The sequence below is a fragment of the Panthera leo genome, chromosome B2 (genome assembly GCF_018350215.1).
Source record: "Panthera leo isolate Ple1 chromosome B2, P.leo_Ple1_pat1.1, whole genome shotgun sequence".
NCBI lineage: Eukaryota > Metazoa > Chordata > Mammalia > Carnivora > Felidae > Panthera > Panthera leo.
The window spans coordinates 96,834,302-96,906,390 of record NC_056683.1 but is presented as its reverse complement, the minus strand read 5'-3'; the positions used below and the strand labels follow the sequence as shown (position 1 = coordinate 96,906,390).

General features: G+C 41.4%; 1 long non-coding RNA gene across 1 annotated transcript; it reads right to left on the bottom strand.

The window, feature by feature from the left end:
* Positions 1-14,264: 14,264 nt before the first annotated feature.
* Positions 14,265-62,744, bottom strand: LOC122220241. The gene is made up of 4 exons (XR_006202743.1): positions 62,695-62,744; positions 61,455-61,465; positions 18,132-18,255; positions 14,265-14,288 (listed from the first exon to the last, which is right to left on the bottom strand). It is a non-coding gene; the product is annotated as an uncharacterized LOC122220241 (long non-coding RNA).
* Positions 62,745-72,089: the final 9,345 nt, after the last annotated feature.

The following is a 72,089-nucleotide window of genomic DNA, read 5'->3' as shown; positions in this document are numbered from 1 at the left end:
TAAATACTATTGACACTGTGTATGTATTGTCATCTTCTCTAAATTGTAGCTCTTAGCCACTGAAATCTTGTTAAAGACCACCTAGGGTTTCCTCTGTATGATGCTGAATTGTGTATTCACCTGATGGATAAACAAAAACCAGATTTTTTTTTTGTTTCAATTTTTCTCTCATGTGCAACTAGCAGGAAATTTTCTGGACTAAAGAAAGAGATTGCCTGAGTACAGAAGAAATAGCGGCCGTGGGGTCCCAACCTTCGTATTTCTCCTCTAGTGATAGAAAATGAACAAACCCATCAACTGATTAATACAATTCAGTCTGCTTAAAATTCACAGATCTGTTTGCTATGAGGCTGTATTTTAAAAGACTCATACTTGCCATTAAGTGTGAAGAAATCAGTAACTATTCTTTTCATCAACAGCATGTTGGGTTCCCCCCTCCCCCATTTCGATTTTGCTTAATAAGTGAGGTCATTTGGGAGAAGAGCGGCTCTGGTGGGTGGGAAAAAAAAAAAATCTAACAGCCCGACTCCCAAGTTGAGAGCTCCAGATCACGGGCCATTCAGTACAAAGCGTTTTATATCTTGACTTATGAGGGGACAATAGCCGGTTTTACAAAGGCACCACCTGTGATTTAGCACGGATGACATCTTTGTTAAGGAGGAGCCGAGGGCAGAAGAGAAAACAGCACGTGCACCATCCGGAACGTGTTACCCTGACCCACCTTCAAGGCCCTTTCGCAATGTCGCCGAGGCCTCGTCAGGTATTTTGCTTTAGAGTTTTACAAAAGGAAGTGAAGAGAGAGAAAGGAAATGAATGTTGTCCACGCGAATTGACCCAGAGCTCTGGACTTACGGCTTGCCAGCGCCAAGCTGTCCCATTTTACAGATGGGTAAACGGAGGTCGGGTCCGCGGAGTGTCTGGCTCAGCAGGTGCAGGGGGCTGGGGTCCCCCGCGAGGCTTCGGGGCCGCCCGGGCCGGGGGCGCGGAGGGCGGCGAGTCCCCGTCTCCGGCCCAACCTTCAGGCCGGTGGCTTTTTGCTTCCTTCCCGAAGGTCGTTTCTGACAAATCTATCTATTTGGGGCAAATTGTCAGTGAGAAACTTCCGCTCGAACTGCCCTGGACAAAACCGGCTGTTTGAAAAGGGTAAATCCCGCGGCCCGGCGAGGCGAACAATGGGCCGCTGGTGCTGCTGCGGCGGGGGCGGCCGGGCGGGCCGCACAAAGGGCGGATTAATTGGGGCCGCGGCTGAGCGGTTCGCGCTAGCTCCACTCAGCCAGCGCTGCGGGGCGCCCCATTGACTGGGCCCCGAGCCCCACTTTTCACAAACTCCAAACAAAAGTCAATTTCTTTTTTATAAGGCGGGGGAGGGGGCCGCAGCCAAAGATTCTCCACTCGCTCCTGCGCCACATTCTTGCAGCATAGGGGTGAGGGGGGTGCTGGAGGGAGAGGGATATGGGGGAGCGGAGGGGATCCGAAAGGGACCGGGTGCTGCTACCGCGTCCCTGTCCCCGCCTCCGCTGCACCCCCACCCGTCCGGATACCCGTCGCGCCCTCCTGACGCACCTACCTTCCACCAGGTGGGAGCTTAGAGCCCTGCGGGAGGCCTGGAAGCGGCCGAGGAACGCGGTTGGGGTGACGGGGACCCGGACCCAGGTGAGGGTTGGCACCACCCAGTGGGGAAAAGTGTAGGAAAAGAGGAAAGAGAAGCCCGCTAAGGATTCTAGACCTCTGGAGGTGGGCCCATTTCTCAGATATTTATTGAGCAACTACTTTGTTCCTAGCAAGGCGGAGACAAAAGAGAGTTTGCTCTCAATTTGCACACAATTGGGAAGGCTGACTCCTGAATCAATTAGCAGGTCGGGGAGGGGCATGCCAAGATAGGGGCCCCAAAGAAAGGCGTAGCCACCTTCTGTAAGGTTATGCGATGGACTTGCCCGTGTAACATATGGAAAAAGATATCTAATTACTTTGTAGACACACCCTATCAGAAGTTGCGGTAATTAAAAGTTGTAGGATTAATATGGTCACGGTCTGAAGACCAAGTATGGAGAGACCAGCAGTTCATCTCCTCTTGTTTCTCTCCTTTCAAGATGGGAGAATGAGTGCAGAGGACTCTTTAAGTGACACTGAGAGGGGCAGGAAATTCCATTAACAACAAAATGCGATACATTCTCCAGCCCACAAGCCTCTGTTGTGAGCTGGGTAGGCAATGGTTGCATACAAGACACCCCAGTCCTTGTGGTGAGTGCAAAGGCCACATTCTTCTTGGAGGACCGGCTTGCCAAGTGAATCAACGGGGAGGAGGGACCAAGTGCAGGTGGAAGGGGAACCATTTGTTCCATGGAGGGCTTGGAGCATGTGCTCACAGATTATATTACAAGGTTTTTATTTTATGAGAAATACTTCTGCTCGTGGAGCACAGGCACTTGTGTTCTCTAAGGCTGGCAAATTGAAGTCTTCAGCTAGGCTTTACTATAGAGACCCTCCAAAGGCATCAGGCCATGGTATTGGCACTCCTCTAGGTGGGCACAGTAGAAGGGAGCTCTGATGTCAGGTGCTCAGTTTGTGGCAGGCTAATGACAGGGGTGAAGAAAGCCTTCAAGGATGGGCTGACACATGGCTGGAGGCAGAGACCTAGACACTGGCATCAGGAAGCAACAGCAGCAGAGGGACCAGCTAGTAGAATCCAACCTGGGCTCCTTTCTAACCACGGTGTGAAGCTGCAGTGTTAAAATGATCCATTCTGGGCCGGACTGTGAACCCTTCCAGATTTCTGTTGAATCAGAGGCTGTGCAAATATTTATCTAAAGATGTCACAACTTTGAATTTCAATAATAATTTGTCTGCTAATCTCTGGTGGAAATCTAGAACAGCTGTTACTCCATTGTGTATTTTGAATTTCCAAAAGATAAATTGGGGGATCAACATTTTTCTTCCACCAATTCTCAGTATGCTTTCTTTTAGTTTTTTGATGCTTTGGCAAGTTCACATCAAGTAAATGATAGGACCTTTTGCTTATTATGAAAGTTATTAAAGCCTACCCAAATATATATGGTATTTAACTTTTATTGGCAAGTGTGACAATGAGGCATGTGTCCATGCCAGCAAAAGTTGAGCTCGAGGGTGGAAAGATTGAAATGTTGCATTCTTAGGAAGAAAAGAGAAAATATGAGTATGAATCAGAGTGATAAAACTTCCAACATCAATGTGTAGGTTTAGACAGAACTGATGACAGGCTCTACTATCTATTAATGGAAAGCTTACGACCACAGCTTCTAAGAACACCCAGCATGCTTGTTTATAATTTTCTACTTTACAGAAGAAGTTCTTTACAGAGGGAGACACAAGGTGATTTTAATAAGGTCCACCCACGAAAGGGGTGATGTACTGGCATTAGGCCTTTTCCATTACTCACTCTGGTTAGCTTTGAAGGCCTTGAATTACTCTCTGTCTTTCAGAAAGAATTATTTTAGTATCATTTGATGTGAACATCATTAGAGGAAAAGAGCTCCTGGAGATCTGATTATAATTAAACTTCATTTTTTTCTCTTATACTTGCTGGCTGAGGAAACACTGCTGGAAGGGAAGGATGCTGATCTTGGTACCCTCAATCTTAGGATGCCAGAAAAATACAGAAATCTGCCTTCTGATAATGGCAGAGCAGGGACCAGTACAGCACTGGACCTAGAATACGGTAGCCAAAATGAGCCAAAATGAAGGAGCCCTCTATCTAGGAGTAGACTAGCTTTAAATAAACAAAAGAATAGCATTTTCTAATGGCTTTTTTTTGAAGAGGGAAAACCAGGGTCCAACAAGGTTAAGCTTTGCTATGTTAGCCAAGATTCTAGAAATAAAATGGCCGTCATTGATCGTGAAGTGTATCATACATATAAAATAGTATATGAATGTATCTGTACAATTTAAAGAATGGAATGAAATAAATGCTCATATCCTAGCAGCTGTATTTAGAAATAGAATCTCAGTAGTATCTGTAAGTAGACTCCTTTGTGCCCTCTTTGTCATTGCATGTCTTCCCCCACCAACACATACCAGAAGTCATTGCCACCTTGAATTGTGTTTTGCTCAATTGTTTACTTTCTTTATAAGTTTACTACTCATGTATGTATCCCTAAATAATATAGTGTGAAGTTTTGCTTTTGAAAAACTGTATATAAACAGGGGCACCTGAATGGCTCGGTTGGTTAAGCATCTGACTTCAGCTCAGGCCATGATCTCACGGATAGGTTTGTGAGTTTGAGCCCCTCATCGGGGGGGGGGGGGGGGGGGGGGGGGTGGTCTGCTATCAGCACAGAGCCTGCATCAGATCCTCTGTACCGCTCACTCTTTGCCCCTCCCCCACTCTCATGTGCTCTCTCTCAAAAATAACCATTAAAAAAATTAAAACCAACTTTATATAAACAGAAGCATACATTATACAGTCTGCGGTGATGTGTTTTTTTTCTCCCAATGCTGTTTGTTTGTTTAGTTAGTTAATTAATTAATTGTGGTACATTCGTACAATGTGGTTTCTTCACTCTCTTTGTTGTATAGTACTCCACTGTGTCAGCATGCCACAAGCCATTGGTCCTCACTGCTATGAACAGACAACAGACATTCAGGTCCTTCATTTACTTTCCCTCTCTATCTCTCTCTTTATCCTTTCTTTCTTTTTTAATTATAGTAAATGCTGCTATATGTATCTCTTGTGCATGCTTCTTGGTACGCATATGCCAGAGTTTATCTAGTATCTAAAACCAGGTGTAGAATTGCTTTCTTATTCAATTTTACTATATACTATCAAACTGTTTCCCTTAACAGCTGTATTAATTTACATTCCTACCAGGAGGTGATAAGAATTATCACTTGTCAACATTTATTATTGACTTATTTTAAAATTTTTGTTATGCCTATGGAAGAAATATCTGTTTGTAGTTTTAATTTGCATTTCTCTGATTACTAATAGGGTTGAGTATTTTTCAGGTGTCTGTGGGCCATTTATATTTTATCTTTTATGAAATATGTTTGTGACTTTTGCTATTTTCCCATTGGGTTGTTTTTCTCTTCATTCATAGGAGCTTTAAAAAATCTTTTGGATAATAATCCTTTGTCTTGATTAAATGTATGACAAATATTTTCTCACCTTTAGTTTCTGTCTTTTTACTCTCCTAATGTCTTTGATGAACCAAAATTTTAATTTTATGTGGTAGAATTTATCAGTATTTTCCTTTATAAGTACATAATTTTGTGTCTTGTTTTAGAAAGCTTTCCCTGAGGTTATAATGGCATTCTCCTAAGTTGTTTTCTAAAAGTTTTATAATTTTTCCTTCCACATCTATGTCTTTAATCGAACTGGAATTGATTTTTGCATATGGTGTGAGATAGTGTTCCAATTTAGTTTTTTCAAAGTTGTTTAATATGTTTTTCTAGTAGCATTGACTGAATCTTCTCTCTATTTATCTCTAGTGCCCACTATATTATAAAAGCAAATCTCTATATGTGCATTGATTTGTTTCCATGTTCTCTATCATATTCCTTTGGAGCCTTTGTCTGGCACTCTCCCGGTATCCCACTTTCTTGCTATAGCTTACATACTAAGTCTTGATATCTGGGAAGGCAATTCTCCTGACCTTAAACTTTTTTTCTTAGGGAGTCTTGACAATTTTGGATCCTTTCCTCTTTCATTTCAATTTTAGAATTAGCTTGTCAGGTTCCATAAACAATATTGTTGGGGTTTTTCATTGGAATTGGATTTAGTCAACATGGGAGAACTGACATCTTCATGCTACTGAAGCTTCCTACTAACAACTTGGTGTTTCTCCATTTATTTAAGTCTTCTTTAATGTTTTTTCGAAAGGTATAATTTTTCTCTATGAGGTACACAGCTTTAGTTAGATTTGTATCTAGATTTATTATATATTTTTGCTCTTATAATGGCATTCTTTTAAAATCATATTGATTGTTTTTGCTCTACAGAAATGTATAGTGATTGAAAACACTCTCTTATGAATTCTAATAATTTACCTACAGTTTCTTTTTTTTAATTTTTAATTTTTTTTATTTGAGAGAGAGAGTGGCAGGGGAAAGTGGCAGAGGGAGAGAGAGAATCTTAGGCAGGCTCCACACTCAGTCCAAAGCCTGACGTGGGGCTCCTTGCAGGGTTTGACATGGGGCTCCATCCCACGATCCTGGGATCATGACCTGAGCTGAAATCACAGGTCAGAGGGTCAACTGACCAAACAACCCAGATGTCCCTAATTTACCTATAGTTTCTTTTGAGTTTTCTATGTGGCCAATAATATCATGTGCAAATATTATATCTTCCTTTTTTATCTTTCTTTTTAGATCCTTAAATCTAGGATTTATTTTCTGTTTTTGTCATACTTATATGGTTTAGGATTTCAAATACAATATTGAATAGGAGTGGTGGTAGCAATAACTTTGCATTTTTCCTGATATTAAAGAAAAGTATATGATTGTTGGTGCATGTGAGATATGAGTGTAGAATTGGCATATCTTGTGGTGAATTCAGCAGCAGCTAATTTTATTTCTAGTAATGCTTTGGCTGTGGTTTATTTTCTCTGATATTAATTTAGGCATACTAGCTTGCTTCTGTTAATATTTCATTTTCCATCCTTTGACTTTCAAACTTTCTTGTATTTATGTTTTAAAAATCTCTTGTAAACAGTATATAACTGGTTTTTTAGAAAATTCATTCTGACAATCTTTGCCATTTAACTGGAGTCGTTAGTACATTTATATTATTGTACATACTAATATACTTGGATTTATTACTACCATATTTTTGGTACTTTATATTTCTATTTCTGCTCCTTTCATTTTTACTTCTTTTGTATCAATTGAGGATGTTCCTCCTTAGTACAGTTTCCTCCTTGTTCCTGTTTGGAAGTTATAGTTTTTGAATATCTATTTTTTTAGTGGTTTTAATATTTTCACTTAACACAGTTAATCAATACCTTTCCTCCTTGTGAACAATATGAGAACCTTAGAACTTAGAAATCTTTTCATGTTATCCCTTTCTAGTTCTGGAGTCCAGTTCTAGCTTAACCCTCCCCCCCCCCACTAGATATTATTGTTAATACAATCAAATTTATTTAGATTTACCCACAGATTTACCTATATATTTGCCGTCTATTTCCTTCCTTCTGAAGCACACCCTTTATCATTTTCTTTAGTGCAGGTCTGTTGGTGTTAAAATCTCTGGATTTTTGGTTGACTGAAAATATTTACTTCTTACACTCATTCTTAGGTATTTCACTGGGGATAAAATTCTTGATTTGAAGTTATTTTCTCTCAGCACATTGATGATATGATTCCACTATCTTTGGTTTTTGTTTGTTTTTGCTGCTGTTAAAAAACACATTTGCACATAACTTGTGTTTCTTCTCTATTTTTAAAGTTTTCCCTTGCCTTTGGAGCTCTGCATTTTTACAGTCATAGCTCTACATGTTGATTTATTTATCCTGCTTGGGATACATTTGGCTTCTGTATCTGAACTCCGGCATCTTTAACAAAATTCCCAGCTATTATCTCTTTGGAAGTTGTCCTCTCTTTGCCCTATTATTTCCTTCATGAACTCTCATAAGGAATTATAGAACTCTTAACATATCTTTCATAACTTTTGTCTCTTTCTGGTTTGTATTTTGGAAAATGTGTTAAAAATTTTTTTAATGTTTATTTATTTTTGAGAGAGATAGACAGAGTGTGAGTGGGAGAGGGACAGAGAGAGAGAGGGAGGCACAGAATCTAAAGCAGGCTACAGGGTCTGAGCTGTCAGCTTAGAGCCAGATGTGGGGCTTGAACTCCTGAACCAGGGGATAATGACCTTAGCTAAAGTCCAGCACTCAACCAAGTGAGCCAGAAAGCACCCCTGGAATATGTATTTTTTCCAGGGGCACTTGAGTGGCTCAGTCAGTTAAGCATCTGACTGTTGATCTTGGCTCAGGTCATGACCTCACAGTTTGTGAGTTTGAGTCCCAAATCAGGCTCTGCGCTGACAGCCTACTTGGGATTCATTCTCTCTCTCTCCCTGTCTCTCTGCTCCACCCCATCTCGGGGCACACTCATATGCACGTGCTCTCTCTCTCTCAAAATTAAATAAATAAACTTAAAAAAATACATTTTCCAGTCCAGCAATTATCTTTTCTACTGGGGCTAAGCGGCTATTTAAGCCCCTCATTTTAAAAAGTAATCATTTTATTTTTCATTTCTTGAAGTACTGTTTGGTTCCATTTCAGATCTGCTTGGATGTTCCTTACCATCTCTTGTTCCTTGCTAATATTTACAAGCTCCTTTTTTATTTCATTAACTATATACAATTTATATTTGGTCACTAACAATGTCAATATTTGATGTCTGTGAGGGACTGCTTCTGGTGTCCCCTGCTTGCTTCTTCTGGTTTTTCCTTCATGTTTCTTCCTAGGCTTTGGGATGTTTCTGTCCTTTGAGCTTCTCATTGTCGTGGTGCTTTCTCTCTGGGGGCTCTTAGAGGCCAAACTTGAAGGTGAATTTGTGCAGGGAAGATTTGCATTTGCTCTTTCTAGTCAAGTCACCTGGTTGTACGACCAACTTGGGATCCTTTTATTTTGAAATATTCCATTATGAGACTAGCTGTGCTTCCTAATTCTTAGAAAAGTTTTCTTTCTTTTTCTTTCTTTCTTTCTTTCTTTCTTTCTTTCTTTCTTTCTTTCTTTCTTTCTTTCTTTTATCTGTCTTCTCAGCATCAACCATAAGATAGCAAATGTCCTTGCTGTGGCACCCCTCTTTGAGTAAATTTCTAGATTTATCTTTATGCTGAGGATATAGCCCCTTATGTTTTCAGTCTAATGCAAGGATTCTTCTAACAGGTTCCCTAGGCTGGTCATTCCCTGAGCATTATCTCAGAGTTGAGATTCAGGTCTCCAGAATCTGATAGAAACTCTCAGGGTGAAACCGGGCTTTGGAACTTGCTTACCTACCAGGATTCCTGTTTTCATTTACTTTTTGGGATCTGAAAACCCCTCCCATTTGTGCTGGTTTGTTGATGCATTTTAAAAGATGGTGTTTTTTTTTTTTATTGTTGTTTTTGTTATTAAAAAAATTTTTTTTAAGTAATCTTTATGCTCTGCGTGGGGCTTAAACTCACAACTCTGAGATCAAGAGTTGCAGGTTCCACGGACTGAGCAAGCCAGGCACCCCTAAAAGTATGTTTTAAAAATATTTTAGGGGTGTCTTGGTGGATCAGTTGGTTAAGTGTCCTACTCAATCTCAGCTCAGGTCATGATCTCACGGTTCATGGGTTTGAGCTCAGCCTCCGGCTCTGTGCTGACAGTGTGGAACCTGTTTGGGATTCTCTCTCCCTCTCTCTCTGCCCCTTCCCTGTTAGCTCTCTCTCTCAAAAATAAACAGAGAACATTAAAAATAAAAAAAAATATTTTAATCAAGGGGTGTCTGGCTGGCACAGTCTGTAGAGCATGTGACTCTTGATCTCTGAGTCATGGGTTCAAACCCCACAATGGGCATAGAGATTGCCTAAGGAAATAAAAGAAAGGAAGAAACTTCAAAAGAATTTTTGTTGGGATTGTCATTCAGGGTATCTGTATTAGTCAGGGTTCTTCATCTAAAGAGATTGTGTAAAAGAGATACAGTAAGAGAGAAAGATTTTAAGATTTTAAGATTGTGGGGGCTGCAAGTCCAAAATCCACGGGGCAGGCCAGCAGCCTGGAAATTCCAACAAGAGTCGATGTTGCAGTATGGAGTCCAAAGGCAGGTCTGAAGGCAAAATTCCTTCCTCTTCAGGGACTTTTCTCTTTTCTCTTTTTTTTTTTTTTTTTTTTTTTTTAAATTTTTTTTTTTCAACATTTTTTATTTATTTTTGGGACAGAGAGAGACAGAGCATGAACGGGGGAGGGGCAGAGAGAGAGGGAGACACAGAATCGGAAACAGGCTCCAGGCTCCGAGCCATCAGCCCAGAGCCTGACGCGGGGCTCGAACTCACGGACCGCGAGATCGTGACCTGGCTGAAGTCGGACGCTTAACCGACTGCGCCACCCAGGCGCCCCTTCTCTTTTCTCTTAAGGCCTTCAACCAAGTGGATGAGGCCCACCCATATTACGGAGGGTAATCTGCTTTACTCAAAATCTGCTTTAACCACTTATAACAAATTCCTTCATAGCAACATCTAGACTGGTGTTTGACCAAATGCTGGGCACCATAGCCTAGCCAAGCTGCCACATAAAATTAACCATTACAGCATCTAATCCACCAAAATGCTGGAAACAGAAGCCAGAGGGATAATTTCTCATGATGAAATGATAGCACAATCAAGGGACACAATAATGTCATGCTCCAATGCAAATAGGTCTAAGGTGACACTGGGCATTTTCTTAGGAAGCTGACAGACTTCCATTTTCTCAGTCTAGTGCTTACTATAGGCTTATAATGCTTACTATAGGTGCTACAGGTTGTGGCAAAAGTGCTCTTCCATGTAAAATTACAGGAAAAGGAGGTCACACTTAATTGGCTCAAGTTGTAGGCCATAATGATGCAAACTATCTTGGAAAAGTATATTATTTACTCAAATTTGCCAAAATTCAGTAAGTATCTTATAAAAATATAGAGAAACCCAAACTGAGAAGAGAACAACATTGCAGGGGGATCAGAATAATGATCGCCCCTGTTTTAGAATCTAGAGGGTATTTTCAGGTGATTAAAAAGATTCTTTTTCTCCTCCTCCTGGTTCTTCTGGACATTCATGGTTTCTTAGAAGCCTAGAAACAGATGACAATCAAAAATTTTAAATCCACAAATTACCTAGCTATCCACATATAGAATGTTGATACTTTCTTCACAGTGAATAACAGTAAGCTAGTTTATAATGCTTTTCAGGTTTGGAAAAGCTTTTTTTGTCCTATCTGATTTTGGGGAATGCCTCTGGGGAGGAAGGAGTAGGGGAATGGTGTCAGCCATCAGGAGGAAAGGAGGCAAGAGAATCTTGCAGCCTCTCTGTTCTTCTTTCTTGGTTTCTCTCTCTTGTTTTCCCTTTCTATCATGAAAAATTGGACTCTGCCCCAGCATGAAGCATTATTGCAGAAAACGAAACAATGAAAGTTTAAAAAAAGGATTTCAAGAGGGACGCCTAGGTGGCTCAGTCAGTTGAGCATCTGACTTTGGCTCAGGTCCTGATCTCACGGTTCCGTTCATGAGTTTGAGCCCCGCGTCTGGGCTCTGTGCTGACAGCTCAGAGCCTGGAGCCTACTTCAGATTCTGTGTCTCCCTGTCTCTCTGCCCCTCCCCTACTCATGCTCGCTCTCTCTCTCTCTCTCTCTCAAAAAGTAAACATTAAAAAAAAATTTTTTTAAGGAATTTCAAGATAGATGTGCAGTCAAGAGACTGGAAGAAAATATGAATAGTGGTTATCTGGAGGGTGGAATTATCAATTATTGTCTTCTTTATATTCTTCTGTCTTCTTTCAAAGTTTCTACAACAAACACAACTTTATACTAGGAGCAAAATTATCCTTCAAATTATTTTACAGAACAAGAACCTAAAATACCTTGAGGATTTTGTGTGTGTGTGTGTGTGTGTGTGTGTGTGTGTGTGCACGCGCGCGCAAAAAAGGTGATTTTATTAAAGCACAGGGACAGGACCTGTGGGTAGGAAGAGCTGCCGAGGATTTTTTTAAAACACAAATGGGTTTTCCCGACGCACAGGGTTTAAGACTAAGATTTTAAACACTATAACACCATTTCCAAATAAGATATTTCGGTGTCAAAAAACTTATTTTTACGCTAGCAAAACTGAAATTTGCCAACTGGTGACACATTAAGATAATTTGATAAATTTGTGTGGAAATTGTTAATATTTGAGCTCAATCCTCCAGAACTTATGAACTTTTCATTGTATTATCACATTTTAAAACTGTTTTGCTACAACTAACATTTTTTTCCAGCTTTTAATTTAAGCTGGTATTTTGTTTTTGAGATATATAGTGGCCTCTAACATTTGTTACCTCTTTCAAATCCCTACAGTCTACATGTAGGCTACCTGTAGTAAGAACTCTTAGAATCCCAAATCAAGAGGCAAGTTCATTTGTAAAAGCTATGACTCTTTGAACTGCATAAATATGGAAAGCCCAGAAAGATCAGTTTAGAAGTAGAGGGGCTCAAGGTAGTTCCTTCTGGGGAGTAATCACATAAAACAGGAAATCTGTGAACACAGATACATTCTTAAGTTTCTCTGCAGAGGGTAACTACTGGCTGAGCTAGAGAGGAATTAGTATTATTGGTAAGACCTCCTAGGACTTGACTGGCTTTTCTTGAAAGGGGAAAAAGAATACTAAAAGGTTAGGCAATTAAAAAAAAAAAAAGTTCTGCACTGGCATTCCATTGTTCTTCCCTGGAAAGTTATAAGGATGGTGCTCAGTGACCTCTCTGAAATATCACAAAGAGCAGTGGCATCTGGATTAGTAGAGAAATTAACATGCAGAAGAGACTTCAAAGGCCCCTGCACAGATCCAGAAAATTCTTTAATGTATCCGTATACATAAATTGCATGTATACTAAATTAAGCTGTGTAAAATATCTCTAGATAGACCTACAGCCTCCTTGTTTGTCGGGTGGCTATAAGAAGGGATGCTGGACCACCTGTAGTTCTTAACAGTAAACAGATCGACCTTTCACTCGGCAAAGCAAAATTCAGAATGAAGACTTTAGAATTTCAGAATCAAGACTTTGTCACTTTGTCGAAAAACATTAAATATACTACTACAGACTGATGTGCTAAAAGAGAAGGGGAGGAGAGTTGAGAGAAATAAAATGGAGGTGCAAAACAGGAAGACAGAAGGGAAGAGGAGAATAAGACAGGGTGAAGGGGGACAGGAAAAGAAAACGTGGATTGAATGAGGGGATTAAATTGGGGGGAATGGGCAATAATGCATCTCTGCAGGGCCCCTCTTCCCAGGAACTTTTAAAATAGAGAACCCAACCCATAAACAAGATGTAACCTTTCAGCAGAGAAAACATCCAACTTTCTTAGTTGTTAGGAAGTCTCTTCACACTGGGAGGAAATCTTCCCCCTTGTGGGTGGGTCTCACTCATGTTGAGAACAAAGAAAAAGGAATTGATACTAGGGGTGGTGTACAACGGTGAGGTTGCCATCCATTATTTCTGGCCCAGTTTGGTGATATCTAATCCTATTAATGCTTGGTATTAGAAGACTCTTTTATTTCCATCCTTCTCTCTGTTCTTTCTGTTTTTGTGGGGTGAGGTGAGGGATGGTTAGAGAGTTGGTGTGAATACATAGAACTGATCCTAACAAGATTTTCTAATCTCTCTAGCAAATCACAGACTTGCTCATCTCTTCTCGACTTTTCCCTGGCCCTTGTATTTTTCTCAAAAGAGCAAACAGGAAGACTAATGAAGCGTATTGATCTAATGGAAACTTGTGACCAGATAAATGATCGAAACCTGGATTGAAACCTGGAAGAATGCACTTGAAAACTGTGCCCTACTCATTTTCTCCGTGCTTGTCCTTTCTCATAACGTTTGATATCTTGGCCAGTAGGAGATATTTTGCCGTTTGTCCATCGTTTGTCATGTGTTATGTGATGGAGGGGTCTCATAGCAGCAGAAAAAAAGAGCAGCTTGTCCTGGGCTTTCCTTTCAAAGTCCCATTAACAGGTTGTGTGATGCTGTGTAAATCACTTAACTAAGCTTTCCCCAGAAAGATGGGAGATGGGAGGACAAAAGTTTGGCCCTAGCAAACCCCTACCTACCCCCAAACAATCGTTAGCTCAGTTTGTAGCCTATCAGTGTCAATATATGTTAAACTGTAGGCAAAGTGAAAAATACTGCACTCAAATAAGGTGTGTGTTATAAATTGATAAGTGGAAAGAGGAGGTGAAGGAGACAATTAAAACACTTGTAACATAGGCTGAAAGTTGACCAGTTAACTAAAAGGCCTTTGGTTCCATAAACTTAATGGAGCAGCTGAAAAAGTAGATGTTTCAGTCATTTTTAGGACTGCAAATCTATTATATTTTAGATTTTTTTCATGTACTTCTAGACCCGTAAAATCTTATGATTGCTGAATCTGAATTTCTAATTATTTTTTATTTCGGAATCTGAAAGTCACTAATCTCTTATTTAATTTTGTAACAAGAACAAATGCATATTTGAAAAATAATAACGCGGGTCACCTGGTTGGCTCGGTCGGTGGAGTGTGCAACTCTTGATCTTGGGGTTGTGGGTTTAAGCCCCATGTTGGGTGTACAGATTACTTGAAAATAAAATCTTAAAAAAAGAAAAGAAAAGAAAAGAAAAATGATTACTCAAGATTTGCTCATGCCAACTGGTAAGAAATTTCTATCTCTTGTGATGAGTGGATATAGCGTCCCAAAATACAATAATAGTAATAACAAAACAGCAAAAACTACCTCCTATTTTCTTAATCTTTTTTTAAATATTTATTTATATTTGAGAGAGAGAGACAGAGGGCAAGTGGGGGAGGAGCAGAGAGAGAGGGAGACACAGAATCTGAAGCAGGTTCCAGGCTCTGAGCTGTCAGCACAGAGCCCAATGTGGAACTCGAACTCAGGAGCTGTGAGAGCATGACCTGAGCTGAAGTTGGATGCTCAACCAACTGAGCCACCCAGGTACCCCAATAAGTACCTCTTATTGACTCTTATTATGTCCCAGGACTTTGCAAAATTTTAGTTCTCTTATCTCATTTAATCCTCACATACATCCATAAGATAGTTACTGCTTTAGCCTCATTTTGTAGGTAAGTAAACAGAGGCCTATATTAGGGACTGAACCCAGAATTGCTCATGAGAAAATGCATCAAGATCCATTCACTCACTTTTTCTATAACATGTGTAGTCCATCTGGACATGTTGACACTGAGACACAGATGAGGATCCTGCCCTCATGAAGTTCATAGTCTCCTGGAGGATAGAATCTCCACTCATTTTTGCTTAATAACTGCAAAAATGCAGATTTAGATTTAAAATCATCTTTCTTTTCAAGAATTGGCCATATGTACTTTTGAAAGTTGGCTCTCAGTTGTATGGTAATTCTAGAATTTTTTAAAACAATTATAATTATGAGACGCATTTAGTTTTTTAATTTTTCATAATATTGAGATATAATGGACATACCATTAAGTTCACCTTTTAAAGGTGTATAATTGGTATAGTCACAGAGTTGTGCACCAACCTTCTCAAGTTCCAGAACACTTTTATCACCCCCCAAAAGAAAGTGTATTTCCATTAGCAATCATTTCCCATTTTCCCTTCCCACTAGCCCCCAGAAACCACTAGTTTACTTTCTGTCTCTGTTCTGGACATTTCATGTGAGTGAAATCATACACTATGTAGCCTTTTGTGTCTGGCTTCTTTCACTTAGCATAATGTTTTCAAGGTTCATCCTGCTGTAGCATGAATCAGTACTTCATTTACTCTTATTGCCAAATAATATTCCATTGTATGGATATGCCATATTATATTTATCCATTTATCAGTTGATAGACATCTGTGTTGCTTCTCCTTTTTGGCTATTACGAATAATACTGCTATGAACATTCTTGTGTGTTTTGTGTGGATGAACATTTTCAATTTCCTTGTATACATGTCTAGAAGTAGAATTGCCGGGTTATATGGTAACTCTATGATGAACTTTTTGAGGAACTGCCAGTTTTCCAAAGTGGCCACAAAATTTTACATTTTCATCAGCAATGCATGAGGGTTCCAGTTTTTTCACATCATCTCCAACACTTGTCATTGTCCATCTGTTTGACTATAGCCATTCTAGTGTGTGTGAAGTGGTAGGTATCTCATTGTGATTTTCATTTGCATTTCTCTAATGACTAAAGACATTGAGGAGACATTTATTTTTATGATTTAGAATAATCCTGGGGCACCTGAGTGGCTCAGTTGGTTAAGCATCTGACCTCGGCTCAGGTCATGATCTCATGGTTCATGAGTTTGTGCCCCATGCTGAGCTTTCAGCTTAGAGCCTGGAGCCTGCTTCAGATTCTGTGTCTCCCCCACTCTACACCGCCCCCCCCCCCGCCCCACACTTGTGCTCTCTCAAAAATAAATAAGTAAAATTTAAAAATAAATAAATAAAATAAAATAATCTTGACTAGAGGAGCACAACAGAACTACTTGAGGAGCTTTTACAAGACAAGACACTACATGGGCTTCACATCACTTAAAGTGGTAAAAATATTTGCCAGGATGGCCTATTGATGTTTAGAATGTAATAGAAAACCAACTCAAAATGGCTTAAGCAATGAGGAGAATTATCATTTCATGTAACAAGAAGGACAAGGTCAAAGCTGTTTAACACAACCACTCAGTACTATCATGGAGATCCAGCTTCCCTCCGTTTTTCTACTTGGGCCCATCTGCATGCTTGCTGCCTTGGTGGTAGCAAAATGGTTGCTAGAATTCTGGGCAGTCTATCTGGACCTGAAAATGAAAATGTCCAGTGGGAGAGAAATCTAGCTGTCTTTTCTTATATCTTATTGGCCTAGAACTGTATCACAGGCCTAAATCTAAACCAATCACAGGTAAGAGAAATGGGAATTCCATGTGTATGATTTAGTTGAGGTGAGATTTACTACCTTCCTGAATGGGAACTATATAGGAGTTCTGCTAACAGGGAAGAAAGGAGAAATGGATGTCAGATGAGCAACTTACAATGTCTGTTATGTAGCCGTCGGCTGCAACATCATGATGAAAAATATTAGGTTAAATCTTGAAATTGCTGCCATTGGATCATTGACAACACTAATTTCATATGGTTCAACTTAATCATTTCCCATGCCATTTTGACAAATTGGGCTGAGGAGTGGGGAGAGGGTAATATTGGCTCCAGGTTTTAGTTCAATCACTTAGAATAGCTCATAAAGCATGAATCACTTAAATTGATTGATACAAGTAAATCAGACTCTTGTGGGCAAAAGATTTTGGGTAATACAAGATCTTATTTGATTTCTTTATCTCTTTCTTGGCACATCTCAAATGTTAGGAAATATTTCCACAATCCTGAGCCCCAAAGCATTTGTCCTGATGCACGTGCTGATGAAGCTTGTGAATGTTTTATTTATACAGACTTCATAGTTTGTTGAATTTTAATTTTGAACAATTAAATCACAGAATGCAGTATTCTGTTTTCATTAAAAAAGCATTTAAATATTTCAAAGAGAAAGTGACTGTGTACCTTCCATTTTAGGGGTCTTTTAAACTAGGCAGACTTTGAAAGTCTAAAATAAGCTATTTAGTTTGTGGAAGTGAACAGGAAGCTTTTAAGACTGGGCTACCCCTGGGGTGCGTGGTTATCTCAGTTGGTGGAATATGAATGTCTTGATCTCAGGGCTGTGAGTTCAAGCCCCACGTTGTGTGCAGAGATTATTTAAAAATAAAATCTTAAAAAAAAAAAATCCCTGGAAGTATAATGGCAGAGATGAAAGGGAAGGCATTAAAAAAAAAAAAAAAAAAAAAGATGGGCTACCCTTGAATTGCACAAAGATGTGCACAGAGCAGATTGGAAAATGGCAATCTTACCCTTTTTAAATCTTAAAACTTATGTATTTATTTTTTTTGAACAGGCAATATATTCACACAGTATAAATTCAAAAGTTATGGTGATGTCTCTTTCCCACAATTGCTCCTCACCCACTCAGTTCTCTTTTCCCAAGACAACTACTACTAGAAGAAAATCTTTAGGAGTATTTCAACCATGCCTTTCCCTAAAAATAGCAGCATACTGTATACACTATTCTGCTTCTTTTTGTCATTGTTTGTTTTTTACCCATCCGGCTACTTTGGAGACCATTTCAATTTGTGCAATGAGCGTCCTCATCTTTTTTATGGCTGTGTAATATTCCGCTGAATGGATGTACCATATTTCCTTAACCAGTCCCCAAGTGATGGACATTTAGATTGCTTTCAACCTATTATAAGCAGTGTTGCAAAGAATAACTGTATACATATGTCATTTTGCACATGTGCAAGTGTACCTTAGGGAAAAGTCCTACAGAGGAATTGCTGTATACAAGGACATATGTCTTTGTAATTTTGATAATAATGTCAAACTGCCCTCTCTTCCAGAGGGATTGCAGCAACTTACACTTCCACAGCAATGCATCAGAGCACTGGTTGTCCCACGAGTGGCGAGTCTCTTCCAGAAGAGAGGGCATAAAGGTGTTCCCTGCACCTTCAGTCTAGGTGTGTGGGCAGGACTCCAAAAGGATCTTGTTCCCATTTTTAATAACACAGAAAAATGCTCATTATATGGTACTAAAGGAACAAAACAAGATACAAATCTCAACCGTGTAAAAATTTGAGTGTGTGTAGAAAAAGAATGGAAAGATAGGATTAAAATATTGACAGTATTTATGGGTGCCTGGGTGGCTCAGTCAGTTAAGCGTCGGACTTCAGCTCAGGTCATGATCTCACAGTTCATGAGTTCGAGCGCCCCCCCCCCCTCCCCCCCCGCCCCTTGGGCTCTGTGGTGACAGCTCAGAGCCTGGAGCCTGCTGCAGCTTCTTTGTCTCTCTCTATCTCTCTGCATCTCCCTCACTCATGCTCTGTCTCTCAAAAATAAAATAAACATTAAAACATTTAAAATATTGATAGTATTTAAAGTCTTTGTACTTTTCTATAATTAGCTCTGGTTCTGTTTATAATCAGAAACAATGCTAAAGTCACTGCTGCTATTGTCCTTGGGTTAGGAATCTCATTCCCTTGTAAGATATCTCAGCAGAGTCCCCTTTCAGTAAAGCTCTCCTTTCTTTTGTTTCTTTTTCTTTTTTTTTTAAATTAAAAAAAATTTTTAATTTACATACAAATTAGTTAGCATATAGTGCAACAGTGATTTCAGGAGTAGATTCCTTAGTGCCCCTTACCCATTTAGCCCATCCCCCCCACAACCTCTCCAGTAACCCTCTGTTTGTTCTCCATATTTAAAAGTCTCTTCTGTTTTGTCCCCTTCCCTGTTTTTATATTATTTTTGCTTCCTTTCCCTTATGTTCATCTGTTTTGTCTCTTAAAGCCCTCATATGAGTGAAGTCATATGATATTTGTCTTTCTCTGACTGACTAATTTGGCTTAGCATAAAACCCTCCAGTTCCATCCACATAGTTGCAAATGGCAAGATTTCATTCTTTTTGATTGCCAAATAATACTCCATTGTATATGTATACCACATCTTCTTTATTCATTCATCCATTTATGGACATTGGGTTCTTTCCATACTTGGGCTATTGTTGATAGTGCTGCTATAAACATTGGAGTGCATGTGTCCCTTTGAAACAGGACACCTGTATCCCTTGGATAAATGCCTAGTAGTGCAATTGCTGGGTCATTCCTAGGGTAGTTCTATTTTTAGTTTTTTGAGGAACCTCCATCCTGTTTTCCAGAGTGGCTGCACCAACTTGCATTCCCAAATAAAGTTCTCCTTTAAAGGAGCTTCCAACTTAGTTCCATTTTAGGCTGAACACCTACCTCCTCTTCCCTCAGTGTCTCCTCTGCTTGGCCAGAGATGCCAGGGGACCAGAGCAGCAGATACAACTCATCTGCATAGTGTGGCAAATCCACCAATGCTAAAATTCCAACAGGTATATGTCTTACTTAAAAAAAAAAATTGTTCTGATTTGTCAATTTCGCTGATCACAGTGGGGTTTCATCTTGCTTTTCGGCTTTTCCACCACCTTGGTTTCCGTTTTTCACGGAGATCATTAACATATCTCTGAACACCCAAAGACCCTTCCTATCCAGAAAAAGATCTGCCCTTTTGCCCACAGGCTTTGGGTCTCCCTCTCCGGCCCCCCCTCCCCCCAGCCTGGGCAGGAGCATTTCCTGAGGGAGGTGACTCAGAGGTATCAGAGAGCCCCTGGCCCTGTCCTGCACTTGCCCTGCATAAAGGCTGGTAGCTGTTGCAATTTTCTCTCTAAACCCCACTCCTTTTGTTGACTTGCAGAGGCTTGCATTCCAAAAAAGGTAATTTGAAAGTGCTGCTGAATTTAGATGCATTTTGCTAATTTGTTTTTATTATGCATAGAAATATTGGTATAAAAGGTGTTTCAATTATTTTCTGAGGGAGGGACCTATGCATTCTCTGCAGCCACAAAGCTTTTAAATGGAGTTATTTTTCTCGGCTTATAATCGTTCTCCCTTTTAAGTACCCCAGCAGAAAAAGTAAGTTTACTGCTCCTCGCACAATGGGCCTCTTCACTTTTTAGGTTTGGGAGACCTGGGTGACCTACGAAAGTTAATTAGAAGGGTAACAAAGACGAAGACGGAGTCGAATCCATCGCCTCTCCTTCAGCCAAAGATGTCATCCATTAATTAGGGAAATCGTTAAGGTGGCCTTTATAGAATCCATAGAAAATCTGCCGTTGGCGGTCGACAGTTTTGATCAGATTTTCCTCTCCCCAATAATACTATGCTTAATAGTACGAAAAGCAGAGGGCTGGGGTGGGGAGAGGGGAGAGAGGAGGGGGTGGGAAGGATGTGTTTCAGCAACATTACAGTTAACCAGCCTCTGATTGTGACGGCTTTGATTCTCAGGCTGCCCCGCATACTTGCTCCATGATGTAATCCTTATTGAACCTGGAAGCCGGGCGAGCGGGAGGGAGGCGGGCGAAGCAGCCGCAGGAGGCCCTGGGAGTTCGGAGCGCGGCCCCGGGTGGCCCGCGCGGGCCGGACGCTCTCTCTGCAGCGCGGGCTCTGTGGCGACCCCGCAGGCCGAGGGCGAGGGCAGGCAGGGGAGCTGGGTGGCAGCTCCCGGAGGGGGCGGCTGTCCGACCCTGGTGGGCGGCCCGGCCTCTTCTCGTTGGCTGCAGGAGGAAGATTTCTCCCTGTCTTCCTCCCTTCCCGGGCGTTGCTTCTCTGCCACCAGAACCCCAGCTCAACTAAGCAAAACCTTCACTAGGTCTTTGCCATCTTGAGAACCACGGGGCTTTTCGGAAGCGTGGGTACTGGTTGGCGGTTGGCGGTTGCCTAGACCTGATCTCTCTGCCATCCCGTTTCGTGCCTCCTGTAATGTATGTGAACCCGGAACTTCTGATTAAGACAGTAAAACCTTCAGGGGTTTTGTTTTGGTATTACATATTTAAAGATGGTGTGAGTTCTCAATGTGGGATGCCTTTGTTTTTTAATGTGGAACTTTTTTTTTTTTTACACCATTTAAACCATGTTGAAGTGTAGAGTTCCGTGGCATTCAGTACATTCACATTGTTGTACGACTATCACTACGGTCCATCTTCCCAAACTGAGACTCTGTTTGCATCGAGGGGGGCTTGGCAAGGTTGGTTCCACGGTTTTTCAAGTTATCAGTAATTCTCTTGAAGAAATTAGCATCTTTTAAGGAGTGGAGAGTTTCTGCATAGTTCTCCTTCATGACAAAACCCGGAGCAAGATAACATAGCCCTTGTTTCCTGTTCAAAACATTTCTGTGTACTTTTACTCTTTCTGGATTGACATTGAGCAAATACTGTATGAAATCTCACCCAGACAGTGAATTGCCATTTTGGTTTGCCTTATTTACCCCATGGTAGAGTGAGGAAGAATTTCTGTCCCTCAGAGAAGAGCAAAGTGTCACTCCCCGCTCTTAGCATTAGGAGGAAAGGACCAGAACTACTATCTAAATATACAGAATCCTATCTGGTGACTCCACCCGCACCTAGGCCTTAGTCTCTTCTTCAGCTAGGGTGGAGAGGAGTGTTTCTCCCCCGTCATTCTCCCAGCGTCTTCCTCCTCCCCAGGCCACAGGAAGCCAATCTCCAAGACCCAGACCCGGCAGGGCACAGGGACAGCAGTGGTCGACCGAGTCTGGCTGTGGGCACAGCCCTGGGGAAAATGAAGGGTGGCGTGCCCCCCAACCCAGACGAAAAAGCAGTAATTATGAAAAATCAGCTAAATGATAAAAAGTGCACGGAATCAAAAGCACATAAATTACAAACCATAAGCCATATCAGTTTTACCATGTGTGTACTTAGCACCTATATTGTCAGATTGCTTTGCTATTACAGCTAGCAGTGAAAAAAGGGCCCTCAACTAACTGGATGAAGAGACTCTTAGTTGGTAGTTGGTAGTAGCTGTGGGGTGAGTCACAGAAAGCACTCCTCAGTGGCTTCTCTGCCCCACTAAGTTTGCTTGCAGAAGTCCCTCATCTGGCCACCTTGACTGCATGTTAGAGTGCCCCAGGAGCTTTTAAAACTCCCAAGAGCTGCACCTCAGACCAGCTACATAAGAATTTTGGGGGTGGGACCAGAGTATGGGATGTTTTTAAAGTTCCCCAGGGCATTTCAATGTGTACTTACAAATCTAGGGTGATTTATGAGGTTGAGAACTGTGATGCTTTATTATATGTGTCAACTAGACTGGGTCACAGCGTGCCCAGACATTTGGTCAAACATTCTGGATGTGTCTGTGAGGTGAACATTTGAACTGGTAGACTGAGTAAAGCAGATTGTCCTCCCTAATGTGGAGCTCATAATTCAGTTGAAGGCCTGAATAAAATTTAAAAAGCTGAGTAAGAGGGAACTCCTCTCGCCTGATTGCCTCTGAGCTGAGGACATCAGTTTTTTCCTGCCTTTGGACTTAATCTGAAACATTGGGCTTAATCTGAAACATCGATTCTTCTTGGATCTTGAGTGCACCAGTAGTTGGACCAGAACTACAGCACTGACTCTTCTGTATCCAGCTTGCTGACTGAACCTCTTGGGACTTGTCAGCCTCCATGATCGTTTGAACCAATTCCTTATAATAAATCTCTGTATAGGTACACGTCTTATGGGTTCTGATTGCTTGGAGGACCCTGACAGATACAGATTTTGGTACCATGAAGTGGGGTGCTGCTGTAATAAATACTTAAAAATGGGGAAGCAGCTGTGGAACTAGGGAATGAGTGGAGGCTGGAGGAGTTTGAGGTGCATGCTATAAAGACGGATGTTAAAGGCTGTGAAGGCTCAGAAAGAAAGAGAACTGGAGAGAAAACTTCCATCTTCTTAGGGAACACAACAATGATCATGAACAGAATGTTGGTAGAGATATGGATGTCAAAGGCCATTCTGGTGAAGTCTCAAGTAGAAATGAGGAATGGATTGTAGGAAACTGGAGGAAGATGATTCTTTACATCTTTACAAAGTGGCAAAGAACTTGGCTCAACTGTGTTAAATAGTGTTAAATACTGTTCTGTGGAAGGTTGAACTTGTGAGTGATGAAATCAGATATTTAGCAGAGGGGATTTCTGAGCAAAGTACTAAAAGGTAAAAGGAGAGAAATTTGTTGAAGAAGGAATCCTTAAGCAAAAATAAAACCAGAACTTAAAGATTTGGAAAATTCTCAGCCTACCCACACTGCAAAAATGAAGAAGGTGTTCTGAAAAGAACCCAAAGGGAATGGCTAAGCAACCCTTTGATAAGGAGATTAATGTGGTGTGAACCATGGATCTAATCAGCCATCTCAGCAGAAACCAGAAACAGAGATGGGATTATGCCATCAGAAACACTGACAGCTTCTAGAAACTGAGAATGAAGGAAGGCTGCTAATATGGGTTATCCTTCAAGAAAAGGGAAGAATAATCCTGAAGGTGATTTATAGATCACTAGGGCTACTACTCCCACCCCAGACCCAGGAGCAAGGCTATTTCCTCTTTGGTTTCAGAGGGCAGAGTCCTTGAAAAGAGCCATGATGGGGGCCCTCAGCAGAGAGCTGATGGGGTGGGGCTGCCTGCAGAGTCTTGAGGGTGACACTGTCACCCCAGTGACCCTGGAGGGCAGTGCATCAAGCCAAAGAGGATTATTCTTAAACCTTAAGAGCTAATGGAATTTGTCTTGCTAGGTTTTAGACTTACTTGGGATTCATCACCCTTTCCTTCTTTCCTGGTTCTTTCTTTTGGAATGAGAATGTCTGTTCTATGCCTGTCCCAGCGGCCATTGTATTTTGGGATCACATAACTTGTCTGGTTTCACAGGTTTACATCTGGAGAGGAATTCTGCCTCAGGATGAATCAAACCTCCTCAAGTGTCACTCATATCTGATTTAGATGCTATTTGGATGACACTTTGGACTTTAGACTTTAGAGTTGATGCTGGAATGAGTTAAGACTTTGGGGGGGTGGTGCTGTTGGAATGGAGTGCATGTATTTGCATGTGAGAAGGACATGAATTTTGGGGGGCCAAGGGTGGAATGTTATGGACTAAATGTTTGTGTTCTCCCCCCTCTAATTCATATGTTGATGCCCTAACCCCTAATGTGACTATATTTGGAGATAGAGCCTGTGAAGGGGTAATAAAATTTAAATGAGTTCATGAAGGTAGATCCCTAATCCAGTGGGGGTGGTGCCCTTATAAAAAGAGGAGGACAGACCAGAGCTTTCTCTTCCTCATGTGAGGACACAGAGAGAAGGCAGTCATTTGTAAGCCAAGAAGAGAGCTCTCACCAGAAACTAAACTGACCAGCACTTTTAACTTGGGCTTCCCAACTTCCACAACTATGAGAAAACTAATTTCTATTATTTAAGCTACACAGTCTATGGCATTTTGTTATGGCAGCTGGAGCAGATTAACACAAGAACCATATAAAAGAGATAGCAATTATTGCAACAGCTCATATCCCCTTCTAAAATTGTCTGCTGTGGGATGCCTGGCTGGTTCAGCAGGTAGAGTATGCAACTCTTGATCTTGGAGTCATGAGTTGAGTCCCACATTGGATGTAGAGATTACTTTAAAAATAAAATAAAATAAAACTGTCCACCTTGGCCTGCCCTGTGGGCCCCATGCTCCTGTGTCCTCTGCTTACTGACCAGGGGTGAGCACATGACTCAGGACACTCCATTCTTGGGCTCCTGAAACATTTCTGGCATAAAACTCACAAACCAGGGCACCTGGGTGCCTCAGTCAGTTAAACATCTGACTTCAGTTCAGATCATGATCTCATGGTTCATGAGTTTGAGTCCTGCCTTGGGCTCTGTGTCGACAGCTCAGAGCCAGGAGCCTCCTTCAGATTCTGTGTCTCCCTCTCTCTCTGCCCTTGCCCTGCTCGTGCTCTGTCTCTCTCTCTGTCTCTCAAAAAATAAATAATTATTAAAAAATATTTTAAAAACCCACAAACCAGAGCTTTTTTTTGGTTCATAAGATCTTTTGAATTCTCTGGGTATAACTTTTTTTTTTTAATGTTTATTCATTTTTGAGAGAGAGAGACAAACAGAGCATGCATGGGGGAGGGGCAGAGAGAGAGGGAGACACAGAATCTGAAGCAGGCTCCAGGCCCTGAGCTGTCAGCACAGAGCCCCACGTGGGGGCTTGAACCCACGAACCGTGAGGTCATGAACTGAGCTGAAGTCCGAGCTTAACTGACTGAGACATCTCTGGGTATAACTTGTAATTCTCTGGGGATTACTCAAGTTAGGATGAGTTAGCTTGGTCAGATAATCTTAATACCTACCCAAGAAACTTGTAACAGTAATTTTGAAGCTTGGAGAATGTTCCAAAAAGGAACCTAAGAAGAATATGGCAGTTAGGACCTTTCAGAAGCAAAGGTCACTGTGGGAGTGTAGGCCACCCGTGAGGGCGAGTGGCTAAGAAGTAGGTGAGCTTGGGGAGATTGAAGGATGCTAGACAAACTTGGCTGGTGTGGCAGTTTCCCCCAGGACTTGTGACCAGACAGATTCTCCATCCTTTCCCATCCAATTCATCTTGAGGGCAGCCTTTCTCACAACTGTCCTAAGCTAAGTAAATTTGATTTTAAGGACAAAAGATCCATTCAAACTTATGTGTAGGGGAGGGCTGGTGGTTATTGGATGGATACAGGAAAAGTATAGCTGGACTTCTTGGGGAAACTGCTGCTACTCCTTACTCATTCTGTCTCTGTCTCTGTTTCTCTCTGAGGCCCTGTGGCTTCTTGTGCTAGGACCAAGGAAGGTTGGCCTACCACCAAGGAAGCCAAGGGCCTTCCAGCCCCAGGAAGGTTGGCCTACCACCCTCTCTGTCACCACAGGTGGGATGTGCCTGGCAGGCAGTGTAAATCATCAGCTGCGGAAATGCATGCTGAACGTTTCTATTCAGATTGTTAGAAATATCCAAAAGTGCCTTATTTTTTTCTGTTTTAAATCTTAGATGATTACATTTAAATCTGGACTAATGGGTAGATTGGGGAGTGAGGTATTCTTGACTCATTTTCTGATAAAACCTTTGTGTTAACCAGAAAATGCTTGTATTAAAAAAAAAAAAATCTCACTGGAAGGGGTTTCTTTTTCTTTTTTTTTAAATTTTTTTATTTGACACAGAGAGAGAGAGAGCGAAAGAGAGTGAGCAGGGGGTAGGGGCAGAGGGAGAGAGAGAGAGAATCCTGAGCAGGTTCCATGTGCTTAGCCCGGAGCTGGATGTGGGGCTCCATCCCACAACCCTGGGATCATGACCTGAGCTGAAATCAGTGGTCAGACTCTCAACTGACTGAGCCACCCAGGTACCGCCTCCCCCCATCTTAACCATTTTTAAGTGTACAGTTCAATACACTTTGATGTGCAACCAATCTCCAGAACTTTTTCTTCGTGTAACCCCGAAACTCTATACCCATTAAATGACAACCTTAAAAAAAAAGCTGCTCTTGGGGTACCTGGATGGATCAGTTAAATGTCCGACTCCTGATTTCAGCTCAGGTCATAATCTCACCATTAGTGAGAATCACGCTGTTAGCATGGAGCCTGCCTGGGACTCTCTCTGTTCCTCCCTGGCTTGTGCATGCTCTCTCTCTCTCTCAAAATAAGTAAATAAACTTAAAAAAAATGTTTACTTTCCTTGTAAGATAGTGACAATATTTGTTCTCTTGGTGACATGTGAGTCATGAGTTTAAATAGCAGTTCCCAAAGAAGAGATCCTAGGGAGAAGTGGACACAGTACTGTGTTTAAAGGGTCAGAACACCCCGCTGCATCCCAGCTATATCATCAAGGAACCTCAGGAACATCACCAAGTTTCTCTGAGCCCTACTTTCCACGTATGAGAAAGAGAAAATGAAGGTGGTAATACTTGTCTTTTCTTTTTATCTCAGGGGGAATTACTTTGAGTTTATACATGAAATTAATTAGCAAATTAAAGGCATAAGTTATTATTTCAGTCTTTGGTATATAAGATTTGCTCTATAAAGGTTGAATGACTTCTATGATGTGAACAGTCCCCATGTGTGAGGTATAGAAACTGGGCTGAATCTGGGCAAATCCTGATCACATTCTGAAAAAATATGACTAGTTTTTTTTTTAATATACTAACTTCCTCATAGGAGCTAGTTCTATTAGCTTCCTCTTGCACAAAGTGAAATGTAGGGCACTTCACATCTATTAGAATGGCCAGAATCACAAAGAAATAATGAGTGTTGGTGAGGATGTGGAGAAAAATGAACCCTGGTGTACTGCTACATTTCACTGTTGATGTAATGTAAATTGGCATGGCCACTGTGGAAAACAGTATGGAAGTTCCTCAAAAGATTGAAAACAGAAATGCTGTATGATCCAGTAATTCCACTACTGGGTTTTTACCTAAAGAAAAAGAGAATACTCATTTGAAAAGATATATGCAGCTTTATGTTTATTGCAGCATTATTTACAATAGCCAGGATATGGAAGCAACCCAAGTATCCCTCGATAGATGAATGGATAGAGAAGATACACACACATACACATACATACCATGGAACACACACACACACACACACACACACACACACACACATACATACATACAGTGGAGTATGTATACACACACACACACACACACACACACACATATACATATGGTGGAATATTACGCAGCCATAAAAGAGGATGAGATCTTGCCATTTGTGACCATATGGATGGACCTCAAGGGTATTATGCTAAGTGAAATAACTCAGAGAAAGACAAATACCATGTGATTTCACTTACGTATAGAATGTAAAAAACAAAAAAAATGAATAAATAAACAAACAAAAAGCAGAATCAGACCAATAAATACAGAGAACAAACTGATGGTTGCCAGAGGGGAGAGGGTAGAGATGGGCAAAATGGGTAAAGGGGAGTGGGAGATACAGGCTTCCCATTATGCAATGAGAAAGTCACAGGAATAAAAGGCATTGGAATATAGTCAGTGATATTGTAATATGGTTGTATGGTGACAGATGGTAGCTACACTTGTGGTGAGCACAGCATAATGTACAGAGATGTTGAACCACTGTGTTGTACACCTGAAACTAACGTGACATTGTGTGTCAACTGTATTCAAATTAAAAAAAGGTGAGATGTAAAAAAAAAAAAAATGAGGTAAATTGAGAGTTCCATTCACTGAGTTCAGGTTTACTGTATAAGAAAGGCATTAATAATATATTTTTAAGACTTACTCAACAAATATTAACTAAAGACCCTGGGAATATAATGTTGAGCAGAAACAGACATAGAGCTGCCCCTATGGAGCTGATGATCTGGTACTCAGAACACCATCACACGTACAAAAGGCACTGGGACAATCTCCACCTCCCCTGACCAGTTTTCTCAGTTTCTGCAAATGTTACTTTTGACCAGGACCTAGGAGGAGGTGGAGGAAACAGATCAAACACCAAGGTCCTGCGGTCCAGAAGACGACTAGGGTCTGAACATCAACCCCACCTAAAGATTTTTAGATCACTGCCCTTAGCTGGGGGATTGGGGAGGGGGAAGATTTTTCTCACCCTCAGTGACTCTGGAGATAATAGTATCCAAATGCCATGTCTTGGCTTAATTTCAATTTGACAATAGCTAACACTTCTGGAGAGCCTCTTAAAGGTCAGGCACTGTGCTGACCCTTTCCAGGTTTTGTCTTTAATCCTCATACCAATCTTGCAAGGTAGATACTATTATCATCCTCAATTTGCTTATGAGGAAACTACAGCTGTAGAGGACACAGCCAAGGTCAAAACAGGTGGTTACTAGACCTGTTCTATCTACCTGAGTACCTTTCCTCTTCCTGCCAAACCATGCAAGAACTTTACTTTTTGTCTAAACAGAATAATGGGAAACTTGTGTTTCTATCCTTTGCCACAATAGAGGAAAAGTACACGTTTTTCAACATATAAAAGGATAACTGTAACATATTATTTGAGCAATTACAATGTGCCAGACATGATTCTAAGGTTTTTACATGTGTTAATTCATTTAATCCTCACGAACCCATGATGTGGTTACTCTTGGTATGTAGTATTGTTTATCTATTATTTATAGATGAGGAATTGAGACACAGAGAGGTTAAGGAATCCATCCAAGGAGACTCAGCTTGTGTATGGCAGAGGCAGAGGCAGAGGCAGAGTTTAGGCCCAAGTTGCCTGGGTCCAGATCTTATATTTTGTCATTTTATCCAAAAGCAACACACTATTTTCAACATCTTTTGCAGTTATCTTAAGTTGGTGAAATAAAGATCACAAGCAAGAGAGGGAATCCTCTGTTTTTACCCCCATCCCCAAGAGCAGAAGACCCAATTCCATCCATGATCTGTTGAATGTTTCCCTCTATCACTCTGTCCCTCTATCATTGTACAGTGTGTAGCCTGTGTAACTGTCTGCACCAGCCCTGAATTCCATCGACCATGAAATGTCACATGACACCAAAAAAAAAAAAAAAAAGCACCATGTATTCTAAATTTGAGCTTTCTGTCTAGTTTATGTTCCCAAATGTGTAACATTTCCCATAAATATGAGAGTTCTCTCAAAGGGTTAGCAACACTCCTTGAGAAGAGGAACTGAAGAATCCTAGGAGCATTCTCTTTACCAGATCAGGCAAGTGACTGAAAAGTCAAAAATAAATTTTACAAAAAATGTTGGGTTTTGGATCCCAGTCCCACTGACTGGCCATCTGAGTAAACTGGGCGGTGGTATCACTGATCGGGCACCAACCTCACTGGCTCAGCTCAGGTCAAGGCAGAGGCAGAAGGCAGCAGGAAATGTTGGGGCATCCTGGCTAATTCTAACCTCATTCTACTAAGAACAGTCTCCCTCTTTCTGCATCACAGAGACACACATGAGAGATCTCTGAAGCAAGCTGCTATCCTCAGATATAAACCTAGTTTGTGGCTAGGAACCATTAAGGATGCACGATAACTGCTAATTAAATGAATTAGGTACATAATATATAATTACCAGTGTTCTACATTCCCCCGTCTTTGCTACACCACAGGAAAAAGTTTCCCTGGCACTTGGTTTGTAGAAGCAAAAACCAAAATTAAATTAAGAGGTCACACACCAGTAGCAAAGACAGAATCAGGAAAACATTTTTCTAATCAGAAACTGCAAAGAAATTGGGGCTTCTATATAATAGCAAAATTAGGGTTTGGATGGTGGTATTCTTATTCTTTCAACCAACTTTTCACAAATATTTTCTGGAACAGGCCCAAGGACCGAATCCTAATTTAGCCCATTCTTTTTCAGATGTAATTGAATTCTCTTGTTTAGGTTTCTGCCTCCCCACCTTCCATCCCATGGCAAGGAGAGCACCGCTCAGCTCGCATGCAGCACCGGTACCCTCCGTAGACCGCCTCTGGATGGATGTGTCTTCTCCAGGGATTGGAGGCTCCTCCTCCCTTCGCCACAGCTACTATCTTCCCCCACCCCAGGGAAATTCTTCTCTACCCTTCGCTTCCTTGGTGCTGCTTCCCAATTTCCCCATCCACCGCTCCGCACCTTCCAGCTGCCAAAGTGACTCTCCTCTGAGAACACACAACTCTATCTGGGCAGGAGCTCATCTGAAAAACATCCTCTGGGAGGAGTCCAGTGCAAAAAAATATTCAGGCCTAGAATCCTTGACTGAAATCACTTATGGTTGCAAGAGCTGACAATGAGCCCAAGCAACATGCATTCCTTGTAGCTGAGGGATTCATGCATCAGAAGAGGAAAGATAGCTTTTGTTGTTATCTGGGGCCCGGGGAGAGAAGATTTAGCAGTACACTTATCGGGTTGGCGTGAAAAGTCTCTAAGGACAAATTCATTCCCACGTTAGCTCCGATGACGGCAGGCCCCTCATTTGGCATATACTTAGCCTGCAGACACGAAAGCCATCTCCACAGGGAAGATGTGAGTTGCCAAACGATTCCCACCACCGCCTGGACTACCCCTCGTGTTCCTGGAGTTCTCCCTGGCAGGTTGGCTGGCTGGCTTGCTTCAGAGCTTTACAGATATTAGCTTCTATGCCTGCTCCTTGAGGTTAAAAAATGTTCAGATGAAAGCACAACAGGTAAAGATAAGACGCCCAAGTTTCTCTCCTTTCTGTTCTTAAATGGACTTAAGAGGCAGTTTGGTTCTTTATTTTATTTGGATGTAGAAACTTAAAAAGACTTCCCCTTTCTCTTAGGAGATTCTTTCCCCACTATGTTTGGCAGAGGCTAACTACGATGGTTTGGAACACAAACACAGACATACACTCACACGCAAGCAGACACCCCCCAGCATGCTGGCAGTCTCTGCTCTAGTACTCACATTTCATCTCCAACACCATGCGGGCCTCCAGGACCAGAACTCCATGGCAACCGGGCAGCAGAGTTTGGTGAGTATCCATGGGGCTGGTGGGCCCTGTCTGCTCTTGCCACGAGTGGGTCTTTGCCTGGGTTAGCAGGAATCAAAGTCTGCATGACTTCTGCCACCGCACCCCGGGGTCCAGCTGCCTCATCTCCAAGTGCAGCCTTCTACAGGCAACAAGGGAATTGGGGCTTCTGCGAAACAGGCTTCTTAGAGCAGGAGCATATAGGGAGCCAAGTGTGAAGGGTGTCAGCAGCGGAGACACGCCCTGGGGGAAGATGTGGAACCGGCTGGGCTCTGAGCCAACCGCTGCGAGATGAGGAGTTCTTCCAAGACCCCGCTTGCTCCAGGACCTTCTTTTGTCATTTTAAAGTGGTGCCTACACCACTGGTCTTGCCCTGACCCCAGGGCACGCACTAAATTTCATTCATTAACGTATTCCCTTACAATCAAGTTATTCTGATACAAATGGTATTGGTTGGTCCTCACAGCCCAAGAAATGAGTAGCATTGTTCCCATTTTATTGACGAAGAACTTATTATTGATGAAGATTTTATTGATGAAGGCTTCAGAGTGATTTAAGTAAGATGTTCCCCAAGGTAAGGCTATTAGTATTAGCAACGAGAAGTCAGGCCTCCTGACTTTACTTTCTTGCCTTTGCACACCTTAGTCAATGGGCAAGCATGTACTGTATTCCTAGCATGGAAATAGCATCGACTAGGTTCTGTTGAGAATTCAGAGACACTGTGACTTGATCCCTACCATCTTGGCACTTGTAAGCTGATTAACTAGAATTAAGAGATGAGGAAGGGCTTGGGGCAACTGGGTGGCTCAGTGGGTTAAGCCTCTGAATTCAGCTCAGGTCATGATTTCCCAGTTTGTGGGTTCAAGTCCCACATCGGGCTCTGTGCTGACAGCTCAGAGCCTGGAGCCTGCTTTGGATTCTGTGTCTCCCTCTCTCTCTGCCCTCCCCTGCTTTCTCTCTCTCTCTCTCTCCTCAAAAATAAATATTTAAATTTTTTTTAAAGAGATAAGGAAGGGCTGGATGGTATGTATTTAATGAATTATTAGTTCGTTTATGCACTCAGCAAATAGTTCTCAGGCACTATGTGCCAGACACTGGGATAGGAATAGAGGGACACAGAGAGCAAAAGGACACCATCCCTATTCTCAACAAGTTCAATCTAGACAAGAGACCCTCAAAACCATTCAGTGGCTTCCCATTGCTTCTGGGGTACCACCCAAAATCCTTCATGTGGCCCACAAGGCTTTAGGAGATGTGACCTTTGTGCCTCTCTCTAGCCCCACGCTAGGCTTCAAAGAGTTCCTTCATCACGCTATGCCTCTTTCCTTCCTTGGGGTCTTTGCGTCCTGGGATGGCTTCACAGAAGTGTCATTTGAGCAGGGTCTTGAGGAATGCCTAGAAGATTTCCAGGCAGAAAGTGATGTAGGCTGGTAGGATTCCAGGTGGAGGAATTTGAGTAAGGAGGGGACTTGGTGAAGAAGAGTGGCCGGGGAAAGTTTCATAGAAAATGCAAGGTGTTCTTTGTATGTAACTAATAATAACTATCTGTTGAATGGAGCTGGGCTGGGAAGGCTGGGGATGGACAGAGTGTGGCAGGATGGAGAGGAGGGCAGTGAGAGAAGGAACATATAGGCAAAGCCTCAGGAGCTAGGGTTGCCTGAGTATGAGGAAGGGTGGAGAAGCTGTCTCAGAGGTAGGCTGGTGGTGGCGGGGGGGGGGGGGGGGGGGGGGGGGGGGGGGCGGTGATGTGTGGGAGGATGGGTGTTTGATGGGATGGGATGGGATGAAAGATCTGAACTCCAGTTGCAGCTCAGCTATATGCTTTCTGAGCTTGGACAAGTCACTTCTCTGGGCCTCAGAACTTGTGAGGAAGATGGAGCAGGTAATCTCGAAACCTATGCTTTCCAGGAGAAATGTGCTCTTTAACTGTCTGGTGATGACAGTGCTGGCCTGGCAGGGGAGGGGAGGGGGGTGGGGGGGGGGTGGTGCTCCACAGCTCCAGCTTGCAGGGTTGTGGAGAAAGAGGAGGGGCTGAGCACCCTGCCAGGGGAGAGACGAGGGGGTGGCTGCAGCCTGGGACTCATCACTGTCCCACTAGGACCAGATCAAACCCCAGTGGGATTTTCTAAGACAACCTGACTTTTCCTCACTGCTACCCTGATCTCAAGTCTAATGGGGGGGGGGGTACTTGGGAGAAGGCTACTGTGGCCAATAAAACTAATGACCAGGTTCAAAGAAGTAAGGAAGGAGGGGAAAGAACTGGAGGGGCTTTTTGGACAGTCCAAATGACAAGACAAGCAACTCACCGTTTTTGTTTTGTTTTGTTTTTTTTTTCTGTAGTGACCCCATTCTGCCCCATGGATGTCACTTTTTCTCTTTCTCTCTCTCTCACTTTCTCTCTCCCTCCTTTTTTGGAGGTTTTGGGGAAGGGAAGCAAGCTGAGGGAGGTGGGAAGAGACTTTTTTTCACATGAGTCCTCAGAATTACAGTTCACAAACTATTCAGTAAACTGACCGGCCTCAACCTCCCCTTCAACGGCCTAATCTAAGGGGTGGATCGATGTGTTTTGTTGCTTGTCAGAAACAATCGCTGAGCGGCCCATTACATTTACAGCACGTCGCCCTTTAATTGGTGTAACACGCTGAGGCCTGAAAGGAGGAGAGGCCCACAAAAGCGCCCGTGAATGAGCCTTGACTCACACAAAAACACTCTGCAGAAGTTCAGAGCTGGCCACTAACAAGGAGGTAGGGAGTTAGTTTGAAAAGGGGGTGAAGTTCAGAAATGTGTCACCTTGAGGAGCCTCCCATCAAAGCAATGGTCGCATTGACAAGCTGCAAAGAAAAAAAGTTAAACCTTCAGGGCTGTGGAGTTGCCTGCTGGATTTATTCTTTTTAAACTTGAGGAGGGGGGTAGGAGAGGGGAGAGCCTTTCTTTTTCTTCTTCTCTTCCCCACCCTTGTCTCTCTGCTCCCTTATTTACTTCAGAGAGCCTTAAAGAAGTCGGTTTGAAAAAACATACCCCCACCCCCCTGCTAAGATACACTATTAAAAAAAATAAATGTATAAAAAGTCAGGCTGAATGCGGCTGCCTTAGACCGCTGCAGCTGATTTCAACCTCTGTGAGAATAGCGTTTTGTCTCTGCGCTCTCGTTCCCTCCCCCCATTTTCTAAGGCGACTCCCCGAGTCCTGGGGCTGGGAGGCTGCGGCCTAGGCCGGGGCTCAGGGCGGGCCTGGAGGCCGTGCCCGCCGACTCTGGGAGAGCTGGGGCGTGCGCTCGGGTTCCACGGGGCGGAGGGGACTGGTGCGGGCCAGACCAAAGCGTGTGGGCGGCAGGCGGCGCGCCCTCGCGCCTCCAGCTCCGCCAGGTTCGGCTCTAGGCCATCGTGCCCCCGCCCGGGGGAGGAGACCCCACTTTCCCTCCTGCCCAGGACACCTGGGGAATATCCCACCCGTACCTGACGGGTCCCCACGCTTTCGGTTCCTGTTTGCAAAATCGGGCGTCCCTAAAAGAAGAAACTAGCGTGCTCAGTTCCGGGGTGGAGGTGGAGGAGCCAACTCGCACCTTCGGCTCCTCCGCCCCACCGTCACCTGCTTGGTGTTTCTCACGCACCTTTCTCGCTGCTGATGCCCGGATCTACCCAGTGGCCGCGATGGGGTCCACCTCTCTAGACACTTTGCCCAGGCCCCTGCCCCTCGGTGTGTGTAGGGGGGAGGGGGAAGGCTCTCTCTGCCACACCTGCGCCGGGTTGATGATTGGTTCCCGGGTGCGCGCCAGAGCGCCCGAAGACACCCTACGCGGCTTGCCCCCTCCAGCCTTTGTCTGGTGACGGGGACCCCCGCCCTCGCGCTGCTCCTGTGAACCGGCTGCCCCGTGCGAAGGCGGGGGCGCTTTTCAATGCAGCGCCGCAGCTCCCTCCAGATTTGTAATCCGCCAAAAAGCCGCTGATTGCTGCAATCGTTACTTTTCATTAAAAAAACTTAGAAGCAATTTGGGAGAACCCTTCTCAATGAATACATTTACCCCCGAACGGTCTTTATTCTCCGCCTCCACTTGATGAGTTTCTCTGGCACGAATCCGTTCTTACAGGCACAGAATGGGCAATCCCTTGATCCCCGTCAATTGTCATCCCGAGTCGGGGCCACTTTGACCGCCAATAGTGGGGAAGTCAGAGCTAATCCTCAGAAGGAATCACGGGAAAAGAAAAGCAACAATAACCAAGTCAAGCGTAAAAAATGAAAGAGAAATCTCTATTATCACTCACTACATTTCCCAGCTATGTACTGAAAAAATCAGCTCGCTTGTCATTCGAGTCAGACACCCGCACAAGAATATGGGGTCGTGGTGGGTTGGTAGACTCACACGACGTAAGGAGAGATATTTGAGAGCGAAAGGCCTCTCTTCTGCCTCTGCCAAATCCCCCTCACATCCGCCATAACCATTAAATACAGACTGACTTTATTCTGTATGGGGAGGCCCAGGGGTGGGTGGTGAGGGAGCCCCCAGCTGTGCTCAGATACAAAAAAAAATCCCTGGAGAGAGAGATGGGGGCGGGGTCGATGCTAAAGCAACGCGCCCTTCGCGGGCACCTCCGGCCCCGGGCCCTGGAGGGCGCGCGGCCTCGACGACTCCGCGCTCGCGCGGGCGCAGGTGCTCGGCGCACGCGCGCATGGGGTCCGTGGGCTGTCGGCCCAGGAAGCTGCTGTCTCCACGCGGTGGGCGGGGGGTGGGGCGTGAGAGGCCCGCGAAGCTTCGGGAGCAGACACAGCGAGACCTGTGAGAGTGTGCAAACACTGCCACTTTCCACGCTGACACCTACAATTATCTGACATAGGCCTTGATTCTTTTATGCCGCAGCCAAGTGAGGGGCAAAGTTAGTTCTAAAGAGGCCGATGTAAAAAGCGGGATGTCGGGCGGGATTCCAGGCGCGGCCGCGGTCTCTCCGGGAGGGGTTGCCCCAGCAGCCGCGCGCTTTTCTTTCCCTCCTTGGGAAGGAACTTTGAGAGCTCCCAGCTCCCCAGCTCCCGTGGATGCGGGATTTCCCCCAGCAGCGGACTGGGAGGGCCGCAAAGGACATGAATCCCAAACCACCTTGAGCAGAAAAAGGGTTGGGGCCTAGGTGTGAACGCGCAGTCCTTGCTCGTCCAGCGGCTACTCTGCGTCCACTTCTCTCATTACGTTAAAGCTTATCTTGGGGTGCCTTTTTGTCCACTTTCACTTCCCCGGGGTGGGTTGAGGGAATCTCCAGCGGCCGAGAGATGAAGCTGCTTTTCCTGATGGTTCGCCCGGCGGAGTGGGAGGGCCAAGTGCTGCAAGAAGGATGTTCTCCCCTCGCCTCGCCTCGCCTCTTACGGGCCCCCGAGGCACCCCTGCCGCGGGCGATTCCCGCTCCCGCCAACACCTCGCCCCCATTTCCCGCAGCGTCCAATTCACACCTCACCCCTGGGCGCCCAAACCCCGGACGCCTGTAGCACTTTTCCCTCTGGGGAACCTCTCCAGGCTGTCACTCCCCCCCCCACCCTTCGCGCCACAAGCACATCACACAGTACATACACAATATCACATGTGTACCCATGAACATGCACTGCAAATCATTTACACGAACGTTATCACTTGTGTACGCACATGCAGTAAAAACGTTCACGCCGCAGCAAGCTTCTGAAACATATTCAGATTTACACAAGACCTGGACTCACTTGCATACACATATAGTTACACAGGTATGCACACATTCCTGTACATTGAGGCACACAGTGTACATGCACGCACTCCCAACTGCTCTCGCAGTGCGCAAACACGCGCTCTTGGGCGCCCATGGACTGGCTCGGTCCCGTATGTTAGGTCAAGCAGGGAGACAGAGGAAGCCATCCGAGTGGGGGGGTCACCGACTTCGGCCCTGACACCTGGGCCTCCTTTGGGGATCCTTGCCGCGGGAAATGCCCCGAGCTTCCCGTGGGGCCTGGGCAGGTGCAACGCTCCACCCCTCACCCCACGGGCGCTGCACCAAAGCTGGGGCTTCCTCAGGTCGCCCATACGGACCAGGCCAGAACTCGTGGCGAAGATTGACACCGGGACTAGTTCACTGAGGCACCAGACACGCGCCCGTGAGCCTCCGTAAAGGAGTGGGCGAGCTGAGCTCTGGCGGTCTCGGGGTTGGGGAGTGGGATGGGCAGGGAAGGAGAGGATCTGTCTGGACTGACCCTCATCTCCACCCTAGTCCGGCAGCCGGGCCAGCAGGATGGTGTAGAGAACGGGAGATGATAACCACCATCTATAAGGAGAGAGAGTGGTCTGCCCAGCCCTAGATTTACATAAACGTGGATCTCCACTTCGTCCGCGATCTGGAAAGGGGGCTTGCAGAGAGGGCGACATTCTGCAATCCTAATTAGTGATTTTTGTCCCCTTGTTACTGGGCTCAGCATCTCATGCAAATGAACTCTTCATTTCAGCCACATTACCCTAGCTCCAGAATTAACTGACTCTTATCTTTAATGATATGCTGCTGAAGTTCTCCGAGCCCGGCTAGCTTTTTATCTTGATTACGCTAATCAATAAGAAATGATAGAGTAGAATTATAAACTCTATTGGCTTTTAAATGTTGCCGACAAGCCCTCTAGATGCCATTCCAGTTCATTGTTATTTATTAAAATGATCCTCAGCCTAACAGCGATTGCAAATAGAGAGGCGAACAAGAATTAGCCTTGGGACTCATCCCAGTCCGTGGCTGACACCTTCACCCTCCATTCCCCAGGGAAGATTCATCAGTTTTTGGGCTTGAGACGGTGGAAACATTTTTAGAAAGGCGCTAAAAGAAAATTCCTTTTTCGGAGGCACAAAAGAACCAAAACAAACGCCCCCAAACAAAACCACCCCCTCCACCAGCTTGCGAAACACCAGATTACCCACACCAACCAGATAGTGTGTCTTAAAGTTAGAAGCTTTGAAAAAGGCACCTTGAGCAACAAAGCCTCCTGCTCTAGGAATGAATCAGATCTGTTTAACACATGCGCACAGCATTCACCTCACTGAACCCCCACACCCAGCTCACATACTTTTGCATGGCAATCTCTGTAGACTTCTATAGGTATCTATATATAATTCCAGACAGCTAGAATTCAGGAAATGCAATTTCCCCTACTTGGTTCTCTTGGGAGAAAAATGGAGCTTGAATCCCTTCCTGTCTCTAGCTGGATGGCAGATGGTTGTTGGCCCAGGTGTCAAAGCGCCGGGAATGGTCAGTTTTGGGTTCCCTAGATCTCCAGCACCAGGTGAGCTGAAACCAGCGGGAGTCCATCACTTCCGCCTCAGGCAGCCCATCGCCCACACCTATTCAAAGTCCAGGACCCCACGACTCTCTCGGTAACACTTCCCTCACAGGCCCAATATGCGCAGCACTGTTCCCCAGGAAGCCAACAGCAACAACAACAAAACGGCATAGGGCGCATTTGGGACATTTCCTCTTTCCCTCGGCTCACTGAGAATGTAAAGTGTTTATGTTGTAGGTGAAAAGCATCCCTCCTTATCCTCGATCCACGTATAACCCTCCTTTCACTCCCATCCTCTGCTCTAAGTTTGGTCTTGGGTAGGGTGGGAGCCCCAAGAGGGTCAGCGGCTGCGGAAAACACCGACCGTTGTCATTCATCAGAATCATGCACAGATATACTAGCTTTCTTTTAGATCCAATAAAATCTATTAAGAGCCTACTCTGCATTAGGCACTTTTGTCAGGAGCCCGACCCAGGCTCTGAGGCGTGGGCAACTTTTCCCTAGCTCGCTTGACCCTCCGCCCCCTCAGCGCTTGGGATGGGTTCTCAGAATTCGTGGCATTCAAAGCTCCGAAAGCGCACTAGCAGGAGGGACACACACACAGACACTCGTGCCACAACTCGGCCTGCCTTGCCCAGCAACCCTGCGTGGCGCACCACGACTGTCTGGACATGTTTACGGACAGTCTTACTCGCCAGCCTCTTGGCGACCGGTCCCAAAACGGCCTCGAGGCCCCTCCAGCCCCAGTAGCTGCGAATTCCGTCCTTCCCCACGCCCCCCAGTACAGTCCCTGGCGCGGCGCTCTGACCCCGCCAGGAGGGAAAGCTGCGCAGACCGTCTGGAAAAGGCGCACCCGGCCACTGAGCCAGGAACCAGCAACCGGCAACCCGCGGACGCAACGGTGTGGAGCTGCGCGTGGGGAGCGAAAGGGACTGAAATACAAACTCCAGTCTAAGGCCGCGGTGGAAGAAGTTGGAAATCTCAGGCAGGCTAAGCCTTTTTTTTTTTTTTTTTTTTTTTTTTTTTTATGACACATGGGGGGAAGGGCTGCATGTATCAAAATCATGTAAAATTTCTGTTCTTAGCAACATCCTTGTTATTAGGAATGATGACTAAACCGCCAGGATTATTCTGGACTGTAAGTTATCAAGAGCCCACTAATTTCACATTAAAGCCCATTGACTGCAACGTCGTGATTGAAGGGTTTTTAACAATTAACATAATCAGAAAATGAGCTGAGATAATTTTTATTCAACTCATTACTTTTTAATCATGTATTTCTTTTAATTAATATCTTCTCCGTGAACATAACACAAAGCAGAGCCCCAATGCTGGCCCAAGCCAGCCTTCGGGACTGAATTTGACACAGCCAAACATTTCACCAGCCGCCTTCATTGCATCTCTATTGTGGTGTGGGTGAAACAGAAAAATTTTGTCAAAAAGTCACTATGTTGTTTTGAAACACAATTTAAGGGGTGCTGGGGGGGGGGAGCTGGAGCAAACAGCCATTCACTTTTAATTCTAATTGACTTATATTTGGGTGCCTCTCTTGGTTTGCAGCCAGAGGGATACAAATGGGAAGGAAGAAACAGGAGGAAGAACAAGAAGAAAAGGTTTTTGGAGATGAATGTCCCATCCTGGTTCGAAAGAGAAATGGGCTTTGGCGGCTCGTGCCTACTGCCCAGGCCAGCTGGGGTGACGTTCCAAGGCACAGAGCTTGCCGGCTGCATGCCTGTCCTGGGCCGACAGCTCACATGCCTACGCAGGGGCGTTCAGCCCCTACTCCCCAATGTCCCCGCCCCCCACGCTGGGCTCAGACCCACGCGGGACTGACTTTCTGTGCTCCCTTGGCCCAATGGGAAGTGGGAGGTGACCTCTCGGCCCTTCTTTGGCCGGGATCCCACCGCAGCAGCTGTAGGGCCTACTGGTTCAGGCATTTACATTGAGGACTTGGGTGTCCCACCCCACCTGTCCCCCTATACTTCCGGGTCGTCCCAACCCTAGAGATTTGATCCAACTCAAGTGCCTCAAACGGGGAGGAGAAAGGGCATTTTTGATGGTAGAGAGGACCACGGCCTCCCCCTTGGCGAGCTCACTCCCTACAAGAGTAACTGCGACGCAGGGGCACATCTTGTAGACCGACCATGACTCCTCCGATACCTCCAAGAAAAAAAGGGAGTCTGTTTTTGGATTAGGATCTCGCGCGCAGTGGGAGCTGTATCAGCCTTCGAAAAAAAGAAACAAAGCCGACCCCTGGTGGAAGAAAATGAAAATTTAAGGATAAATATAAGGAAGGTTTGGGAGAGCCTGCGCAGTCAGTTGGTAACAGGGAGCGGGAGAGAATTAGAAGAGGCAGAAAACAGGACAGCTCACATAGCCGCAGGTGAAACTTAGTGGAAAGAGCTGGGAAGAATGAGACTCAGGGCAGATTCTTTCGGGCTCTTGGGTCAAGTGTGCATCCTCAGTGCTTGTGACTTGGGCAGTGTGACAGGGCATGCAGGGGGGAAGGAGTCTGACTTCTCTCTCTCTCTCTTTTAAAATACTTATTTTTGAGACAGCAAAGGCGGGGGAGGGGCAGAGAAAGGGGGACAGAGGATGCAAAGGGCTCTGTGCGATGGCAGCTGCCAGTCGCATGTGGGGCCTGAATTCACGAACCTCAAGATCATGACCTGAACTGAAGTTGGGCTCAATCTACCGAGCCACCCAGGATGGGATCATAACCTGAGCCACCCAGGTGCCTCCCCCCTCTTTTTAAAGTTAGCTTTAGGCCTAAAGTGGGGCTTGAACTCATAACCTCAGGCTCAAGAGTCCCATGTGCTATATCAACTGAGCCAGCTAGGTGCCCTACTTCTCTTCCTCTTTAGTGGAAGTTTGGATGTTATGTGGCTACAGAGGGCAGATGGAGGTTTCTGCTGGACACTGGAAGCCTCTGCCTGCCTGCCCCAGAGAGCATTCAGGTTCCAGAATCTTCCTTCTCTTTCCTCTAAACAAACCTCTGCCTCCCACCATGCTAACTTCTTGGTCCTAGCAAGGTGTTAGTAACTAAGGCAAAAATTCAACTTACCAAAGGGGAAAGCAGTTTAGAATGAAAGCACCATTCCTCTCTGGTATTTATTTGTTCTTGAATTTTAATGGGGAACATCTGGGGCACAAGGTTTTTGCCCAAGGAATGGTGGTATTTCAGTCACTACAGCAAAAGTGAAGGAGAACCACTGTCCTGAAGTCTCTGCTAATGTCCAGGGCCAAACAGTTAAAAATAAAAGAAGAAGGAAAAGGTGACATCAAAGGCAAAGATCTCCTTGATGAGCAAGTCACTGTTTACTTGGAGTGAGCACTTCAGGTTAATCAAGGAAGTGCAAAGTGTGGCATTTGTGTCTTTGAGCTCTTTTTAAAAGCTTTTCTTGAATCTACTAGCAAGATGTGCCTCTGTGTTGCTCCCTCCTCATCTTTCTACCTTATCCTCAATACTCTTCTACATGTTCTGATATTATACAGGGATTTCTTTCACACACCTCATCTCTCCTGCACCTAGGACACACCAGAAGCATTTTCTTCTCCCTTAAGCTCCACAACCATTCACTTATCCAGAACTTTGCCCTGGGTGAGTTCTCAGGAAATTTGTTGAATTGTGGACTATCCTCTGATATTCAAAGTTTGGGCTTGTAAACCATGCCTAGAAGGAGGGTAGTTCTAGGTTAGTCTTTCTGGAATCTAATGTGAACCACAGCCACTCCTTGGCAGCTGAGAACAACCCTTGCTGAGAAGTGTGAGGAGGATATTGTTGGAGGCTGAGTTTGAGTATATAGTAGGAAGGGAAACTCCTATGCTGTGTTTGTGACTCTCCAATGCAACTGCCAAACACTGGAAGAGGGAGATGGGGGGGGGGGGGGAGCAGACATGCAGAGAACACAGTTGTTCTGAAATCTGCTTTGAGAGAAGCAGGTCAGGAGGATCAGTCTGGTGTCCTGGATAGAGGGTGGATAGAGGGTAAATAGTTTCTCTTGACAGCAATTAATGAAATAGTTGTAGCACACCTACAGGAAATAGTAATAAGAGGTGAGTGCATGTTCCAGTGAGAGTAGACAGCACTATGTTCCACAACTCTTGCCAGTGACAGTATATGCTTCTTTCAGAGCTTTTCCATGTTGTCCCCCTGGTAGAGCCATTACTGGCTCCAGTAGAGCCTTGACCACAATCTGACCCAAATGATGACTTAGGTTTGAAATGAGGGATGCCAAGTCAACAAAGGGAGCCTTGGCAAATGAATCATAATTCCTGTAGCCACTATCAGAGCCAGAGGAAGAGCTGTGGTGACCCCACTTTGGTGCAGGGCACTCTCCTCAAACCATCCCATGTCATCTTTAAAGTTTTCATGAACTCTCAGCTGCGTCCTCTTCAGTCTTTCCTGTTTATCAGAATATCATGACCCACACAGTTCATCTTAGTATGGTAACCAGTGTCTCAAAAACAGCTGGAATGTCTCATGGCTGCTCTAGCTAATTTCAGTTTGTACTGAGTCAAAATAGTAATAAAGCAAAGAGAAGAATGTATAATTATTTAATTTTTTTTAAGTTTATTTATCTATTTTGAGAGAGTGAGCAAGCAGGGTAGGGAGAGAGAGAGAGACAGGGGAGAGAGAATCCCAAGCAGGTTCTGCACTGTCAGTGCAGAGCCTGATGTGGGGCTCAAACTCACGAACCATGAGATCATGACCTGAGGTAAAAATCAAGAGTTTGATGCTTAACTAACTGAGCCACCCAGGCACCCCAAGAATGTACAATTATTAAAGCACTGTAAGTTTTGAAACAGCCAAACTGAACAATTCAGGTCAGAATATACATGCAAAGACTGAATTATCTGAATTGTGCACCCTACTACCTGTCATCAGATGATTATATGATTTTGCTTTATTTTGTGCTTTGTAGACACAAGCTTGCTCTTTAGAAGCTTCTTGGGCACTTTGTGAAGGAAGAGCTTAGTGCTTTGAATGGTTTATTGGGACTCCATCATCCCTTTAGTGCATTTACTTATATTTACTGAAAAATTTACTTATATCTAAATAAAAAGAAAAACACATATTAGCATTTAGTAGAAAACACCAAACCTGAGCAATAAACCACATTCTACATCATGTCATACTTTTCTTTTTTTTTTTATAGGTTTTATTGTGAAAATTTCCCACCATACACAAAAGTCAAGTATAATAATCCTCCATGGGCATCTGAGTGGCTCAGTTAAGCATCTGATTCTTGACTTCGGCTCAGGTCATGATCTCAGTTTTGTGGCTTTGAGCCCCCACTTCAGGCTCTGTGCTGACAGCCTGCTTGAGAGTCTCTCTCTCTCTCTGCCCCTCCCCTGCTTGCACTCTATCTCTCTCAAAATAAATAAATAAACTTAAAAAAAAATCCCCCATGAATCTATCACCTAACTCCAATAAGCATATATTTTGCTTCTTGTTTCCTATCTCCCTCTTGGTTTGGCCAGGATGTTTTAAAGTGAATCCTAGACATTAAATGTCATTTCACCCCTAAATACTTCATTATACATCTCAAAATATGACATAGTCATGGTGGCAATAACACATCTAATGACAAACATTTCTCTAATATGTTATATCCAGACCATATTAAAATTTCTCTCATTGTCTGGTTTTAAACAGTTAATTTGTTTAAATCAGGATCCAGATAAGATACACTTATATTTGGTTGTATAGCTCTTAAGTCTTAAAAAAATGTTTTTGTGATGGCTTTTAAGTCTTTTAAAATCTTTTAGTATGGTTTCTCCTTTCTCTCTCCCATTCTTTTTATATGACATTGAGTTTTTCAGGAAACCAAGTTAGTTGTTCTGAGGAATGTTCCACATTCTGGATTTGCTTTCTTGTTTGCTTCCTCATGGTATCGTTTAGCAGAGATTTCGTGAGTCAGTAAAGCAGAGATTTGACTTGTTTTTCTTTCTTCTGCATTTCCTGAAGACTAGCACTAAGTTCTAAAGATTTGAATAAATTCAGATTTTTCTGTTTTTTTTTATTTGTCATTTTTTGGGGGAAATAATACATTGGAGGTAATTTTCATATTGTACCAAATCAGGAGGTCCACAATGTCTTGTTCTGTTTTGGGTGAAGCTCAAATTGATTAATCAGTGGGTTCAGGTGATGTCAGCCCAGTCGTTCAATGTAAAGTTCCCATCTCCCTCTTATCATTGTTTGAATCAGGTAATTCATTAGGAGATAGGATATCACCCATTTCAAAGCAGATCTTCATGTAAATTATTTTATTTTCAAAGCAGATCTTCATGTAATTATTTCAGTGATACTTATAGTTTCCCTTATAGTATAGAGTAGTAATAGAGAAGTCATGTTCGGGATCACACAGTGACTTGGGGTTCATGAATAACCAAAATCCAAGTCTGCTGAATCCTGACTCCAAATACTTTTCTATGGCAGGAAACACAATAGGTAACAATGCTTCCTTATATCTTGCCATTTGGAATACAAAGGAATATTTTAAAACTGGGCTCAAAGGGTTCAAAATCTTTTGACTTTTTAAAAAAATATTTTTTTAATTTTTGTTTGCTTTTGAGAGAGAGCACACAAGCAGGTGAGGGGCAGAAAGAGGAGGACAGAGGATCTGAACCAGACTCTGTGCTGACAGCAGAGAGCCCAATGTGGGGCTTGAACTCACAAACCATGAGATCATGACCTGAGCCGAAGTTGGATGCTCAACCAAGCCACCCAGGTGCCCCTTGACTTAAAAATCTTAACTGAGGTCAGTTTGGGTCACTCTGGTCTGGATACCAGATATAAGAAATTTTATTTGCTTGGTTATGAATATCTAAGATCCCAAACCATCTTCATTATTGCTTTTTTAAAATTTTTATAGTTTTTTTTAAAAGTAGGCTCCACACCCAAAGTGGGGCTTGAACTCACAACCTTCAGATCAAGAGTTGCATGCTCCATCAACTGAGCCAGCCAGGTGACCCCACCACCCCCATCTTCATTGTTTGAGTCAACTTTTCATTTGCATGATTTTGGCCAGATAAACCAAAGAGGATACTTCTCTCACTCAGGAATATTCTAATTCCCAGCACTGGGATGTTTATTGTAAGGGTTTATTCAGCTAAAAGTATCAGAAGTCCCAATTTATGGGCCTTAAACAATTATGGTTTTGCTTTTTTTTTTTTCCCCACATAAGAAGAAGGCCTGAAGTTAGCAGTTGCTGGCTTTGCTTTAGTGGTTTGATGATGACATCGCAGATGTTCTCTCTTAGTTTTTTCCCTTTAGTTTCAAGATGGCTCCTGCATTTCCAATCATCATGTCTGCATTCAAAGCAGAAGAAGGGGGCTCAAGAAAAGGCATATGTCAGGGGTGCGTGTGTGGCTCAGTCAGTTACGTGATTGACTCTTGATTTTGGCTCAGGTCATGATCTCACTGTTTGTGGGTTCGAGCCCTGCATCAGGCTCTGTGCTGACAGTGCAGAACCTGCTTAGGATTCTCTCTCCTTCTCTCTCTGCCCCTCCTCCATTATCTCTCTCTCAAAATAAATCAACACACTTTTAAAAATCTTTAAAGAAAGAGAAAGAAAAGGCTTATGCCAGCCACATCTGTCAATAAGGAAAACATATGCTTTATCCGAAGCCCCCTAGCAGTATTCTCTTGGGCTGGAACTGGGTCTTTATATGGCATCCTAAACTGCTAAAGAGCTGGGAAAGCAGTATTTGGCTTTCAAACCTCTATAGCAGAGGCAGCAAGGAGATTAGGGTTGGGCATAAATGAAATGCTGATCCACCTACACCAATCCCATCTTTCTTTGCTCTCTGACACACACCATCTTTTATACTTTCATGAAACCAAGTTCCTCAGCCAGTCATTCTGAGGGACAAATGGTAACAAAAAATATGTCCATAAACCCCTTGGCCACAAGATATGGTAATCAGACAAAGACTGGCTCCAACTTTCAGGAGGGGATGAATACCTTGGGTGGTCACTAAGGTAAATGAAGTTGAATTTTACTGATCTGTGAGCTCCATGGTTGGTGTAAGGGTATTAGAGGATATAAGGCTATTAAACTGAGGTTGATGTAAGATTGAGAAGTAGGAAGATCTGCAGAATAAAAAATGTGAGTTAGGGTACTATGAGTCAGAAAGCAGGCCTGACATCAGGAGATTTCCACCATAGATGGATTTCTAGTGACCTCTCTCCAAAAATGTCTGCTGCATATGATTTGTGAATGCTTGAAAATTCCTTTAACGGTGGACAAAATCTGTATCACAACTACCGATAATGTTAAAATTCAAATAGTTCTGGAAAGGTAACATTAATTTACATTTTTCCCAATATATTAAGGGCCTCAAGGAAAAATGTCATTCTTATTTAGTTTAAATTAAAGTTCAGATTCTTCACCTCCAGGGGCCAAGAGTGAGAAATCAGTCCTCTGGTTTCCCAGTAGCACAGCAGAGATCTGGTTAGAACATTAAAAAAAGACTTTATTCAAGGTTAAATAGCAAAAGGGAGGGTAAAAAAGAAGCACAGTTGCTGAGACACAGCTTGCACACGTGATAAAGACTCATGTCACTGGTTAGAGAATGAGGAAAAGAAATCTTTTGAAGGTTATCCTCCCCCCACATGGTGGATGCCATTTTGACCTCCATGAGCCAAGCATGCATTTAGTGCTATTTAAAGCCCCAGAAATCTAAATTGAGAGAGACGGGCTGGGTCTCCCTCCTTAGATTCTGACCAGATTTCTAGTTTCCTCTCATACTCTCATACTCACTCAAATGACTGGCACCAAAATGATCTCCCTCTTCACGTGAGAAGTATATTCATAAGATTGGGGTCTGACCCTTGCAGGCCTCGGTGGGATATTCCTATTAGAATAGAAACATCAGCCCCGAAGCCCCAGCATTCATACACAACTGGGAAACAGAGAATCATGGCTGGCGGGGGGCGATGGGGTACAGTGGAAACGTAATGCCCGTACAAGGACCAATATTAGCTCCTCTGAATGGAGGACTGTCTAAAGAAGAAAGGGGGAACTCTAAAATGTGGAAATGAGCAGAAGGGTAAGTCTGGGGTCAGAAAAATATAATTCATGTTTTCCAAACAGGCCGTAAGAAGTGTATCACAATAATGGTCACTGTCAGCATTTCTTTGTAGGAACTCTAGGCCCTCGGCTTCTGAAAGATGCCAAGGAATATTGCATGTTGCCCCTAGAACTGGTCCTGAGGCCATCCTGGGGTACTGATCCTTTCCCTCTGATGCACTCTGACAGTGTGTCCCATGGCTTCCTGCCAAAGTCCCCACTACTAGCCTCTGCAGCAGCCGGGCTGTGCAAGTTCCCTGATGCCATCATTAGCCATACTCCTGGCCCATCTGTCGCTGGCAAATCCCTTGATGCTGCCTGCAGAGTCACTGATATCTGTGCCTCAGGGGACTCATCCTCTTAACTTCTCACAGCATAACGTTAGAAACAAAACTACATCTTTTAGTTTTTGTTGGTTTAGTTCTTGAAGCCCTGTTGCTCAGAAGATGAGGAGTCCAAGGGGTTAGACTTGGCAAGTGAGTCCATGCCAGACTTCTTAGTATGCTCAAAATAATCTCTATCCTATGCCCATCCCTTTACCCTTGAGCCAAATATCAAGTCCCTAACTCTGGGAATCCATTATTCCCCAGCAAGCTCCTGGGTTTCTCAAGCTCCAAACTTCCAGCAGGCTGCCTCCCCTCCATTACCTCCAACATGTTGGGACCTCGCTATGTATACTTTGTCTGCCTCACCACTTTTCCATTTTCCTGATATCAGATAGGTCGATCAGAAAAAGTTAATACTAAGCATGAGAAATATAGTGCCATATAGGTAAAAACATAAAAACAAGAAAAAAGTGAATATGAAAATACTTATCAAAGCTGTGTGTAAGTAACAGGATTCATTTACAATTTTTTAAGTTTATTACTTATTTTTGAGAGAGAGAGAGAGAGAGTGAGGGAGGGAGGGGCAGAGAAAGAGGGAGTAAGAGAGAATCTCAAGCAGGCTGTGCATTCTCAGTGCAGAGCCTGATGTGGGGCTTGAACTCACAAACTGTGGGATCATGACCTGAGTCAATCCATAGTTGAACACTTTAACTGTCTGAGCCACCCAGGCACCTCTCATTTACAATTTTTAAAAGATATCACTGAATCACTGAAAAATTATAGAGCCAATAGAACATTGTATTTAAATTGCCATAAAATCATTTGACCCTCTTATTTGGATAAATAAACAGGATCAGAAAGATTAAGTAACTAGAGTCATACAATTGATGAAAGGGCTAAATTAAGTAAAACTGGTTACAAAGTGTAATATATGAATAGGAATGTGCGTATCTGTATGTATAGCATCAGTCCACATGCTCTATTTTTAAGAATGTTTTATTGTTAGTCATCCTGGTTTTAGTTGTTAACTATCAATGAGAAACCATTGAATTTGAGTTTGAAAATTCCACCCCCCTGCAACCCTTAATACATCAGCACAATGTTCTCATCAGAGTCAAAAAAAAATATACTTTAAAGGTCAAGCAAATGATAATCAACAAAGAAATGGAGTGTTTCCAATTTTACCCTAGCAGATAATGCAATTTCAATTCATTAGCTTATGTGGTTTATATAAAGTTTACTGTACTTTATCAGATGTCTCTGGAATGTGAGTGTTGTATTTGAGACTTTGGAACACAGAGATGGATACAGCCAAAATAATAATCAATGAAGCAGAGATTTGCAGTTATTTGGTTAATTTGAATTGTTACATAGCTTATCTGGAATTACTGAGAGCCCAGGGCCTGCATTTTCTCACATTAATTTGTCCAGTTCCTAGCATAGGTACACAGTGGGTACTTAAATGCTTAATGATGAGGGTGGCAATTAACATTTATAAAGCATAGTACATTCTATCAAATCTTTTCACACACAACGTACTGATAGTTATAAAAGCTTTACTATATGTTGTGTAATTCAGCCTGAATAAAAATACCGTGAGATCACTATGACCGCTATATCTCTATCTCAATAATCAATTTAATTTAGTATCTTTTTTGGTGAAAACTGACACATTAAGCTATCTGGCCTATGAAGAGAAGAATAGGAATGTTCCATGTCTTTTCAGGAGATACGAACATCTGATAACTTTTCTTCTTGCAAATATTACAACAGGTATCAAGAGGGAATGGACATATGCTCACATAGGGTCAATTTGGGATCTCCTGGGATTAGACTTCTGAGTTTAGGCAGTGAATGTGCATAGACCTGGTGACACAGGATGTAGGTTTATTTATTCAGTGACAATAAATGTAACGGATGTTGGACATATGAAAAACTTAACAGCCCTATAAGCCTAGAAACAAAAAGAAAGTGAACTTTTTTCTTTTTTTTGTTTACTTTTTATTATGAAAAAAAAAAATAAGGGGTAGGGAGAACAATATAATGAACACCCATATATCCATCATATATGTAACAATTGTTAATATTTTGCCATGTTTGCTCATATTTTTTACTGAAGTATTTAAAAAAAATTTTTTTAATCTTTATTTTTGAGAGAGAGCTTGTGAGCAGGGGAGGAGCAGAGAGAGAGGGAGACACAGAATCTGAAGCAGGCTCCAGGCTCCGAGCTGTCAGCACAAAGCCCGACTCGGGGCTCAAACTCACAAACTGTGAGATCATGACCTGAGCCGAAGTTGGATGCTCAACCGCCTGAGCCACCCAGGCGCCCCTTTTACTGAAGTATTTTGAAAGAAATACATGTAGCGTACACCCCTAAAAATTAAGGATCATTTAGGGCACCTGGGTGGCTCAGTTGGTTAAGCTGCCAACTTCAGCTCAGGTCATGATCTCCAGGTCTGTGGGATTGAGCCCCGTGATGGGCTCTGTGCTGGCAACTCAGAGCCTGGAACTTGCTTCCGATTCTGTGACTCCCTCTCTCTCTGCCCCTCCTCTGCTTGCTGTCTCTCTCAAATAATAAACATTAAAAAAATTTTTTTAACGAAAAAAACATTAAAAAAATTAAGGATTTGTCTGTATAACCTCAATGCCTTTATCACATCTAACAAAATTAGCACGTATTTCTTAAATATTGCTCAGACTAGCTCCCTCTTTTTCTCTTTTGAGAATAGCTTTTAATGTTCCCACTGGGTTTTTCTTTCTGATAAAATTTTGTCTGTCAGCTAATGAAGTTGACATTTATTCCTCTTTCTCCACATCCTTGACAATATCTATTGTTTCCTGAGTCATTAATTTTAGCCATTCTGACAGGTGTGAGGTGGTATCTTATTGTGCTTTTTTTTCTTTTTTTATTTATTCACTTTGAGAGAGAGCACGTAAAAGTGGGGGAGGAGCATAGAGAAGGAGAGACACAATCCCAAGCCAACTTTGAGCCATCAGCGCACAGCCCGAGGTGGGCCTTGTACTCATGAACTGAGATCATGACCTGAGCCAAGATCAAGAGTCAGACACATAACCGACTACACCACCCAGGTGCCCCTCATTGTGCTTTTGATTTGTATTTCTCTGATCATGAGTGACGTTAAGCATCTTTTCGTGTGTCTGTTAGTCATCTGGATGTCTTCCTTGGAGAAGTGTCTATTCATGTCTTCTGCCCATTTCTTCACTGCATTGTTTTTTGGGTGTTGAATTTGTTAAGTTCTTTATAGATTTTGGATACTAACCCTTTATCTGATATGTCATTTTGCAATATCTTCTCCCATTTCATTGGTTGCCTTTTAGTTTTGTTGATTGTTTCCTTCACTATGCAGAAGCTTTTTATCTTGATGAAGTCCCAATAGTTCATTTTTGCTTTTGTTTCCCTTGCCTCTCGAGACATGTCTCATAAGAAGTTGCTGTGGTCGATGTCAAAGAGTTGCTGCCTGTTTTCTCCAGTAGGATTTTGATGGTTTCCTGTCTCACATTTAGGTATTCCATCCATTTTGAATTTATTTTTGTGCATGGTGTAAGAAAGTGGTCCAGGTTAATTCTTCTGCATGTCGTTGTCCAGTTTTCCTGGCACCATTTGAAGAGACTGTCTTTTTTCCATTGGATACTCTTTCCTGCTTTGTCGAAGATTAGTTGGTCATACATTTGTGGTCCACTTCTGGGTTCTCTATTCTGTTCCATTGATCTTTGTGTCTGTTTTTGTGCCAGTACCATACTATTTTGATGATTACAGCTTTGTAATACAGCTTGAAGTCTGGAATTGTGATGTCTCCAGCTTTGGTTTTCTTTCTCAACATTACTTTGGCTATTCGGGGTCTTTTCTGGTTCCATACAAATTTTAGAATTGTTCTAGGTTTGTGTAGAATACTGGTGTTATTTTGATAGGGATTGCATTGAATATGTAGGTGGCTGTGGGTCGTATAGACTTTTTAACAATATTTGTTCTTCCAATCCATGAGCATGGAATGTTTTTCCATTTCTTTGAGTCTTCTTCAATTTCTTTCATAAGCTCTCTATAGTTTTGAGCATACAGATCTTTTACCTCTTTGGTTAGGTTTATTCCTAGATATTTTATGGTTTTTGGTGCAATTGTAGATGGGATCAATTCCTTGGTTTCTCTTTTCACTGCTTCATTATTGGTGTATAGAAATGCAACAAATTTTTGTTGCTGATTTTATATCCTGCAGCTTTGCTGAATTCATGTATCAGTTTTAGCAGTTTTTTGGTGAAGTCTTTTGGGTTTTCCATGTAGAGTATCATGTCATCTGCAAAGAGTGAAAGTTTGACTTTTTCCTTGCCAATTTGTATGCCTTTTCTTTCTCCTTTCTTTCTTTCTTTGTCTTTCTTTCTTTCTTTCTTTCTTCTTTCTTTTTTTTTTGTTTTGTCTGATTGCTGAGGCTAGGACTTCTAGTACTATGCTCAACAACAGTGGTGAGAGTGGACATCCCTTAGGGGGAAAGCTCTCAGTTTTTTCCCATTGAGGATGATATTAGCTGTGAATCTTTCATATATGGCCTTTATGATCTTGAGGTATGTTCCTTTTATCCCTACTTTCTTGAGGGTTTTTATCAAGAAAGGATGCTGTATTTTGTCACATGCTTTTTCTGCATGTAATGAGAGAATCATATGGTTCTTATCCTTTTTTTTTTTTTTTTTTTTTTTTTTTTTTTACTAATGTGGTGTACCACGTTGACTGATTTGCAAATATTTAACTAGCCCTGTACCCAGGAATAAATCCCACTTGATCATGGTGAATAATTCTTTTAATGTACTGTTGAATTTGATTTGCTAGTATCTTGCTGAGAATTTTTGCATCTAGGTTCATCAGGGATATTGGCCTGTAAATTCTTTTTAATGGGGTCTTTGGTTTTGGAATCAAGGTAATGCTGGCTCATAGAATGAGTTTGGAAGCTTTCCTTCCATTTCTATTTTTTGAAATAGTTTGAGAAGAATAGGTTTTAAATATTCTTCAAATGTCTGGTAGAATTCCCCTGGGAAGCCATCTGGCCAGGACTCCAGTTTGTTGGGAGATTTTTGATAACTGATTGAATTTCTTTGCTGGTTATGGGTCTGTTCAAATTTTCTATTTCTTCCTGTTTCAGTTTTGGTAGTGTGTGAGTTTCTAGGAATTTGTCCATTTCTTCCAGATTGCCCAGTTTGTTGGCATATAATTTTTCACAGAATTCTCTTATAATTGTTTGCATTTCTGTGGTGTTGGTTGTTATCCCTCCTCTTTCATTTGTGACTTTATTTATTTGGGTCCTTTCTCTTTTCTTTTAAAAAAAATTTTTTTAATGCTTATTTATTTTTGAGAGAGAGAGGCAGTGCATGAACGGGAGAGGGGCAGAGACAGAGGGAGACACAGAATCTGAAGCAGGGTCCAGGCTCCAAGCTGTCAGCACAGAGCCTGATGTGGGGCTCAAACTCACAAACTGTGAGATACATGACCTGAGCCAAAGTTGGATGCTTAAGTAACTGAGCCACCCAGGCACCCCTCTTTCTCTTTTCTTTTTGAGAAGTCTGGCTAGGGGGTTATCAATTTTGTTTATTCTTTCAAATAACCAGTTCTTAGTTCCATTGATATGTTCTATTGTGGTTTTTTTTTGTTTCTATATCGTATATTTATGCTTTAGTCTTTATTATTTCCCTTATTCTACTGGCTTTAGGCGTTATTTGCCTAAAGAGCTTTTCTAGCTCTTTTAGGTGTAAGGTTAGATTTTGTATTTGGGATCTTTCCTGCTTCTTGAGTTCAGCCTGAATTGCAATGTATTTTCATCTTAGGACTGCCTTTGCTGCATCCCACAGGGTTGGACTGTTGTGTTTACATTTTCCATGTATTTTTTTTTAATTTATTTTTTTAAGTTCCCATTCATTCTTTAGTAGGATGTTCTTTAACCTCTATGTATTTGAGGGCTCCCCAAATTTTTCCTTGTGGTTAATTTCAAATTTTATAGTGTTGTGATCTGAAAATATGCATGGTATGATCTCAATCTTTTTGTACCTGTTGAGGGCCGATTTGTGACCCAGTACATGATCTATTCTGGAGAATGTTCCATGTGCACTTGAGAAGAATGTGTATTCTGCTGCTTTAGGATGAAATGTTCTGAATATATCTGTTAAGTCCATACAGTCCAGTGTGTCATTCAAAGCCTTCTTTCCTTGTTGATATTCTTCTTAGATGATCTGTCCTTTGCTCTAAGTGGGATATTAAAGCCCCTTACTATTAAGGTACTATCAACTAATTTTTTTAATGTTTTTTATTAATTTATATATTCGGGTGCTTTCAAGTTGAGGGCATAGACCCTTTAATTATGATATAATGCCATTATTCATTGCTTGTTACAGTTTTTGTTTTAAATTCTAGTTTGTCTGATATAAGTATAGCTACTCCAGCTTTCTTTTGACATCCATTAGCATGATAGATGGTTCTCCAAACCCTCACTTTCAATCTGCAGGTATCTTTAGGTCCAAAATGAGTCTCTGTAGGCAACATATAGATGGATCTTGTTTTTTATCCATTCTGATAACCTATGTCTTTTGAATGGAGCATTTAGTCCATTTACATTCAGAGTGATTATTGAAAGATATGAATTTAATGCCACTGTGTTACCTGTAGAGTTGATGTTTCAGGTGATATTCTCTGGTCCTTTGTTGCCTTGGTCTTCTTTTTTTTTTTTTCCTCTGCTCAGAGTCCCCCTTAAAATTTCTTGCAGGGCTGGTTTAGTGGTCGTGAATTCCTTTAGCTTTTGTTTGTCTGGGAAAGTCTTTATCTCTCCTTCTATTCTGAATGATAGCTTTGCTGGATAAGGAATTCTTGGCTGCATATTTTTCCCATTCAGCACATTGAATATTTCCTACCACTCACTTCTGGCTTGCCAACTTTCAGTGGACACATCTGCTGGTAACCTTTTGTGTCTACTCTTGTAGGTTAAGGACCTTTTGTCTTTAGCTGCTTTCAGAATTCCCTCTTTATCTTTGTATTTTGCAAGTTTTATTATGATAGGTCATGTTGACCTGTTTTGTTGATTTTGAGGGGAGTTCTCTATGCCTCTTGAACTTGAATGCCTGTTTCCTTCCTCAGATTAGGGAAGTTCTCAGCTCTAATTTGTTCAAATAAACCTTCTGCCCCCTTTCCCACTCTTCTTCTTCTGGGACTCCTATGATACAGATATTGTTTTGTTTTATGGAATCATTAACTTCTCTAAGTCTCCCCTCATGATCCAATAGTTTCCTTTCCCTCTTTCCAGCTTTATTATTTTCCATAATTTTATCTTCTACGTCACCTATTCTCTCCTCTGCTTCTTCAGTCCTCATTTTGACTATATCCAGTCAGTTTTGCATCTCAGTTATAACATTTGTTATTTTAGCCTGACTAGTTTTTAGGTCTTTGATATCTGCAGCAAGGGTTACTCTGGTGTCTTCTATGCTTTTTTCAAGCCCAGTTAGTAGTCTTATGACTTTTGTTCTAAATTCTTGTTTAGGTATATTGTTCACATCTGTTTTGAGCAAGTCCCTGGCTACTTGCCCTTTCTTTTGGGAAGAATTCCTCAATCTTGTCATTTTGGCTTAAGTTTCTGTCTTTTGCTTGTTTTAAAAGATTGTTATGTTTCCTGCACCTGAGAGTACTGCTATATTAAAAAGGGGTCATCACTGTCCAGGACCTGGCACTTCAGGAAGTGTTTCTGGTGTATGCTGTGTGCACTCTGCTGTTGCGTTTTGGATTATCTTTCCCACTGGTCAGTCCTCTGTGGAGCAGCGGGGAGTGTTTGGACCTTTAACTAAGTGTGTTTTGATTTATTTGTTGAAGTAAGCCTGGAAAAAAAGGGGGAAAAGTCTGATCCCAAAAAAAGAGAAAAAGGAAGGCAACAAGAACAAAAATAAACCCCAAACAGAATTTAAAAAAACCCCAACAAACTATAAAGTTGATACCAAAGAAAAAGAAATGAAAAAAAGACAAGAAAAAAGGATAAAAAAAAGGACTAATCCAGAGAGAGAGAGAGAGAGAGAGAGAGAGAGAGAGAGAGAGAACGCATGTGTGAAAGGGAGATGAAAAAAACAAACTATAAGCCCGATTCCAAAACAAAAAAAGAAGAAAAAGAAAAAAGAAAAAAAGTAAGCCTCGTCCTATTTCCACTAGAACCACAGGTGTAATTTTGAAGTACTCGATCTTCAGTATACTTGGTGCATACAGGGTGCTGGCTGTGTTTGTCTTCTGGAGGAGAGGCCTGTGCAATCTTGTCCCAGTAAATAAGCAGTTGCCAGGCACAGGGGCGTGGGGTTTGGTGTAAGTGGGTCCCGCCACCACTGGGGGCTGCTGTGTTGCTCTTTGAAGTCTTACCCTGTTGGTGTTGGGGGTAAAATGGCACCACCCCAATCTCTCCTCTCTGGACAGGGGATCTCACACACCCCACTGCTCAGGTAGCCCTCACAGAATAGTGAAGGCAGTCAGCTTGCCCTGAACCACAACTCTCCTGTTTTTTCCTTGGCATGAGGCTAGGATTCAAAACTCAAAGTCTTAAAGGACCTGGCACCACGCAGATCCGCTCCCCTCCTCTGGAGTAGAGCCTATCCATGCTGTGTCTGAAGTCCTTTGTCCCTGAAAAACAGTCCTATGCATGCACAATGTGTGGAATCTATGGTGTGACACCACTAAAAGCAGCAAAGGTTATATTCCCTCTGGGTGCACCTCTGTCCCCTACTGATGGAAGGCCTTTTGCTGGTGCTTGTAAGGTCTTCCATCCTTGGGGAGGCAATATACCCTCTTCCAAAAGAACTCCAGGAAGGAGAATGTTGTCTCCCAATGCGCTCCGGAGATCTCTACACTATGTTATGCACTCTGGGCCCAGCTCCCTCCTCCCCAGGAGCAGGTGCCACAGCTCTACTCTGGAGAAAGTCATGGACTTCCAAAACCTCATAGTTTGAGCTCCAAACACTGTTTGCAAAAAAAACCCTGTGACACTCAGTACTTCTTGCTCCCTGGTCCGTGACCCAGAGAAGTTTTCCTCTTGTGTGAACTCAATGCTGCACTTTCTCAACACCTCTCTCCTTCTCTCCCTTTTGTCTCTCCACAGAATGGGCTTCCTCCCCTCTGCAGCACCGCCATTTTTCTCTCCCACAATTTACTTCCACACGCCTCACACCTGCCATGCTGTCTGCCTCCAACTGTGGAGATCCTTCTGCCACTCCACAGATCAAATTCCTGGGTGTTCCAAGTGATCTGACCTCAATAGAGCTGTGTTTGAGGGACAAGGAAAATCTCAGTCCCCCTACTTCTCCACCATATTAATGCTTCCCCCAGAAGAGTTTTGGATTTGCAGAAAAAAGAAGACAGTACAGAGCATTCTCATGTACCCTGCACCCCACTTTCCCTATTATTAATATCCTACATTAGCATGGTGTATTTATGACAATTAATGAACCAACATTCATATATTCTTATTAACTAAAGTCCATAGTTTAGATTTCCTTCGTTTTATCTAATATCATTTTCTCTTCTAATATCTCATCCAGGACACATTATATTTAGTTGTCATTCTCCTTAGGTTCCTCTTGGCTATGACAGCTTCTCAGATTTTCCTTGTTTCTGATGATCTTGACAGTTTTGAGGGATACTAGTCAAATACTTTGTAGGATACTCCTCTATTGAGATTTGTCTGATATTTTTCTCATGATTAGATTGAGGTTATGAGTTTTTGTGAGGAAAACCACAGAGGTAAAGTGCCATTTCCATCACATATCAAGAGAACATATACTATTAACATAATTTATCATTGTGGGTTTTGACCTTACACCTGGCTAAGGTAGTATTTGTCAGATTTCTCCAATACCAAGTTATTCTTTTTTAACTTCTTTCCATACCATACTCTTTGGAAGAAAGTCACTATGCACAACCCACATTTAAGAAATGGGGCCTTGTACTCTACCTCCTTGAGGACAGAATATCTACATAAATTAGTTAGAATTGTTCTGCAAGGCAGATTTGTTTCTTCCCCCCATCTATTTATTTATTCAATCAATTCTGTATATCAACATGGAATTGTGAATATTTTATATTTTAGGGTGTAATCCAAGGCTGCTTTATTTTGTTGCTCAAATTGTTCTTTGACCACTGAGAGCTTTCAGTTGGCTCCTTTGACATACTCCATCAATGCAGTGTTTTGTTTTGTGTTTTTAGAGCACTTCCTTACTTTCCAGTGGTATAAGATGCTCCAGGCTCATCTTGTATATTTCCTGCCCCAGTCCTATGATCAGCCGTTTCTCCAAGGAGCCTTGGTTTCTTTTATTAGAAGTTGGTATTAGAAACCAAGATCTGGGAGCTAGGAATGTTTGTTGCTATTGGAGTGTCATTGCTTCTAGGCCTTGTCAGCAGACAGAGCAAGGGAATATATGTGTATATACTGACCTATTTATATATACATATCTATAAATATTTCTATATATAGTCATCTGTGTCTCTATTAAGTTAAACATAATATAGTTCGTACTAATCTGATATCTCCAACTCTAATCTCTTCTGGGCTCTTTATCTGTAAATTCCCACTCAAACTGTGAGAAAGCTTGTTTCCACCATCCATTTACTTAATTGTTCAATTCCAGGATTCGTGTACAGTGTTATCAGAACCATTAACTTGTACCCCGTGGAAAATATCATAACATTAAATACTAAATACATAATATTAAATACTAAAGTATAGTGCTTATGTGCAGTTCCTTTTGCCTTTAGTCTTACAGACTCTACTCATTTTCTTTTTCTTTTTTTTTCAACGTTTTTAATTTTTATTTTTGGGACAGAGAGAGACAGAGCATGAACGGGGGAGGGGCAGAGAGAGAGGGAGACACAGAATCGGAAACAGGCTCCAGGCTCCGAGCCATCAGCCCAGAGCCTGACGCGGGTCTCGAACTCACGGACCGCGAGATCGTGACCTGGCTGAAGTCGGAGCGAGATCGTGACCTGGCTGAAGTCGTACGCTTAACCGACTGCGCCACCCAGGCGCCCCATAGACTCTACTCATTTTCAGTTACTTAGGTCAGAACCTTTCCTCCTACCGCCCCCCCCCCCCCCCCCCCCGCGCTTTAGTAAGGTTGCTTCATACATTTGTAATACAGTTCAATTGACTTGTCACTTTCTGCATTCCATCCTGGGATCCCCCAACCTCCTAAATGATGTTTTTTAATTGTCTACCTGAAAGCTCACCCTTTCTGCTGTAAAGTTTTAAAGGTTTGACAAATGCACAATATCATGTATCTACCATTACATCATACAGAACAGTTTGACCTATGCCCCTGCCAAATCCCCTGTACTTCATTTATTTTACCCTCCTCTTTTCCCCTGAGCCTCTGGAAACCACTGTTTTTATTGTCTCTATAGTTTTGCCTTTTTCAGAATATCATATGGTTGGAATAATATAATATGTAGCCTTTTCAGACTGGCTATTTAGCTTAGAAGTATGCATTTAAAGTATATCCATATTTTTTTGTAACCTGACAGTGTGTGTTTTTTTTTAACCCTTGAATACTATGCCATTGTATGGATATACTTCAATTTTTTATCCATTCACCTGTTGGAGGACATTTTCGTTGCTTCAAGTTTCTGGTAATTATCAATAATACTAATGACACCGATTAAAACAGTGATATCATGGTTTAAGAATCTATACAAATTTGGAATATGTTAGGTATATATAATTAAGTGAAAGGCAAATGGATAATGTGAATTGCAGTACTGATTCCTTTTCCTCAAGAGGAGCTGCTGTTTATAAAGTGTTGGTACTCAAGGGGACAGGACCTACCCTGCATATTGCTACTGCAGACGAGGTGGGTCCATCAGTAGGCAACTAGGGGTGAAGCAAAAGTCAATTCTTTAGCTTTCTAATGCATTTATGGAAGTCCCTACGATAACATCTAGGACCAAAGAAACTGATCTTCTTGTTTCAGTTACGAGAATTTAGGCTGTTTGAGTAACAGAGTCAAATCTTAGTGGTTTACAAGAACAAAGGTTTATCTATTGCTCATGCCACATATCCACTGCAGTGAATCTGGGAGCTGCTTCTTCTTGGTTCCCCACTCTGGGACCCAAGTTCATGGACCTTGGAAGCAAGCAAGGAGGCAAGTTTACTTCTCCAATGTTGCTAGTTACCATAGCCAATGGAAAGAGAGGTCTGAAAGGTCTTGTATTAATAACCAAACGTTTTAGCCTTGAAGACAAAACTCATTAGCCAGAACTAGTTACATGGCTCTATCCAACCACATGCTTTACTAAGCCTACCCCCAGCTTTGAGGAGACAGGTGGAGGAATGCTTTTTATGGTAGATGGTAGTTTTGAGAATTTTCATATTCTCTAAAAGATAATTATGTTTTTCCATTTTTGATAATGAGAGTTTTATAACTACTAATAATAAAGCTACTTAAGTGCCAGAGATTTTATATCAGACCATTTTTTACATTAGGTCATTTGCTAGTTCCTATGATTAGTATACTTGCTTCTTTCTCTTTTTTTCCCAGCCAGTTTTATATTTTAAAACAATTCTTGTATTAATCTTACGATTGTTTATATTTTCTTGTGTTATCTCAAATATTCTTAAGTACCAGGGAAATTATTTACAAAAAAAATAACAAAATTATTAACATCTTATATAAATAACTCATATATTGAAAAACATTAAAACTTAAAAAAAGTAAGTGGGAAAATCATGGATATTCCCCCCAAAAAGAATTCTTTTAATTAAAAAAAAAATTTAACGTTTATTCATTTCTGAGAGACAGAGACAGAGACAGAGTATGAATGGGGGAGGGCAGAGAGAGAAGGAGACAGAATCCAAAGTAGGTTCCAGGCCCTGAGCTATCAGCACAGAGCCCTATGTGGGGCTGGAACTCAGAGTGCGAGATCTTGACCTGAGCCGAAGTCAGACACAACCAACTGAGCCACCCAGGCACCCCTCCCACCCCCAAAAGAATTCTGATTTTAAAAAGCAAAATATTTTCAAATGTACTAAGTAACAACAAAAAAACATTTACACTAATATTTCAAAAATTACCCAGTTTGGGGAAGAGTACTGGGGTACTCATGTATTACAGGGAGCAGTATAAACTAACATAGTATAAACTAACCAGCATAGACATTTTGGATATAACTGGAACCTAGTTAAGATTCATAAAATTTCATTATCAAAAAATTATAATTTTTTGGCTTAATAATTATACTTACCAATATTAATCCTAAAAAAAAATTAAAGATAGGAAAATGTTAAAATTGAAAATGTTTATTACAGAGTTAAGTTCACAAATAAAAAGTTTTAAGTAATGTGTCATGGTTAAATTATGAACTGTCTACTCAATGAAATATTATGCTTTCATTGAAATTATATGCTGCACATAGGTATAAGACAATTTAGAAACATGAAATAATATATATGCTGTATATGTTACATGATTACAAGTATAAAAAATGTGTATACAACATGACAAAGGAATATGTAAAGAATGGTGATAGTGGTTGTTCTATGATGCTGAATTTGCTACCTCCTCCCCCTTTTCAACATTCATGTAATACTGTTATATGATTTTTATAGTAATTATAACTTGAAAGAATACTAAAGACACATGGGGAAGTAAGGAAGACAATAGTCTTAAAATGCACAGACAGCTTTCATGGAAGAGCAGTAATGAACAGAACTCATGAAGGTGGGAGCATAGGTCCAGAACTGAGAGTTTGTATATAGGGACACTGGACGTGGGCAGGTCTCCCCACATGGAATCCTGTCTATGTGAGATTTACATCATGGAATAGCAGAGGGGTACCCATGCTCTTTGCTGGTCATTTACTCTCAAAAGGAAGGGAAGAAGAGTTGAGCCAAATGTTGTTAGAAGAATTTGGAACTCTTCTAAAATTTACCAATCAAATAAGTCTCCTTCCTTGTTCTGCAGTGCAGTAGGGTAGACAGAAATCAGAAGCATTACAGTGAGTACTTTCAACATGAAAGGAAATTTTGGGAGTGGAGAATATATTTTAAAATAAGAAAAGCTGAAAATACATGAACTAAGCATTCAATTCTAGAAGCTACAATAAATTCATAGGAAGTAGAATAAAAGAAAAAATAAATATAAAATCAGAAATTAAAATGAAAACAAACAGAAAAATAAAAGAGATGATTAATAAAACTGAATACAGTTTAAAAAGAGCAATAAAATAGACCAAACTTTCACAAAGTAATCAAGAAAATAAGAGAATGGCATTAAGTGAACAATATCAGAAACTAACTACAGAAGTTGTAAATATTTAAAAAATCAGGATCATTTCATTAATTTTGCCAGTGTGTTTGAAAAAAGAATAGTCAATTTTCTAAAAAAAAAAAAATAGAAATCACCACCATTCATTCAAGAAGATATAGGCAAATTGCATAGAACCATAACTATTAAGAAAATTTTATTGGCATAAAAAAACTTACTGTGGTAAGAGTCTGTAACTCCCTCTTTTTATCAGGTACTGGCAGTCTGGGATTTTTTTTTTTTTTTTTTTTTTTTTTTTGAGAAAAAGAGAGAGAGAGAGAGAGAGAGAGAGAGAGGGAGAGAGATTACAGACTCAGAATTAGTTGGTTTGGATATCAAAGATATGTTCAAATGCAAACTGTTTGTTATCTCCAGGAATTAGCTAATCCTGGTAGGGGCAGTCCCTCCCCAGGTCATTGGCCCCAAGATGTCACAGCATCATAAAATACAGCACAATAAAAAACATGATTAATACACAGGCCCAGGTTAGTTTTAACCAATCCTTGAAGAAAGAAAAAGTCTTTACAAACTGTCCTAGAGAATTAGGAAAGAGGGAAAGTTACCAAATTCTTTTTCTGAGGCTAGACTAACCTTAACACCCAAAGCAGAGTAGAAGAAAATAAAATTTTAGGTAATTTCACTTAAGAACACAAATGCAAAATATTACATAAAACATTAGAAAATTGAATCTAACATTGTATAAAAATGATCAAATAGGGGGCACCTGGGTGGCTCAGTCGGTTAAACATCCGACTTTGGCTCAGGTCATGATCTCATGGTTCATGGATTCATGTCAGGCTCTGTGCTGACAGCTCGGAGCCTGAAGCCTGCTTGGGATTCTGTGTCTCCCTCTCTCTCTGCTCTTCCCCCACTCATGCTCTTTCTCTGTCTTTCAAAAATAAACATTAAAAAAAATTTAAGATGATCAAATAGGATTTATAGGAATGTAACAATAACTTTAGTAAACTATTAATATAATTCACCATATTAACATGTTAAAGAAGAAATATCATATGATTACCTCAAAAGATATATTAAAAAGGATTTGATAAAATGTAATCCTTATTCATGATTTTTTTGCAGTTTTCTTTGGTTAAAACTTTTTCACTTAATTTTTAAGTTTTTATTTAAATTCTAGTTAATTAACATATAGTGTAATATTAGTTTTAGGTGTACAATATAGGGATTCAGCACTTTATTACAACACCCAGTGCTCATCACAGAAAGTGCACTCTTTAAAGAAATTTTTTTTTTTAACGTTTATTTATTTTTGAGACAGAGAGAGACAAAGCATGAATGGGGGAGGGTCAGAGAGAGGGAGACACAGAATCTGAAACAGGCTCCAGGCTCTGAGCTGTCAGCACAGAGCCTGACGCGGGACTTGAACTCATGGACCGTGAGATCATGACCTGAGCTGAAGTCGGCCACTTAACCGACTGAGCCACCCAGGCTCCCCGAAAGTGCACTCTTTAATACCCATCACCTATTTAACTCATCCCCCCACCTATCTCCCCTCTGGTAACCATCAGTTTGTTCTCTATAGTTAAGAGTCTGTTTCTTAGTTTGCCTCTTTCTGTTTTTCCCTTTGCTCATGTGTTTTGTTTCTTAAATTCCACATGAGTGAAATCATATGGTATTTGTCTTTCTCTGACTAACTTATTTCACTTAGCATTATACTCTCCAGCTCCATCCATCCACATTGTTGCAAATGGCAAGATTTCACTTTTTTGATGGCTGAGTAATATTCCATTGTATATATATACCACATCTTCTTTATCCATTCATCAGCCAATGGACACTTGGACTGTTTCCATAGTGAGGCTATTGTAGACAATGCTGCTATAAACGTCATGGTACATGTATCCCTTTGAATTATTATTTTTGTATTCTTTGGTACATACCAAGTAGTGCAATTGCTGAATCATAGGGTAGTTCTATTTTTAACTTTGAGGAACCCCCATACTGTTTTCCAGAGGGGGTGGTGGCAGTTTGCATTCCCACCAACAGCACAAGAGGGTTCTCTTTTCTCTACATCCTCAGTAATACCTGTTGTTTCTTGTATTGTTGATTTTAGTCATTCTGACAGGTGTGAGGTAGTTTTGATTTGTATATTTCCCTGATGGTCAGTGATGTTGAGCATCTTTTCACGTGTCTGTTGGCCATCTGTATGCATTCTTTGGAGAAATGTCTGTTCGTGTCTTCTGCCCATTTTTAATTGGATTATTCATTTTTGGGGTGTTGAGTTTTATAAGTTCTTTATACATTTTGGATATAACCCTTTATTAGATATGTCACTGTCAAATATCTTCTCCCATTCCACAGGTTGCCTTATAGTTTTGGTGATTGTTTCCTTTGCTGTGCAGAAGAAGTTTTTTTATTTTTATGAAGTCCCAATATTTTATTTTTGCTTTTGTTTCCCTAGCCTCAGGAGAGATATCTAGAAAGAAGTTGCTATGACTGCTGTCAAACACAGGCAAATAATTGCCTGTGTTCTCCTCTAGGATGTTTATGGTTTCATGTCTCATATTTAGTTCTTTAATCCACCTTGAATTTGAGAACTTTTCCGTTACAGTCGGGAACAAACTAGGGATGACTACTCTCACCACTGTTATTTAGCATAGTACTGGAAGTCCTAGCCATAGCAAGCAGACAACAAAAGGAAATAAAAGACATCCAAATTGGCAAGGAAGAAATAAAACTTTCACTATTTGCAGATGACATAACACTACATACAGAAAACCCCTAAGACTCTACCAAAGAATTGGTAGAACTGATACATGAATTTAATAAAGTTATAGGATACAAAATCAACATACAGAAATGTGTTGCATTTCTATACATCAATAACGAAGCATCAGAAAGAGAAGCTAAGGAGTCAATCCCATTTACAACTGTACCCAGAACAGTAAAATACCTAGGAATAAACCTAATGAAAGAGCTAAAAAATGTGTGCTCTGAAAACTATAAAACACTGATGAAATAAGCTGAAGATGACACAAAGAAATGGAAAGATTGGGGTACCTGAGTGGTTCAGTTGGTTAAGCATCTGACTGGCTCAGGTCATGATCTTGCAGTTCTCAAGTTCAAGCCCCATATCGGGCTCTCTGCTGTCAGCACAGAGCCCACTTTGAATCCTCTATCCCCCTCTCTCTCTGCACCTCCCCCACTTGAGTTCTCTTTCTCTTTCTCAAAAATAAATAAAAATTTAAAAAAAGAAAAAGAAATGGAAAGACATCACATGCTTAAGAACTGGAAGACCAAATACTGTCAAACTGTCTACCCAAAGCAAACTACACATTTAATGCAATCGCTATCGAAATACCAACAGCATTTTTCACAGAGCTAGAATAATCCCAAAATTTGTATGGAACAACAAAAGACCTTGAATAGCCAAAGCAGCCTTGAAAAAGAAAAGCAAAGCTGGAGGAATCACAATTCTGGACTTCAAGTTAAATTACAATGCTGTAATGTTCAAAACAGTATGGTACTGGCACAAAAATAGACACATAGATCAATGGAACAGAATAGAAAACCCAGAAATGAACCCATAACTAGATGGTCAGTTAATCTTTGATAAAGCAGGAAAGAATATCCAATGGGAGAAAGACAGTCTCTTCAACAAATGGTGTTGGGAAAACTGGACAGCAACATGCAGAAGAATGAAATTGAACCACTTTCTTCCTTCATTCACAAAAATAAATTCTAAATGGATTAAAGACCTAATTGTGACCCATTCATGATTTAAGAAAAAACTTCTCAGCAAAATATTAATAGAAGTTCCCTAACCTGATTATTTGATATCTACTAAAAACATACAAACAGCATGCTGAGTGGTAAAACTTCAGAAACATTTTTTAAAAATATTTTTCAAAGTTTTTAATTTTTTGTGAAAGAGATAATGTGAGCAGGGGTAGGGACAGAGACATGGGAGGAGAGATAATTCCAAGCAGACTCTGGACTGTCAGTACAGAGCCTGATGTGGGGCTTGAACTCACAAACTGTGAGATCATGACCTGAGCCAAAGTCAGATGCCTAACCAACTGAGCCACCCAGGTGCCCCCCATTTTTTTTAAATAAATAATCTCCATGCCCAATGTGGGGCTAGAACTCACAACCCTGAGATCAAGAATCACATGCTCTACTGACTGAGCCAGCCAGGTGCCCCCAGAAACATTCCTTTTAAAGCTAGGAGCAAGACAATACTAAATACTATCACTCCAATTTTTCAACACTGTACTGAAGATCCTTGACAATCCACTAGGATTAAAAAAAAAAAAAAAAAAAAAAAAGAATAAGGGGTTCAAAGAGCCAAAATATATTTCTTAGAGTTCTTAGTTATGAGCAATAGATGCTGACTCTGGTTAATTAAGCAGATAAATAGCTTATAAACCAGAATATTTGACAGCTCACAGAATCATTGGGAGAGCTGAAAAACCAGGCTTAAGGCTGAGTTTCCTGAAGTGTCTATATCAGGCTGCAGAAATGGACTGACAAGGAATCCTTTGCTGCCACCACTGAAGCCTAGACATTATTGATAGACCATTATCACTTCTTCTGCAACTTGACTGCAACTGCTACCCCTGCTAACACTGATGTCAGCTCTGCTCCAACACTGCTCTTAATGTCACTGCTGTCACCACTACAGCATCAGTAATGGCTCGTTCCTCAGCTGTATAGAAAGCTGGGAAAGAAATTTGGAATATTTTAAGCTCCTAAAGAGGGAGCAGTCTTTGTCCTACAACTGGACTTGTAATGTATGAAATTCCTCAAACAGAAAGAGGAGTTCAGATGCTGGGTGGTCAAAACAAAGGATAAAGGTCCATTCAGGAAAAGAAAAAGTAAAAATTGTTTTTTGCAGATGCTATAATAATCTACACGGAAAATCTAAAGTAATTTATAGTCAAACTTATAAAATTAATGAAGAAGTTTAATTTTCTTGACATGATACTAACATAAAAATCAATGGCATTTCTATAAGTCAGCATTATGTAAACAATTAAAAAACTAGTAGAAAAAGGATACCATTCACTGTAGTAAATGTACTATAAAGGTACCTGGAATAAATCTAACAAAAGATGTATATATTCTTTACGGAGAAAATTGTAACATATTATGAAGGACATAAGGAGGTTTTTTGTTTGTTTGTTTGTTTGTTTTTTTAAATAGAGGTACCTACCATGTGCTCCTTTGGGAAGATGTGATTTCAAAGCATGTCAATTTGATGTATAAATTTAACAAAATTCCAGGTGAGATTTTTTAATGTAATTTGAGAAAATGATTAAAATGCAAATGGGAGAGTAAATATCTAAAAATATCCCAAAGAGTTCTGGAAAAAAAAAAAAAAAAAGAACAAGGAGGTGGGACTTGCTCTTTAAAATATCAAGTCATTATAAAGCTTTAGCAATTACAGAGATCAGTTGATTCAGAAATGTTCAAAGAGATCAGCTGAGGGGGATAGAAAGCCCAGAAACAGACTTCTGCTTTTAGGGGATCTTGATTTATAACAGAGGTGTTACTAAAATCTGGGGTAAAAAGATGGATAAGTTAATAAACAATGTCAGAACAATTCACTCTCCATAGAGAAAAATAAAATTAAGATCTCAACTTCAAACAAAACATAGAAGCAAATTTCAGACAGACTGAAGCTTGAAGATAAAAAAAACCCAAAACTTTAAAACCATTTGAAGAGAATACAGGGAATATCTCTGGGATCTTGGGTCATAGAAAATTTCTTAAACTAGACACAGAAAGTATGAATCATAAAGGCAAAGAATTGATATTTGACTGCATAAATGTTTTTTATAAGACAAAAAAACATATAATCAAAGTGTAATGAAAAGCACAAACAACTCAATAGAAAGATGGCCACAGTATGAACAGAAACTGAAGGGATTAGGAAACCCAAATGATTCATCAACATGTGATCAACATCAAGATGCTCAACCTTCCAGGTTATTAGGAAAAAACAAGTATAACAACAACTAGATATCATGTATCACCAATTAAGGGGTGGCATGCAAGTTGGGGGAAGGTAAATCTCTTAAACTACAGGCATAAGTATAAACAGGTATAATCTCTCAGGAGAACAATTTGAAAGGATGTTATAATATTTAAATAACTTCTAAGTTTATAGAAACTCCGGTATATGTACATGTGCAAAGTTGCTCATTGTCACTTTGTAACACCAAAAAAACTCAAAAAACAACAACAAAAAAAAAACCCAAAAAACAAAAACAAAAAACAAAAAGGGAAACAAATGTCCATTACCAGGAAAATGAATGAGTAGAATTTTAAGTAAAATGTGGTAATCTATAGACTCAATACACAATCTACTGAATAGTGGTTAAAAGGAACTAAATAGATGTAAACAGATCAACATGAATTGATGTCAAAAATATAATATTGAAAGAAAAAAGCAAGATGCATAATAATACACACTTACATAATCATTTTTACAAATTGGAAACATGAAACATTGCACATTTTTATGTTTATGTATATAAAATGTTCATTTACAGATATTCATAGAAAAGTATAATAGCCAGAAAGACACAATTTGGTAGCCAACCCCTAAGACAGTCCCCAATGAATCCTTCCTCCTAGTCTTCGTGCCCTTGTATAATCTCCCCACCTTGGGTGTGACTGGGGCTTAGTGATTTGCTTGTAATGAACAGAAGTTATGGTGTCACTTTCAAGAGTGGGTATAAAAAAACTCTGACTTTTCTCTTGTTGGCTCTGGCTCTTCTAGCTCTGATGAAACAAATTACGTGTCGTGAGCTGCTCTATGGAGAGGTCCATGTGCCAAGGAACTGAGGGCAGCCTTTAGTTAAGAGCCATAAAGGAATTGAAGCCCTCAGTCTGACAATCCTCCAGGAGCTGAATCCTGCCCACAACCTCTGAGTGAACTGGAAGTGTTCTACCCCAGTTGAACCTAGAGATGACTGCAGCCCCGGGGCAACATCTCAACTGCAACATTGTGAGAGATCCTGACCAGAGAGTCCAGCTAAAGCACATGGATTCCTGATCCACAGAAACTGTAAGAAAATAAATGTTTTAAGTAATTTGTTATGCAGCAATAGATACTAATACATCACATTATGTGGGTTATAGTCTGGATTGGGGAGGGAGTAGGAGGGAATGGGATTAGAGGAAAGATGAAGGGGAATTTAAAAAATACTTTTATAGAAATGACTTTCAAAAAATGTGACAGAATGCTAATAACTGTTAAAATCTGGGTTGTGGGAACATGGGTGCTTGGTACATTATCATATGTGCTTTTTTTGTACTTAATTTTTCAAAAAAAAAAAAAAGAAAGAAAGAAAGAAAGAATGAATTCCTAATCTCAGACTATGAGAAAAACCTAGGATTGAGATCTTATCTTCTAGACCTCTAGACATGAGAAATAAACCTTTTGTTTTCAGTTCCACATAGTTGTTGGAGGCTTTCTTGGTATACCATTTAAGTTATTATTTCATTAATTCTCTATAGAGCTAGTTGCAGGGGATAATGGAAGAGTGTGCTCATTTAAATTCTAAATTCAAAATCACATTTTAGGAATCATGACTTCTATAGATAGGAAAAATTAAAAAATGGAAGGGGAGGGGCACCTGGGTGGCCCAGTTGGTTAAGTGTCAGAGACTTTAGCTCAGGTCAGGATCTCACGGTTTGTGAGTTCAAGCCCCACCTCAGGATCTCTGCTGTCAGTGTGGAGTCTGCCTTGGATCCTCTGTCCTCTTCTCTCTCTGTCCCTCCCCTGCTCACTCTCTCTCTCAAAAATAAAATAAAAACATTAAAAAAATTTTTTTAATTGGGGCGCCCGTGTGGCACAGTAGGTTAAGCATCTGTCTTTGGCTCAGAGCATGATCTCACAGTTCATGGGTTCAAGTCCCTCATCGAGCTCTGTGCTGACAGCTCAGAGCCTGGAACCTGCTTTGGATTCTGTGTCTTCTTCCCTCTCTGCCCCTCCCCTGCTCGTGCTCTCTGTCTCTCAAAAATAAATACAAAAGGTTAGAAAAAAATTTTTTTAAATGGAAGGGGAATTGATTTGTTTTTGAAAGTCATGTCACTCTAAGTTGAAAATATAAATTACCCAAGAATATGCCAAAGAGGAGTAATGAAACAAGTGTAACAATTATCCCATAATTTAGACAAAAATCTTGAAAGTAGCACTGGGCTACTTACATTTTTGGTCCTTTCTTCTTTTCACTTTAAGATAAATCAACTTTAAAAATGTTTATTTCATGAGGATGTATTTGAAAACTGGCATATGATAAAGTAGCAACTTAAATTATTGGATATATCATTTTTATTACATTTGCTACCTACTCACTACTCCTCATGCATTCTGGTGATCTACTATAATCATATATATTTAAATCATCTGGGTCTATCAAAAAATCTTATTTCTGATAACTTAATAATTATGCAGCTTCAAATGTTAGGTTTTAATTTTGAGGCTTGTTTTCACATTTTATTCCTTTTCTTTAGGTTAGCCAGCCATTTTATGAGGGCCATCTTGACTTTCTCTTATTGAAAACCCAGTATATCAGTGTTTCTTTCATTTCATAGTGTATGGTACAATTAAGATTTAATTAGAAGCACACTAGGAAGGGAATTGAAAGCTACTCTGAACCTGTAAATGAAATGTTACACTTTTAAATTGCTCACATGTTGCAACCCATCCTTTCTAAAAAGCTTCAGCGTGGAAACTTAGAGATGGAGCTCTTTGAAATAACATGATTGCTTGTTACATTGAACCTCTTCCTTGTCATGTGTTCACCAAAAACCTCATTTTATATAAAGAAGAAAGATTCACAGATGCTTCAAGGAAGAAAAGGGGATTTTCACTACATTTGCTTTACAAAGAACATCTTGTACAAGTATTTAAGGGTGAGAAAACCTTACACTCATTAATGCATGTCCTACCTACTCTTCCCTTTTCATAGCCTTACAAAGAAGCACATTTGAGAAGTGATTAGTCCATCATAAAATATGAATCAATTTTGAATAAATATGTAGCCTTATATTTATTTATGTATTTATTATTGAAGTATATTTGATATACGATGTTACATTTAATTTCAGGTGTACAACATAATGATTCAAAAAGTCTATACCTTATGCACTAGAAGTACAGCTACTACCATCCGTTACCATACAGTGCTATTACAATACCACTGACTATATTCCCTGTGCTGTACCTTTTATTCCTGTGATTTATTCATTCCATACTGGAAGCCTGTATCTACCACTCCCCTCCCCCCATTTTGCCCATTCCCCCTACTCTCTCCGTTCGCTCAGTCATCAGTTGTTCTCTGTATTTATGGGTCTGTTTCTGTGTAGCTTTATACTTAAACCAATGCTTTAAAAAAGCAGTAAGTCTTATTAGAATTTGTGTCTTCATTATTGCTTCTAATCTCATTAACTTTTTTTCAAACTTAGATATATCATTGCCAAGACTGAAGGAGAGGGTACATTTAACATTTATTTATTTTTGAGAGACAGAGGGACAGAGTGCAAGCCGGGGAGGGGCAGAGAGAGAGGGAGACACAGAATCTGAAGCAGGCTCCAGGCT